Here is a 72,089-nt window from a genome sequence, read left to right as displayed (position 1 = left end):
CAGCCCTGCTGCCTGTGGACTTGCATCATACAATAAACAGCGAGTCTCTCTGGTGGGGGTAGGCTGGGGGACATGGAGCAAAAGATGAGCCCTGTCCATATTTATACATCATGTCTTATCCAGGTACTCGAGTGCTGCACAACCCAGCACCTAAGTGGTGTGTGCTACCTGCAGCAGCAGGTCAGATCCATCCCAGAAAACTCATAAAATGCCTTGTTCAGGTAGTGCCAGCAATGAAAATCATGAAAAACCTAGCAGCTTTGACATGCTTATTTTATGCATCACTGCCTGCCATAGTTTTACACAACTGTTCTCCTTCTGTCAGAGCACTGGGAATGCTCTTGATATACAAAGTTTCTTCCTGTTCTTTGTGACATTTAAGGGAGAGAAAACTGTACCCAAGGTAGAAAATGGCCTCATTTCCCCTTGAATACTGCCATGCCTTACCTGTGAAGTGATAGTGGTGGTTCTAAAACTGTGCTCTCACGATTGTACTTTCCAGTAGGTGATATAGCCACAATGTAAAGAGAGCAGGCAGCACCAGCACAAGTGGGAGTTCTCACCAGTATAACCAGTCCTGGCCAGTATAACCAGTCCTCTCCAGCATAACTTTACTCCCAGCAGATGCTGGGTGTTGTGGGGGGAGAGAAGCAGCGCCAGCACAGTGGTGAGCACAAAAGTCAGAGGCAAACAGGCCAAGCTGTGCAGCAAAACCAGCTGGTTCCAAGGCTGCCCTTTACTCAACCTTTTCCAATGGAGGTTTTTTTTGAGCCAGGCCCAGCAGCAGGTGGGAGGCTGGGCACCCAAAAGGAGACATCTACAGTACCCACACTGCTCTTCCTGAAGTGCAGGGGCCAAGAGATGCATCAAAGATTGGTACCAACTTTATTGCCACACACCCTAGAGCAGAAAAATAACAATATTATAGAAAAAAGATTGACTCACAGCATTCAGCTGACTTGGTGATGCCCCAGACAATGACTCGTGCACTTGAGCTGTTTCCTCCATCACATGACCCAACCTGGCCTTAGGAGCAACATGTGCTGATGGCACCAGTGAAGGTCACCAAACAAATCCACACAATAAAAAAGACTGGCAGCTTTATATTTCACAGCATAAGGAGCCAAGTACCATACAGAGGCAATGTTTATTCAGGTCATGCTTGTCACTCTCTGTGAATTCATACCAGAAAATTTTAAAACCGGAATACATGCCCCAAAAGATGAGTACATTTTTCCTCTCATATAATCATGGAAAATAAATTTCCAGCCTTAGCTGGAAAAGAGCTCTAACACTGTGGAGTTATGTTGGAAAGAAACCCCTCTTCTTTCTCCCTGCCCCTTGCCCTAGTCACCTTTTGGGCATTTCTATTCCATTTGCTATCTCCACTACCATATTTTAAAGTGTGTGGTCTTGTAATAATGCAAGTTCCATTCCTGCACAGCCAACGCACAAAGCTGATTAATTCAGCCTTTCTGAAATTATGCACACTGCAACAATATAGGTTTCACCCCTTAAATAGTGTTTTAGAAAAAGGTCACATTACATTCTCCCATCAACAGCACTTTAGTAGCTCTGAAAAAACTCCATGCTCACAGAAAATCTCAGGGCTCTCATCCAAGTGCCCTGAGCTTACAAGTCTGAGTTTAAAAATTAACTTGTACCTGAACAGTTGACAGTGCTTTAAGTAGTTACATTTATTATTTAAGGCTCAGCACAATTCAGGATGTTTTTTAAGAAGAGAATAGAGGAGAACAGCCACAACAGAGCAAGAGAAAGAAAAAAAGGAAAGGAAAGGAAAGGAAAGGAAAGGAAAGGAAAGGAAAGGAAAGGAAAGGAAAGGAAAGGAAAGGAAAGGAAAGAAAAGAAAAGAAAAGAAAAGAAAAGAAAAGAAAAGAAAAGAAAAGAAAAGAAAAGAAAAGAAAAGAAAAGAAAAGAAAAGAAAAGAAAAGAAAAGAAAAGAAAAGAAAAGAAAAGAAAAGAAAAGAAAAGAAAAGAAGGCAGGGGAAAAAGAAGGTTCCCTCAGTGCCTGCTCAGCTTTTAGGACTACCTTCTGGACTGGAGGCACACGCCTATGCCACCAGGGCACTGAGAAGGGTGGTCCAAACAGCCAAATGAAATCTCTTCCCTCTTTGTCTCCTCTTTTCCCCTCGGCTCATCCATCTGCAAGCCTTGGGCTGCACTCTCAAACACAGTGATTATCCTGTCACCCTGACCTCTCTGTGCTGGTGGCTGGGAAGGGACAGGGACTGTACCTGACTCATGATGTCTTTGTGCACAACCACAGCATCACTGTCTCAGTGAGATGGCAAAGTTACACCACGCAGATTCACTAGAAAAATGACTTATTTACAACTTTAAAATATATACAAAAAGGACAATAACGAGCCTACTTAGTGATCATGAAACAGATTTAATGCCATTTAATTACTGCACCTGTATGACAAGGCAGAAGGAAAAATATAATTAAATTTCAGAATTAGAAAGAACAGGAAAAACAGTCTAATAATAGCTACTTCACCAATAAACATAAAGGTTATAAGTGGAATCCCCAGAATTTCAAAGTCAAAATATATTTGTAAAAGTGGAAAGGTTAGAAGGCAGAAAAATAATAATCAGGCAGCAAAAGGTAAATAATCCATTAATCATGCACATCTGCCGAAGTGACTGAGCGAGCAGGATGCAGGAGCTGCGGGGTGGGATGCTCGGGCCGCGGAGCAGCGCAGGCGGCGCCGGCAGCATCCAGCGCACCCACGGCTCCCAGCGCATCCCAGCGCATTTAGCGCATCCCAGCCCTCCCAGCGCACCCAGCGCACCCAGCACACCCAGGGCATCCCGCGCTCCCAGCACACCCAGCACACTCAGCGCATCCCAGCGCTCCCAGAGCACCCAGAGCACCCAGCACACCCAGGGCATCCAGCGCTCCCAGCACACCCAGCACACTCAGCGCATCCCAGCGCATCCCAGCGCTCCCAGCGCTCCCAGCGCACCCAGCACACCCAGGGCATCCCGCGCTCCCAGCGCTCCCAGCGCATTTAGCGGATCCCAGCGCTCCCAGCGCATCCAGCACATCCAGCGCATCCAGCGCACCCAGCGCCCCCAGCCCGGCTCCGCAGCGCCGGGAGCATCGCCTGCTAGCGGGAGAGAAACAGAGTCATTAGAAGCAGGCAGTAGGAACGGCTCCTGTGGGAATTGCTGTACTTACAGGGGAGAAGCACATGGTAAGAGGCAAAACTCAGCTGGCTGCGGCTGGACAGATGCCTGTGGAAAATCACGAGTGATGCAATGGGGAAGGCTGTAGGTAAAGGAATGTTAGCCAGCCTTTAACCACGGACATGGCAGCTTCACTCTGCCACTCACCTCCTTCAGCTTCCTTCCTGCAAAAACAATTTCGGGTCTCTGACATGCACGAAAAAGAAGGGTGTTGCCTTTTCACTGAGATTGGCAGCTTGCTGCATTTCCTTTGGATACATTTGGGGTTTAGGTCTATAAAACCCATTAATGCCCCCTGATGCCTTGTGGAGAATGGTGCCAATGGGCAAACCTTTTCAGGTGCATGAAGGAAAACAGACTCCTTGCTCCTTCATGCCTGAGCACAGCATTGTCTGGCCCCACAGCACAGGGATGGGCACAGGGATGGGCACAAAAATGAAGCTTCTGCACACCTCACTTCCCACATCTAGGAACAACTGCTGCTCTGGTACCCACATTACTGCATCCCTGAGCAGACCTCCAGGGTTATGTTTCTGTTGAGGACTCTATTGAGATGTGAGATGTCTGTTGAAATGAAAGCCACTTTATCTTATTCTGCTTTGAAGCAGGATGTGTTCTAATGTGAGTGTATCTTTTGGTCACCCTCCCCTGGTGTATCTCCTTAAGCGGTCCTGAGGTTGTGAAGGAACATTTGTTCCCTGGTCACTTGAATAACTCCATGTCTTGGCCCAAGTTATGGAATTGCTGTGATGCTCATTTTGCTTTGTGCTCAGGTGCTTTCCCTGGCAGCCCAACCAACTGTGACACACCCTGCCCTGAGGAGGTTTGCAGATCATGTGTTTCACTTTTGGATGTCAGAAGGGATGAGATACCACCACAAGCAGGGACCTACTGATGCAGCAGGGCAGGAAAAAATGTTACCAAAAAGGATGGTCTTGAACAAGGAGTGAAATCAGGTAATTCCTGTAAGCTCTTGCTCACTAGGTCTCAGAGAATAATGCCTTTGCACGAATTAGAACACATTTACAAAAAATACTTCCTTGTGCCCATTTTTGGACCAAACTCACAGTAAGAGGGCTGATCCTTTAATAGAATTGCAATGCTGAGGTGCACAGAGGAGCCTGGTTTAGCAAAGCTTACTTACATGGAAAAGCATTATGATATTACAGTGCTTTGATAACCACCATGGAGATTTTTCTCAGAGAAAGGTAAAGATCTGGTCTTGGGAAGCAAAGGTCTCTGGCACAAGAGCACACTTTGGCAAGTGGGGTTTTTTCCTGCAGAAAATAGCTCCTTTGAGTACTCTAAGCAATGCAGAGTAAAATATTTTTCATCAAAATTCTCTGGACTCTTGAAACGTTAAAAATGTGAAGTTGAGTTTCATGTAAGTTATTGGGCTGAAAATGTGCACAGGGAGCCATTGAGAACCATTTGAAAGAACATTTTGAGCTTAGACTATAAAGTAAACAAAGAGGAAATGGGTTTGTTCATTGAAGAAGAAGGAATTTAGTAGTTATCCTGTAACTCTAACTCACAGATTGGCTCCAGGACAGAACCACTCCACTACAAGAACACATACCAGGCTACTCAAAGGTCCACAGAAATATCTTTAATTCTTTTTTTTAAAGAAGCTTTTAAAAAGATACTTTAAAGTCCAAGGTTTTTTGTGTTTGGCCTAAGAAGCCTGAAAGTGTATCAAATTAATTGATGACTGTTAACTTAGATCCCTCTACTAGCACACAGACATATTTATTCTCAGTCTAGCTCCTGGATATTCTCCCTGCCAATGCTTAAGGCAAATCTTATTATTGAATTGAAAGCTGAAAAGAAGCTTCATTTTTATCTTAAAAATTAAAAAACAATATGTAACCAGGAGGCACGTCAACTTATCTACATTTCACCTTCAGTTGCAAGCAAGTGTTAATTAAACAGCCATTTTAATTCAGATGACATTAGAGAAATTATTTAGAAAAAAATAGTTCAGATGAACAAAGAAGATTGCCTAATTCAAGGAGTTGATGTAGAAACTCTAATAAATGAACTAATAAAAAAAATCATGCCCACTACCTTGAAAGTAGGGTTGTTTTTTCCTCTGTATTAACATTGCTGTGCTAAGCTGGTTCTCCTTTCCAGAGTGGTGGAACCATTGGAGGTCATTGTTAATTAATAGTTTAAAAGGATTGAAGATTCAGAATAAAAAAAAATCATAATCTATTCAAAATACAGCTGGATCATGCAGACCTGTGAGGCAGCAATGTTAAAAATGCCATTGTTACAAAGCCAAAGGGGAACATTTGGAGTTCCACTCTGCTGTAGGGTGGCAATTGCTACAGTGACCATAAAAGGGGCAAAAAAGGGCTGATAAACTGCAACAGCTGGGGTTTTCCTGCAAGCTTCAGATGGCAGCTTCACACACTGCTCCTGGGCTGGAAGCAGCAAAGTAGGACAGTGTGCATTTGATGTGCATGTGTGTTCCCCTTCTCACCAAATTAATAGAAAAATATGTGCTGAACCAATTTAAGAGGAATCTGCTCTTCACTTAAAAATTCATTCAAATAGAGGAAAACTCAACACAAGCAATGTAACATGGAGAAATATTTTTTCCATTTTCAAGACCACATGTCATCAACAGCTCATATGATTAATATCAGTGTAGCAGAAACTTGTTTCTATGGTGCTTTACTAGTACTCAACCACTACGATTTTATATTTAACAATAATTCCTAAGCCTACTTCTCTACCCGTGAAAGCACAGCAAGTCTCGTCTTGTAGCTCTGGTAACCTCTTCTGGATCCATTAAGTTTGCCCACTTTCCCATCACTTCTCCCCAAGTCCTTTGCCTCTGATGCAAATAATTCCCAGTGGAAGATGCCCTATGATCAAAACCAGCTTTTAATCCCTGAATAAGGGCCCATGCAAATGAGATGCTCAGCTAAATAAATCCAAGCAGTAAAATAATGTCGTGGAAACACACTCCCATAACCTGCCTTTGCTTTTACCCACCACTTGTCAGATATGATCACAACAATAGCAAATTAACTTTAGGGGAAAAAACACCCTGACAGGGCAAAGATACTTGGGCAATATTCAAATGAACCACTTAACCTTTTGGAACTAAAAGCTTCCTGCAATAATGACACATTAGTCATTAACTCAATATGTGCTTTGTTAAATATTAGACAAGAGCTCACATTCAATTTAGCTCTCACATATACTCAGCAACAAAGAGCCATCTGTGCTGACTACAATCTCCAGGATGGGAAGTGTGCTGTGAATGGCACTCCAGCCTAGTAAAACTCTGCTGTACTGGGGAAAAGTACACAGCAGCCAGTACAGCAGGGGAAAAGGTGATCCAGAAAGGAGAATAATCCTCTTCATGAGGCTGTTCTCCCTCCTCAGTGCTACTGATCCTGTGCAAGCACAGAGGAGAACTGAAATAAAGGAGCTGCATGTAGGCAAGCAAGGAGAAAGCTCTGCCCAAAGCAGGGTCCTGCCTGTGACACCCCAGGCTTTCCCCAACAGGCTGCATCATCTCATTCCTTACACTGGCAGCTGCCATTCACCAGGTCACTGGAAGGCACAAGCATCATACCAGAAGCAGAGCTTGCATGTGTCCCTGAGGCACTGACTTCCCTTGAAGCTGGGGAAAAAAAGGGGAAGAGAATGATGACTTTAAAATATTTGCCCAGTTAGGTACATGGACAAAAAAGCTGCATGAATGGGACCTATATATAAAGTGTTTTGAGTTCCTCTCCAAGTACAGGAAAAAAGGAAGAGTAGGTTTACTGCCTGTGAAAAATTAATTTTTGTCTTCTTGTGTTCAGTGCAGAAAATTGTTGTGTACCCTCCTTACCCGCCGGCTCTCACTTCCTTAGCCCCCCCGGCCCCCCAGCCACCTTGACTGATGTGCAGTTGTCAGCTGGTAGATAAAGTCAGCTGGGCTTCATTCATATCTTCTCCTGTGCTTGACATGAGGTAAAAAACATCCTGACAGACCTCTGCTGGTCACCTGATTTTAGCACAAAGCACATTAGTAGGTCCTCAAACAAAAGTCCTTCAAAATACCTAGGTCTGAGTCTTACTTACTACATGACAAAAAAAAACTTTGAGTTCCTGGGCTATAAAACACCACATTTCTTTGTTTTAAACATGTGTATTGATATATATATATCTATCTGTCTATCTATATGTAAATATATATATACATATAAAATTATCATTATTGCTTGTGTTAAAATAAGAAATACTAGTTTTCTGTCACCACATGTGCTTCAAGAGCCTGAATTTTTCTTCTTGTTCCACAAGAACTCAAGAAGTGCTTTAGACAGCTCCTGACCAAGACAGAGTACAAGTGTTATCTTGTTTAGCTTTAATGATATTGCACTGGGCAAGGTCAGATATTTATATTGTTCTGTCAAGAGAAGAAAACTTATAAGCAATGAGATCTGAAAGGTTTCAGGCCTCCTGGGAATCCTCCCTGTAAAGATCACTGCAGCAGAGCCTCAACAAGAACAGGACAAAAATATGTAGCAAGAGAAACAATGTTCCACAGCATAAATTTATATTTTCAATAATTTCTAAGACTTTAGAGTCAGAGGAATGTTTTTACAATTTCTACTGATCCCTCTACAGAAGGCTTCTCAACAGCACTTGAAAATTCAGAGGATTCTTCAACTTTACAAGTTCCTGATTTGTGACATATCCAAACAAAGCAAATCTTATTTGAAGAACTCAGTTAACTTTCTGGAAGTGAACTAAGTTCACTTAGTTAGATTTACAACTAAATCCCTCTACTGTGAGCCATGATTTCTGTATTTTTAGGGTTTCTGTGTGAGTTATTTGTTCCCTTCTTTCCAAGGACAGAAACAAGCTCTACTGAATCTTGAAAAGTCTACAGAAACTTTCCAGTTGCAGGCCATAGAAGTTTTCAGCTGGTGTCTTCTCCTTCTGCTGGAAGATGTCAGACAGAAACACACATGTTAAAAACAACTGAAATACAACAAGAGATCTGCTACAATTTATCCTATCCAGTATTTGTTACTGCAAAGATTTTTCTCAACTACTTTATAATATCTTGCCAGACACAGTGAAGAACTGAGAATGCATTGAATGCCAAAACATAAAGCTGAACAGTTCTTGTCACAGTACATTATGATATGATGATAGTGCTTTTTCTGAATTGTTCCATTAGAAAAGCTATTCTAAGGGGGAAAATCTGTGGTTAGCAGTCAAAATATTAGGAAGAATTCTTAGTAAATGACACCTTTAAAAGTCTACTAGAATAGCTATGGAGATTGCACACATATGGAAAAAAAAAAAACCAAAACCAAACAGTACCTGGGTTTGACTGAAAGATTCAATCTACGTTAGTGCTGTATAGCTGAATAAGGAAATATATATTTTTTAGAAACATTTATGGATTTGGACAATAATATACAGGGTTAAAGGTAACTAATAAAATGAATCTGTAACTGAGGATACATGCTTATACTGAGAAATATAAGCAGGCCCCAACCTGATAATTAGAAGCTTTGGAAACATCAATCCAGCTGCAGTCATAGCCTGGAAACAGGACCTGAGACAAATGTTTTACTCTAGGTTACAAATGAGCACAGTGAATTTTAAAAACTCACACCACTTCATGCCATGAGGGGTTATTTGGGTTATGGTGACTGGTTTTACAGATGCACAAGTCTCTGTTCCCTATTACCATAGCACCTGGCATTAAATTCAGAACACAAATATTGAAGTTCAGTAGCAAAAAATCAGATCCCAATAGTTTTCTCTACTACCTGCAGATAATCTCTCCTTTCTGGAGAAAGAAAGCAAAGTTGTCCTGTCAGAGCCAGCACAAGATGGTTCTTGCTTGGAGAGGTACGGCAGGGTTGGAGGGTTGGATGCCAGGCAATCTACAGACACCATCCCTCTCCATCATTAATCCCTTGCAAGCTCTCATGGGGCACTGCAAGGCCCAGGGTTAAGGTCTGGTTAGGAGCTTCAAGGGTGTGAAACACTGAGATTTGGAGACTGAACAGGGGGCTACCATGGCAGAGCACTGCCCCACCACTGTGGGATGTTGCAGGTCAGTCAGTGGGGCTGGTGCCCTACCATCGACCCTCTTCATTCAGGGTACTTCAAGTGAGGGGAACGAATCAGAATTCTGGTTATTACTTAGGGTCTGGGTACTTTCCCCATTTAACAAACCACCACCCCTTGTATGTGTGAATTGATGATGGTATAAATGTTATATCTCAAATCTATAATTATATAGACTATATCTTAGCTATAGTCATTGTTATATGTGTAGTGAATTGTATTGAATTGCTTTGTAAATGTTAAAGTACTCAATGATTAAGTGCTGCCAACCCCTTTTGCAACCTAATCTTTGCACCCATATTCTTGGCACCCTTTTGCATTCCTAGCCTCCATGTAAATCATTCCAAATTGCTTCTAGCTTTATCATCCTATGGATGCTTTAAATTGTCAGGTAAGTAATAGAGTGAACCTTGCCATCAAAATTTGTAAGTCATATTTTCACAAATTCATTTAAACACTGCTTTTGCCAATACCTTTGACAGTGTTTCTTTAAGTGGCCAAATCATTCAATCATGACAAAAATTCACTTCAGTAAACTCAAACAAGCCCAGAGGAGGATTCCAAGCAAGGTTTTCCACAGCTTTGCAATGAGTTTGCTGCTCATTTCTGAGCTGCTCAGAGGTGGCAACCAGCACCAGCTGCCCCAATGGGGACCTGCCTCCCTTCCCTGCACTGACACTTTCAGAAAATCTGGCCAGGACCATACCCAGAGAGCTCCAGGGCCCTGGGGCTTGGTTGGGGACTCCCACAGGGTCTACTGGAGGAAAGCTTCTCTATGTACTTAACTACATATGGGGTATGGGACATTTGGAAAGGATTTTCATCTACTTTGGGACATTCCTGCTAGCTCTCAAATCTTGAAAAGGTGGGTTTCAACTTTGGCTTAAATATGCACTATGTATTTTATCAATGCATGTACTACACATATTTTTTATTTGCTTATATGTATATATATGCATATGCACCTATATGTAACAATAGAATTGTCATTATTAATGACTGATTCCTACAGAGAAGCAAACTAGGCATTGTGTGGATGTCTCATGTAAGTGTAACAAAGTTTTTCCAGATTTGGGGAGGGGGGAAAGGGGGAGAGGAGAGGGAAGGAAAAGAGAAACTGCATGTGAACAGTTTTGTTTGGGGGGATTGAAGGCATTTAAGAGACCTTTACAAAAATCACATATAAGAGACCTCTCGTTCATCTTGCAAATAGTACAAGAGCTTGCAGGAAATGATAATTATCTCCTACTACCACTTGCTGGTACACTATAAAATATTCTTTTAAAATATCTAATGCGTTGAGGTGTGTCAAGTAGCTTTTTCACCACATGATGTGTGATAAACAGGATATCTCTCGTAATCAGAAATCTAAAGCACGCGGGATGTGAAGTTTAAAAGAGCAGTGTTTTTCCTTAAATGAATGTAATCAATGTGCTTATTAGTTTGCTGCAGCAGAAGGAGGGAGTGGGTGGGTGTTTCAGAGTTGGCACATGTCTATTTGGCAACAGTGAATAGCCTGAGTGTTTATAGAGAGAGCTCTGTGGAATCCCTAGATTCTGCAGATTTTCTTACCAATTTTGTCTCAGATAATTAAGGATTTTAAATAATAAAAGAAAAAGTTAAAGAGGAAGTATGAGCTCCAGCTGGATCAAATAAAAAATAATAAAAAAGAAAGAAGGGTGTTTAAATTCTCAATATTGCCTTAAAACTAAAAATCAGCACTAAGGCACAATTTGGCTCTTAAAAGTAACTATGGAAAACTGGCACCTGCTTCCTCAACAGATCTCCTCCCTGGGTGTATCCAGAGATATATCTTCTTAAAGTAGTGATTTAAAAAAGTTTCTATAGCTGTTGGACCTGCAAGACACAACCCATAAATGGGACAGGACTGAGCTAGAGATGTCCTGGTCCATACCGGGCTGAACTTCATCACTTCACTGACACTGCAAGCAACAATCCCCATGTCTCGAAATCCCACCCTCCTCTGCGAGTAAGAATAAAAAGTTACAGCAACCCTAAAATGAGAAAACATATGTAAGTTTGCACAAATGCAGGTGAGCTGCTCTCTGGTCATGACTGGGAATAACTGTGGCAGACTCCAGCTGGACAAAGCTTCTCTTTGTCAGGCAGGACAGCTGAGGCTTAGGCACAGCATCACCTGTGGGAGGAAACTTCTCCCTGCAACAACCTGGCCATGGTTTTAGTGCCTCTTTCATGCACACCACAGCCAGCTCGGGCACCAGTGCTGACATCAAGGAGGAGGGGAAGACACAGAGAAAGGATCTAATTCAGTTTTGAGGAATGATATACCACCACCCCCCAAGCAGTGGTCATTCATGGCGTCTCCAGCATTGCTAAGGGCAGCAGAAACAAAAGGTCTGACCTGTCCTCCTGTCCCATCTCTCCTCCTTTCTGTAGCTCAGCCTCTCATCCTAGAAACACAATTCTCTTTCATCTACAGCTCCAAAAAGCCACAGGCCACTTTTGAGCATCAGCTAAAAGCTGTGCAGCCATTTAAGGTTCAGTAAGTCCTAAAAGCCAATTGAACTGAGAACCCCCTCGGGGGTCTTTTGGTAGGCTTGGAGCAGGTGAGGAGGTTGTGCTTCCCTTCTCTGAGAGCAGCACCTCTGGTGTCATCAGAGACAAAGACAAGACAAAGCATGAAGGCTGCAGCAGAAGCTGCAAGCTGCCTCAGAGCAGCTATGAGGATGGACAGACAGGGCCAGGGTGACTGACATTAGCATGCTCATATCTGGATTCTCTTCTGAAATCTTGGACACTGCAATGAGCTGAACAGATCTGTGCCATTGCCTCTGTTCAGGTATCAGCAGATGCCTGCAGCCCATGGTCAGGCATTAAGCAATTTCTCAGTCACATACAAGCTCTGGAAAGGAGCAGGAGCTGAACTCTGTGCTTGCCCAGCATCATAACAATTTCCTAAGTGCAACTTGATTCTGAATTGTTCCAGTCCTTATAGCTAAGTCATGACCACAGCAGAGTTGTCAAATTAGCTCAAGGAATTATTTATTTAGTTAAATCAGAAAGAATTACATATCTTCCCTAGTTCTAATAGATCTAACCAAGTGTGTAATACCTGGATGCAAATGTGTGTTCATGTATACATCTATACAATACACTGATCAAACATTACTTTATTATTAGGTGTTAACATCAGGTTGACCACAATCTGTTTCCTGCTTCTACTCTGACTGAAAGAGATTGATACTCTTGGGCAATTTATTCTTTTGGCAGTTATATTAAATTAAAAGCTAAGCCATACCAGCAGTAACTCAAAATAGGGAAAAATCTGTATATTGTAAAGATGCTATATCTCATTCTGTCCAGTCAGTGACTAAACGAATTAGATTATATTCAATAAAACAAAATATATTTCTTAAAATGCATACCTACTAGGTGCACTTTGCCCCTTTTTCTTTTTAAAATTTAATGTTCAAAAGTTACACTGAGCCACTAAACCATACAACTCTAAGGCTATGTGTAATCTTAATTCACACATCACAGGTCTGTGCCAGACCCCCACAAGGGAAGCTCCTGCTATCATGAAGGCAGCTCATTCACAAACATTGGCATCCTCCTCCTTCCCCCAAAAAAGAAAGATCCTGTGGGTTTTTTTACCCCCTCCAAGAGCCATGCTCATGCACTGGTATCAGACCCAATGTCCAATGCCAGTTTAAAGCAATCTTTGCTTTAAAGCCATTGCACTGAGCCCTCCCTGCCTTAGAGGCATCCTCCCTCCTGGGGAAACACTCTCAGGGATCCAGCAAGGGACCCCAAAAGGCACAGCAAGGCTTGCAGCTCTCTCAAGGTGTTCAGGGCTCAATGCCACATCAAAATGGGCGGTCACAGCTCCAGAGGCTTTGCCAGCTTCCAGAGCCTCACCAGACTCTTCTGATAAACAGCTGCAGAGCATGGAGGAGCCTCTTGGCTCAAGATATTTCTATCTGGTGTATGCAGAGGGAGAAGGGACAAACCTCCACCTCATTCACTCTCCAGTGAACTGGAAAATCTGAAGGAGTGCAGCCCATAAACCACACTGTGCTACGGGCATTGACAGGAGTTCACCCAAGGGATCTTAAATCCTTAAAAATATAAGGACCTGATGTAAGGGTTTCCATTGACTCCAGATCAGATCCTGAGTGTAGCACACAGTGGGATATTATCCTTAGGCAAGTCCACAACACTCATCTGCAAGAGTCAGGCTGAGGAAAGAGGTGTTGAGCATCCTGAGCTGTGGGGTACATCCAAAGCCCCATCCCACAGCCTTTCTCAGCACACACAGCATCTGGACTGAAACCATTTTAAATCCTATCCTTCAAAGCACTTTCCCAACTATTCAGCTTTGGCAGTGACCATTTTCTCATGAGATTTTGATTACCCCTACCATTTCCATGACCATCTATTATAAATAATGGCCATGCACAGAAGTGTGTAGGTGAAGCACATTAATTTTGATACTGCAGTGTGATGGGGGCATGCAAAGCTGCTTCTTTGGAAAGGTCCCTCCTCCCCTCCTATTTTGATTTTTCTGCTTCTATACTTGATGACTAGCAATAAAAATGGGTAAACAAAGATCCAAGGGAAATGAAACTACATCTGCAGAACATTCAGAGCCAAAATACACAAGGTGGATAATTTGCATGCTGTATGTAAAAAGTAGTTATGCAGCTTTCTTCCTACTCTTTACATCTCCATAAAACATAATAATAGATTTCTAATTATACATCCAAATAATAGGCAAGCTGCAAGATGCTGGGAGAAAATTAGAAAGGGGGAAAGAAACTAACCAAAGGTACAGATGTAACGAGGGTAGTGACATTTCTATAAAGACGCTTTAATGGTTGTTAAGTAGTCATTTTGAAACAGAAAATTTTTAAGTGTCCTAATAGTTTTCATTTTCAAACAATTTGCTGTGCAGTTAAGTGATGTCAGACTACAAGCTGCAATCTACTACAATGACCAAAGAAGAGCTGTTTTCATACCCATCACAATATATAATTGATTCCTAAATTGGTTTTCTACAAAAGAAACCAATCAGATTTATGCCAAATTTAGGCAGTGGATGAAGTCTTGACTTTTGATGTTAAACATCTGATAAACTTTATGCTAACATAACAAGCTACAATAAATGATAAGTTCCTTAACATAAAAATAAGCTCACAGTGGATCATGAAACACAGCCAGTGTCCTCTTTTTATTGGCAAATAAAATCAGCTGCATTGATGTATGGAAAGGGTACATCCTCTGCCCTGACACAATGGGAGAGTTTCAGCCAGCAGTTCCTCCCTCCCACAGTGAAACGCTTCCCTGACTTTGTCCTGCCAACCTGAGAGCAGCCCAGCTGCCAGGTGGGGGAGATCTGGAACCCCATCCTTCATGAATGAAGGGTGATATCCCAAATAGCTGAAACACTAGACACCATCACTGCATCAGTCAGTGCCACAGCTTCCACACTGAACAGCAATTCACCCCCTGAGGTGGCTCCTTTCCTAGGGCTTCTCCAGAATTCAGCAGCAGGGCTGGCCTGGTGCTCCTGGAAGCTCAGCTGCCCCTGACTCTCTGCAGCTGCTCTCTGCTGTTCTGTCTCCTGCCCAGGTTTTGTTTATATTTTGGAGTACCTTCATGAGGCAGCTGCTCTGCACATTCCTGGTCTGAGGCAGGAGTCTTCCAGAGGGTGAAGTGTATGCTTTGCACTCAGCCCATCAATATCAGCTCGATCAGCACACCTGCTGCAAACAGCTATCCCTGATGAATTAAGGCAGAGATCACACAGAAATCTGGCTGTTAGAGAAACAAAGAAGCAAATGTCTTTCTAGTGAAATTTTCTAGATATTGTTTTCCTTTCTCACTTTGCCCTAGTCAAATAAAATCATTAAGGAATCTTCACAACTTGAGTACAAATGAGTCTTTCAGCTTTGGAAGCATGACTTAGAGAAGAAAATAATCTGCCCACTTGCTTAACCTCTGAAATTATACAGAGTTCAGAGGTAATAGAGGGGGAGGAATAAGAATAGGTCTCAATGTGACTTTGTCACAGGGAAGGAAACTGAGGGAAGCTGAATGTTAAACCTGTGTCAGCACTCCTAGCAGAAGCAATAGCTACCAAAGATATCTCAGATGAAAGATGCAGGAGATACCCCTGTAGCCTTGGCTCAAAAAAATCCAAGAGATGCCAGCATGCACGTCAAGGTCTCACTAAAGAACATGCTTTTGAATTCCTAAGAATTTACCTGCAGCTGATTAAGGAGAAAAGGAAATTCCTCACTACCTTGTGGGCAATAACAGCTCCTTGATCTCTATTACATGAGCAGGGGCAGCCCTTGCTTCAGCATTGCTGGGGTCCCTCCCCACCAGAACACTCCAGCCTCAGTGAGATCTTTCTGAGCTTCCCTTGCCTCTCACAGCAAACCCAAACCCACCAGCAGCATGCCTGAACTGCAACACACCCTGCAGCAGCTGCCTGGGCCCTTCCTCAGCTCTGCCCAAAATTTATTACTGAGATGGGGGTGTCCAGCTCGGGTTGAGCATGACAGGTGACACGTAGCAGAAAGGTGTAAGATCCTGACAGCCCAGCTGCCCTATGGTTTTATTTGTGAGCTGAGCAAGGAGGATATTGTGCAACCATGTGCTCGCATTCTCCTTTTGCAATGAAGTTGAAGGAAGCAGATGTTTTGTCTCACACAGCCCTGTCAGTATTCATGTCACAGCCTTCTGGGGCATTGCTGCTCCTGCCTAAGAGCACTCTGTGAGGATTTTGCTGGCTCACCTCACACCTGCAGCAATGGGCATGCCGTGCTCAGACCAAGGGTGAGGAATTTTGTAAGACAGAGACACAAGGTCCTTTACAAAGCAATGACCTCTTCCTTCTCTGTTACACAGTATGTAACAATATTCCTACTATTTTATTGTTGACAATGGATAATCTATACTCATTCTTGCTTTGTAAAATATTTTCCCCTAAAACCTCAGTTGATGTTATATGAATACAAGTTTAAACCAACAAAAATATATTGTTGATATCTCCACCAGTACAAAAGCATTACAGCTGCCACTGCCCATATGCAATCTTGCACTCAAGGAATTAGGTTTATACGGCCCAAGTTTTAGGGGTGCCACCAATCCAAATCCTGTAGGGCTACTCTAGGACTTGAAATAAGAACTGTACCAAGATATGTTGTAACTCTTTTGTAATAAAAATTAGTGTAATCAATTTTTTCTTAGTATTATGTCACTTACAACAGTTATTAAGGCAAAGTACTACCAGGCCAGCAGGAAAGGGTCAGGACCAGTTCTGGAACCAAGGAGAGTTTGCTTTTGTTGACCTCAGAGGCAAATCAGCACTTTTAGAAAGATTCAACCATCTTGCACCTCCTGCTAATTATTCTCAGTCTGAAGTTGCTTTTGTGATGTACTAGTCTGCTCAGGACGTGTGACAAGCACACACTACTCTGCTTGCATTTTTATGTCAGTATCATCAGCATCTGAATGTGACATTTATTAAAATGATTAAGAAATAGTCAGGACACACCTTTAATACCTCAAAGATTCAGTGTGTTGAAATACACTGTGCTGGGAGTGGAGCACTCAAGGTTTTCTTCCTTCCTTCAAATTGAGCAAGTTCCCAGCAGAGCAGCAGAGTATCCATCACAGCTGATGGGGCTGGTAACTAGGAGAGAAATGGCAGGTGGACTGGAATTGCCCACCAGACTTCAACATTTGGGTATTTAATACTGAGAACTAACAGAAACCTAAACCCATTACTGCCCATTTGTTTGCTTGCTTTGTTCTGCTCCCACACTGTTTATGTGGGCAGGTACACAGGCAGTGATTTATGTTTACTTGTTTGTCTGGACATTTAGTAAGATACCACAACTTATATCCACTGTGTGCTAGCACAGCATTAAAAAATGCTTTCAATTCCAGCCCATAAAATTTTATCCATATAAAATATCAGAGAATACTCAGAAAATTAATTCCAATATTTACAAGAATTTTATGAAACTGTACAGATAAAACAGTTTCAATAACAAATCTCTCTCCCTTTAGCCAAAACTGATTTCTGACATTTTATTTAAATAATTATATTTATTATGTTATGTATATGTTTGGTATGAGAATTTTAAGGGTAGGTTGGGGTTGGACATAAGGCAGAAATTCTTTACAATGAGGGTGGTAAGATACTCAAACAGGTTGCTCCAAAAATTCATGGCTGCCCATCCCTGGAAGTGTTCAAGGCTGGGTTGGATGGGGCTTTGAGCCAAGTGGAAAGTGTCCCTGCCAATGGCAGGGAGAGTCAAATTAGATAACCTTTGAAGGTCCCTTCAACCAGAACCATTCCCTGATTTTTGATGACTGGCACAATGCTACAGTACCATTTCCAGGCTTCAAAGAGCAGCTGGCATTTCTTAGCATAATGTACTAATAATTTGAAGGTATTATTTGCACATTGAAATTAGATTGCTGAAAACTAGTATTAATGGGCACTTATTATTTCTCACTAAAACCTTTTCTCTTGTCATGAGAAAAAGAAGTCCCGGAAAGACAATTCGATTATACCCTTTTGAAACCCAATACATTTATTCTCATATTAACCTGTGGTTATGGAAGCAGCGTTCATGAGGAAGATTCCTCCTTTCCTTCCCAAGCATCCTCATCCCACTCCCGGCGCCGCATTCTGTTGCGAACTGCGCCACCTCGTGGCGGCGCGGCAGCACTGCCCGCAGCGGGGCCAGCGAGGCTCTGCCCGCAGAGCAGACAAGCCCGAGGGAACGGGACAAGCACCAGAAAGCGCTGGCACAGACAACTTACAGAAAATTTTGGCATTTTACAGCAAAACCATCAGTTCGGTGGAGAGGAACGAAAAACAAAAATAGCCTGGATGAATCAACATTGCCCAAAAAGCATGGAGGGCTTATTTCTTTTTGCCCACATTCAGAAAATATTTTAATGTTCAGGGTATAAGCATCTGTCACAGGACAGTAAATTATGGAATCTTGCTGGTAAGATAGATTGTTCCACATTGAAAGTGTTCAAAACTGAGACCTAAGAAACCTGGCTTGAACAGAGAAGCCAGGTGTTCAGGGCTGCTTCTCTCAATAACTTTGGAAATGCAATGGAGTAAGAGGAGCAAGAAGGTTAAAACAGATTATTCGAATTGATGAATTGATTCTACTGCTGTGCTGCTGTCATAAGCAACAATTAACAACCCTGATAAATTTGTTTCTCCCACATGATACTTATTTTGATGTCTGGAAATATGAGTGAAAAAATGCTAGTTTCACCTTTTCATCATCTTTAACACTACAGATAATAGTAATCTTTCTTAAAACAACAATTTAACTTTCTAACTCCTAAGTGTTGACACATATTGCAGATGATTGAGAGGAACTTCCTACAAATGAAAAAACTGTACAATTCTGTGTTGTTTTTTTTCTCTTTTAAAAATGCTTTTTGCCTCACTTTCAGATTTAGTTGAAAGCCTGAGCTGGTAGCTATTAAGCAAATGACCTGGCTGCATAGGACTAACTAGTATTCCTAATGACTTTCGTAAAAAGTTGCAGTAAATTCTGAAACTTTATCTCATTTTCCTTGCTCAGTTAAAACACCAAAGGCCATGGTCATACTTTTTTGAGAGGTAAAACACTAATAATTCCTTTAAAACATGATAAAAGGCTTTGCATGTTTTAAGTGCTGATAGGCTGTTGCACTTGTAGCTTCTTGCCTAGTAATGAGGCAAGTAATGTGGCAACACTGACCAATTCTCATTTGAGAAAATGATACAAATTCTACTATTTAATCTTTTTCATTATCTTCTTCAGCTAGCACCTTCAAGACCATGTGAGTATGTTCATTTCATCATGTGAGCACAGCAAAAGGATCCCTAGGTACCTGCGCCAGCATGGGTGAATGTTTTTATTACAAATCATAACTTCTACTGATACATGACATAGTTATTTTGCTACACACAAGCAATTCAGATTTAAAGAAGTGCTAGTTAAGCCTTTCTGTATTTACCTTAGTGTAGAATCTCTCATGTAAAACTTTCATTTGTTTTTTCAAAGGGAGAGGTGAATTGCCTCAGCTGTTGAATTCAATTTAACCAGTCACAGAATCTTCTGCATTGGAAGAGACCTCTAAATTCAGAGTCTGACCATTTACCCAGCAGAGCCAAGTCCACCACTAAGCCATGTCCCCAAGTGCCACTTCCCCATGTCCTATAAATACCTCCAGAGATGGAGATTCCACTACTTCCCTGGACAGCCTGATCCAGTGCTAGACAATCCTTTAGGTGATGAAAGTTGTCCTCATATCTAATCTAAACCTCCCCTGGCACAACTTTAGGCAGTTTCATCTCATTCTATCACTTGCTACTTTGGAAAAGAGGCCAACACGCAACTTAATACTACATCCTTTCAGGTAATTTTAGCCTCATGTATTCACCTTAGCAATGAGGAATCTTGTCCAAGTTTACAGAGTATTCTCATAGAGCGAAAGTTAAAAAGAACAGGCTTTGGGAAGAGGAATCACAAACATGTCAGTCAAGAATGCATAACTAGTTTCTGACCTCCTCTGTTTTGCTCAGCTGGTGAGGTCTATTTATTTGTTGCCCCCCTGAATGATGCTTGGGAAATAATGACTGTACACAGCACTTATAGTTGCTTATCACCTGCAGTGACCTGCTGGCACCCTTTGTGACCTCTGAGGTGTGGCTTTTGGTATGACCTACAGCAAGTAAGAAGCAGAGCAGGTACTCTGGTGCTTAAAAAAATCTGGCTGGGAGAAAGAATTCCAAGTACTGAAGTGTTCTAAATTAAAAGAAAGCTGGAAAGTGCCCTGTTGTTAAAACTACTGAGTTGTGTTTTTCTGCTTTTCCTGGTGAGATAAACTTTATCTTCTTTTTTGTTGTGGTCCACTTCCTACAGGACAGATGAAGGATATGCTCTTCCTTGAAAGTATTTGACCTCTGTCCCAAGAAGGAAGTTGGCAATAAACCAAAACCTTAAGCTTTTGGGTGAGCACTGTAACCACTAATCTATTTTGGAAGGCTACAATTATAGACAGGAGGTGGGCAGCACTGTCATCACCTCCTGCTTCTGATTTTAAAACAGAAAAGTTATGACTGTATTTGGCAAAGAGTCCAATGCTATCTTTGTGCATTAGCCATATTCGGAGCACGCCTCCTTGAACAGGCCCCTTGAGATTTAAGGGGTGGAGAAGAGTGTTCTAAAAGACAACTTCAGCTTAATCCCTCCAGCTCTTTCTGCATTTGGGGGAAGAACAGAAAAACTGACTCCTCCAGAGGATGATTCAGAGAACCTAAATTTAGATACTTGTTCTGAATCACTCCCTACTTAACCTGGGGAAGCTTCCTGGAGACAACTGATTCCACAGGCAAAGGTTATCCTCTGTGACAGTTCCTCTCTCAACATCCCCTCAATTGTCACTACTATTCTCACTGGCTTCTCAACTCCACCACAGTTTAGGCAGGAAGTTGTTGCTTATCCTCAGATACCTGCAAGGCACAAAGGGAGGCACATTGAAGATGTCCAAATACCCGGTTAGGAGCTGCCTAATTTCAGAATTTAAACTGCCAAATCATCAAACAAACTGATTTTTAGAAGTTATAATCCACCAACAGTTTCATAAATTGTTATTGACTTCAATGAAGTTAAGATGCAAAGTTGGCACTTGGTGACTATTTTAGATTTAGCATTCCATCAAATTGCACCATGATTTTCCACAATTTTAAATAAAATTAGAGTTGTTTGTTGCTCTTTAAACAGAAGACATAATAATTATAAAGGGGAAAAAAGGTCTTTATTACTAAATATATTCATACAACACTTTTAAAGCATAAATCAGTATGTTTTGAAATTGTGGTAGCACTTTGGCACTCTTTAAATACTCAAGACTTATCGCTTTTTCCAGGTGAATTTCCGTCTGGGTCCCTCTTGACCAGGCTTTTTTCGTTCCTTCACACGTGGGTCAACTGTCAGTAATCCAGCTACAAAACACAGAAAAACACCCATTTATTTACTGCTACCAGTTAATATTACAGGTATGCTAAGTGTGAGCAAATAACTCTGACTTTCACTAACATAATTTGTATCATCCAGAGGGCTAAAGGTTCAGAAATACAAAACACTCAAAGGAGTGTCATCAGATCCTCTAACTTCTCTTTAGTAACTGAACTTCATTCATATTTTCCTTTACACACCACTAAAATAACCACCCATTGTTTCTTATCTACCCATATTGCTTAAGCCCTTAAAGCAGTGATCTTTAAACTTTTTTGATCACGCAGTCCTAGCAGCATTTTTGAGCATGTACTCCCAAATATATGTATTTATTCACTTATGAATTATATACAGCACATTCTTACGGAATCCCAACGGATCAGTTGCACATTCCCCATTCTGAGGACCACTGTTAAAGTGGTATACTTATATATAAGTACAAATACATTTATATATATAAATATACTTAAAAGTGTATTTGGCAATGTCCCAAACATGTTCACAATTACCTGATCTCAGTAAAGATACCAAACTCATTACAATGTCTATTTATAAGGGTTTTCCTAGCAAGTTATACTTGCCAGTGTTGAAAAGGTACAGTCAAAGAAACCTGCAAAGCATGAATACAGCTTTTGTTTCATGGCTGGCAATACAGTGAAAAAATCACAGCTGTTCTGCCACTAATACAAGCAGGTATTCTTGCTGCTAGTCCAGAAAGAGCATAGTTAAAAGCTTACAGTTAATAACACTGCATTTGCTGAAATAGCACAGACATCTCATCATCGAGAAGCATCAAATCCTGCAGTTATCTAAATAAATTCTATCTTATCCTAGGTAACTTGTAAACACTAAATACTGCAAGAGAGGAAAGAAGCTCCCTCAGTTTGGCTAGTTGCATGCAGTATGTTGCCCGTTACTCTCTTTTCAAAGCCAACATTGCTCATTACTGTCCCTTCAAAGCCAACCCTCCAGCATTTATGTTGAAGAAAACTTTTTTAAAACATGAACAAGACACGACCAGCGAAGTAAAACAAACCACTATCTCAGTATCTTACAGCTCACTAATGTCTGATCCAAATTTATTTAGTAGTGAATACACATTCATGTTTTGTGATTCTATGTTGAGGCAATATAAGCTGGTTAATAGACCTAAAAGAGGTCATGAACAGATGGAAAAATGCTTGAGAAGTCATCCAATACGTACACAAAGGATGCTAGGAAAAAAGTGAAAACAGTCTATAAATCAATGCACATCCCTTTCATACAATACACAAGGTTTCACTGGGATTATTTACTCAAATCTGATCCTTAATGATCTTTGTATTAATTCTGTTAATTACCAGAAACACATTAAGAAACACTGAAATCATTTCAATTCCTACCTTGCCTCATGAATTCCACCTCCTTTTCTGTCACAAAATTCCTCAAGGCTCTTGCAGAGGCTAAACGTATTGCTCCAGCCTGTGCAGATCTTCCTCCACCAGAGACTGTGCAAACCATATCATGTTTTCCAATTCTGCCAAGAAACTGGAAAGGGAACAATAACTGTTCCCTAAGGGAAAAAAAAGAAGAAAAATTTAAAAATTCATGTGCATAAAGTTCTATGCTATGCACATTTCTTATCATTGTATATTAAAAAACATAGTTAACTTTTGGGCAGAGATCCAGAAAGACATTCATATCTCATCCAAATCAATAGGAAATTAGCAGCTAGGAGCATATTCCAACTGCCAATGGTACATACTTTAAGTTCAGTTTTACAACTACTTTTATTCCACTACTTCTCTAAGGAAGCCAAGATCCATCAGCTCTGGATATTGAAACTGAGCAACCTCTCCCTTTATTCTTGAGCTTAAAAATCACAATATAAAATAAAAACAAAAATCACATTAGGAATAGAAACTTTATGTCAGCCTAATGAGAAGTCTTCTCTATATCAGACTGTGCACATCCTCCAAAATCTGAAGCTTTATATGAAAAGCCTCACCTTGTTTGCTTCCACTATGTTACTGTACACCAGAGTAATTACACATGCATGCAATTTGCAAATCTCTTGCAAAACACTTAGAGATGATAATTATTATTATTAATTTTTAAAATAAATTTCAAGCCCTTTCTAAGGGGACTAAAATTTGAACTATTAGAACACTCCATGCTCTTGGTTTTTGCATCCCTTCAGAAAAGGTGAGGCAAGGAGCACAGAGCAAGGCTTGCCTATCAGTAAACTCCTGAAAATTAGGAGGAAATGTAAGACACATTTTTATGAAACAGATAATTATACAGAGACAAGAACATAGAATCAACATAGCATCAACGTGTAACTGTATGGCATTACTTTTGCTGGAATAATTTAATTACAGTAAAGTACAGCTTTCATAGTGCTCTCACCTGTCCTGCAGCACTGGGAAGTAATGTAAAATGTCTATTCCATTCACTGTAATTTTTCCAGTCCCACTGTCATAAACTACTGCAGTAGCTCTGGCAGTTTTTCTTTTACCTTAAAGGAATTAAACCAAATCTTTTATGAGGCTTCAATATTCTCCAGAACTTCAAGTGCCCAAGTAGTTAAACAAATCTCATCACATTCATACAGTGCCAGCTGTTTGGTTTTACAGGCTGAGGTAAGAAAAAAAAATGCAAACAAAGAACAACTATCTTTCAATATATTTTAATCAATGTCTGTTAAGTGGGGGAGAAGTGTGTGTTGGGAAACCAATCTCCTTCAGCACAAAGGAAGCAATCATTCTGATAAAGGAATTATGAAACAAATAAAACATTCTTCTACATTTTGGGGGTGATGGGGCACAAACAAGACTGGTTTTGAACTTATTAAACCTGGTGGCTTTTATCAAATCACACGGGTTGCATGCTCATCAAACTTCATTAACTACTGTTCTGAAGATACTACTGAAAACCAGTGCAAATTAAATCACAGTTTGTGCTGCTCTCACATCTTTGCTGTCATGTAACCTTGAAGACAACCCAGGTAAAGCAGCTCTCCAGCCATTCTGCCCCGCAGATTCTCTGGGACCTTTGTTCTTATTATCATCTGCTGCCTGCTGCATAATACCCATCATCTCTAAGATTCCTCTTAAATGTACAGCATAAAGTGTGTGTGCACACATGCTTTGTCCAGAAAATCATCAGCCTTTTCTATACACATTTGTCACATTTTTTCTATGCACTCATTCATATCCTATATCGCTTCCCAGCTGTGTGTCTCTCCAATGAAAACATAACAGCCTGTGTTTAGAAGATACAGAGACCTTCATACTTTTGTCTAACATCCCCTGCATCTCAGTATGAATGATCAATATCCCATTGTCCATCTCTGTCCCGTATTTAGAAATTTCCTCTTCACACTTTCCTAGGTGTTTGTAAATATCCAAATGCCTTGCTGTTTATTCTTTGCATCTTCAAAGTTCCCCTTTGCTGGACTGCCAACAAAAATCATGATAAAGGTTACTCACTAGTCTAAGCATGCCTTTTTTATACTAAGCAACAACACTGTTACATCCATGGAACTATTCACATTTGTTTGTGCATTCCTCTACTCTTTATGTTCAGCAGTCAGCTCTGCCCAAAAATCAAAGTCCTTTTGTATCCTACAACCTGTAACCCAATGGGGTCCTCTCTACAGAGCTATCACTGTATAAAAATACATATAAAAAACAGATGATAGTAGTCTGGGCCAAAAATTTGTACTTTCTGACCAGTCCATGTCTTAAGTTGGTGTTCCATAACATCACTAACAGCTATACATGCAGTATACATATATATATGAGCATATAAAATTAAGTAGTGACGCTTTCAGCAGTGTTGTACATTATATAAAGAAAGCAGTGTGAAGAGGAAAAAAGTCTGCATTGTTACAAATCAACAAGAAATTATTACCTTCCCCAGTGCTGAAGGCCACTCCTCGCTCGTCATGCTGCAAGGGCTCAATAACCACCTTCTGCAACTGCACAGGAACTTCTTTGGAAAACTTCTGTATATACTTCTCCTCGATGTCAGCACATGGCAATGCCACCAATTTTTGTAAGAGTCGAATAAATCTTGAGTACTGTAAGACAACAAGACTTCATTAAAGTATGCAAGTCTAATTGCATTCACGAAAACTTTCTATTTTTATTTAATGGATCTTTCCTACTTCACTTTTATTGATGATTTTTGACAAGATGACACTTTTGCACCTACATGCTGATTTAAGAACAGCATGCAGTTGCATCATTTTCTGTGTGACTAAAGACATCTAGTTCTTTCTTCAGAAAACAATTAAACTTTACTCCAAAGCATAACCAACCCCTTTTTAATAAAGGATTACTGTATTAGAATGAAGTTCATCTCACTTAAAAGAAAGAAAAAAAAACATTGGAGGGATGTCTTAATTATTTTATTATTGTCTTATTAAAATAGGAAAAGATTTTCACTTGCTTTTTAGTAAGTCAGCATATTCACTGATTTGGAAATAATTTTATTTCACTGAACTGAATCTCATAAATGATTATATTTCATAACATATACAAAAAAATGCCTATCTTTGGCTGTTCAAGCTGAGTTACTTTAATGTTTATGATTTCCTTTAAAACTGAACAATCAAGGTATTTAAAAATTCAAGAGATACTTGACTTAAAGGGCAACCTCTTGAAATAAATTATCCTTTGCTACTGTGTGGTTCTCCTTCCCCCTTATACCTCCCTCCAAAGTTCTTCAACATGTGATTAAAGAGTACACACCAGTGTGTTAACCCATTTGTACCAAAAGCTGGGATGTCCTGTTACCAAGAGTTACTGGCAGGAGCTCCAGACAGCTGTCACCAGATATAAAGTTATCATACCATCAAAGATGGATTTTTCATATAGATACCATAACCTGATTTTTGAAGTTTTTTTCACTTACAAGCAGTTATTACAAGTATTTGTTCTTTTCTCTTTTACCAGAGTCTTCTCTAGCACAAGATTACTACTTTTCTTGTAACTTAACAATAGTCCCTGAAAACTACTTTTACCTAACAATATGACACAGACTTGTGGTAAAGCCCTTGAAGAGCAGAAATATGGAAATAAAAACATATAGAAATTATAGATACTATAGAAGTAGAAAACTTCCAACAGTTTTCACTTGGAGAGCGCAAAAGGAAAAAAATCAATAGCTCTGAGTTTGTTTAATAATGTAAACATCACTGAAATTTTTCTTGCAGTGGCAAAAGGTAAGAATTTGAGCAGGAAAGACTGGCAGCTTATACTGAGACATTTCAAATTTATTTAAACAATGTATTTTACTATAGACTCAGGCTTTGTAGTCTTACATGGGAGAGGCCAGTACAGATAAGGGTTTAGTGTAGGTTTTTGGTTGGTTGGGGTTTTTCTAAGTTTATTGCAATGTACTTTTACAGATGTAAAATGTACTAATGTACAGAATGTACTAAAACCAAGCAGTGAAGAACACCAAACTGTTTGGTTGTACAATTAGACCTGGCACTTGGAGAGGACAAATAGCCATTCCAAATGCAGGAGCTACTGAAAATACTGAAGTCTTAATGGCTTCTACTGCGAGGTAGAGAAAGACTCCTGGGTATTATCAGGATGAAGAATTTACAACAACTACTTCTAACTGATGCTTATGGACCACAATCTGCTGGAGACCTTTTTACATCCCCCACAGACAAGGAAGCCATCACATGCCACTGCACCAGATGACAACTGAGCAAAGGGCATGTTTGCTGCTGTTATGCTATTTTTGCAAAGCTGTTGTTCACAGGACAGACAAGATTGAGGAACACTGCTTCTAGGTGAGAAAACACTTGGAATGTTCAGACAAATAGAGTTACATTCCCTGGTACTGTCATATTCAAGCTTCCAAAAGCTGGCCACATAGACTGAACCTGCTGTGACAAAATCTAATGCTCTTCAGGGGACTGTAGGGAAAAGCTCTGAGTGAGAAAAAAGTGTATGACTATTAGGATGAATAGTCTTATACCCAGAGAAAGATGAAAAGGATGACTCCAAACCTACAGAATGATACAGTTTGCAGACACTGAGGAAGCTGCAAAACTCCTCCCTCCCACTATATTCATACCAAGGAAAATGTAACAGGAGATATCTGTATCAAACCACAGATCTATACAGCTTTTTGTCTTCTGTTATTTGATTTTGTAGTCAATCACTAAGAATAAGGGCTCCTTATTTCTAGTAAGCCCTCTGTGATTTTTCTATCATTACCATGTCATCCTTAACATTAAATAACTCTGTACAGGTTAGCTATTGTACAAATCCATTGCATTTCCCCGTGTTGAATATTCCCCTTCTCTACAATCAGTAACAGCAGCTCTAGCCCTGTCTATTTTTCATCTGTAACTATAATAAATGACTATTTCTATAATAAATTCTTATAACCCATTCCTGACCACATAATTAGATAACAAGGAACAAGTGCTCTAGGTCTCACAATGTTGCCAGGAGAAAAACTAAATTATGGTAATAACAATGGAAAGTTCTTAAGAGTTCTGTATTGTGCTAAATAAAAGATATCTACACAAGTCACTTCAGAACAACATGAATGTGACAGTGCTGTGAACATATGCAGACTTCATCAGAAGACAGAAGACTCTTTTGAAGTGGACCTCCTTCTGCATAATACCTTTCCAGTATCCAAAAACACACCCAGAGTCCAGATTTTTAAGACACAAGCCTCCTTAAGATTGGGAAGATTAATTACTTACATCATCATCTGACACTTTTTCTAACAACATTTCTTCCAATTCAATCTTAGTCAGCCATCTGCTGCCAGCCAGGTTTCTGTTTAAAATATCACATATATTCTTCCTTTAGTTAACCATGCAATTAGAGTTACATCACAAAAGACCACACATACAGTCAGTCTTTGTTCAGAAATACATTTTCCATTACAAATGAATGCAGATCACATTCCTATAGTAAACATGAGAAGGCCTACGTTAATTTTAAAAGATTTGCCTTTTGAAAGGTGTGGTAACTTCATGTATTGAATTAACCACATGACCATTATGAGTGTCAGCTATGCATTATTCATATTATTGAAGTCAAAGATTGAGTTAAAGTAATACTGTAATAGGATGTGATCTTCCCCCCAGCTTACGACTTACTTTTAAAAGCCTGCTGCCAGGAAAAATTTGGTATACTAGCAGCACAGAGCAAAATCAAAGGCAGAATGTTAAAATCAAATTCTTTTGCCACTGGTCTTTACTTTTCTGATCAATATAAAGAACAGCACTAGCAGTAAGCATAGTCAAAGTACTAATGTAGCAGTGACACCCTGTGTTCTATCTACTGTGTAATCTTGAGCTGCTCAGCACAGTGACTGCACTGATGGTAGCAAAAGCAGAAATTTCTAAGATAACAGCCTCATACAGGAGAGATGCTAAGGCAAAGAAAAACCAGTGCTTGAAGTAAATGTTTGAAATATATATGAAATGAAGTGACCAACTAAACAGCCATAAAAATACATTCCAACATTATCAGGTAAATTTAAAGCAAATACGTAACTAGCTTCTTAAACTCCTCGGGTTTTTTCGAAACAGTGTTTTCAGCAGCATGAAGGAAGCTGTGATTCAGTAAAACATTCCTTCTGAAGGTGTTTTTAAGGAGTACTACTTCTCAAGCATGCATATTAATGCTTTTCTGAGTCAGGACGTGAGAAAGGATTATTTAGAAACAATGCAGATTTTAACAATGATTTTAAAAAGCTTCCAATCCTGATCTAGGTATATAGGTATCTATATATAGGTATATAGGTATATATATAGGTATATAGGTATCTATATATAGGTATATAGGTATATATATCTATAGGTATATACTTACATTTACATACTGTTACTTGCTACTTCCACTAAAGCTGGAAAAAATTTCTTGCATGTGAAAAGCTATAAACTTTAAGTAGTTCAGATCAGGTCCTAACCCTACAGTTAATATTACAGAATGGATTCACAATAGATTATTTTCTGGGAAAAAAACCCTAAACCAAACCACTAACTCCATGCCTCTCAAACAAAAAAACCAGCCCTTCCCACTAACCCTCTGCCTATACTTAGGAGATAAATTATCCTATCCAGACTAATCTCAGAGGAAGTACCATATCCAGTGTGAGAAGTAAGTATCAAAAATTCTTTAAATTCTCTGAGCTTTACAAACCTAACAGGGAAAAAACCTTTCATCTCTGACTAGCTTTAGGTCGTTTTTCACATCAGTAAATCCACTGGCTGAGCTCTGTGAAGAGTCAGGCTATTTTTCAGCAGCATGCAGCAAGAAACTAAATTCATTTGTTTTCTTGTCTGCTCAGAACCTAACACAAATCTATAATAAAACATTTTGTGGGTCACAGAATGCTATTTATATCATGAAGAAACATGAACTTCTGTTATTTAAGAAATTGAAATAATCTCAGCAAATTAATCCTTTCTCTTCCTAACATAAATAACAAATGGCTGAAATGAAGAAGTGACAAACCAACACGATGTGCTCCTGGAGCAATGCATAAATCTGGCTAGAAAATACACAGCAAGAACAAAGATAAAAACAACTTGGGACTGGGAAAAAATAACTATACAGAAAAGCAGTAAATGCCTAAACCAAAACTTCCTAGCTGTAGCCATTTCTTTTAAACACTTACTTAACTTAATTTTCTAATTTGAAATCCTTGCAAGAAATCTCAGAAAAATCAAGACTACAGTCTAAGAGGAGCAAACAGCACCTAAAAGCATATCCTGATTGGATACACCTAGAAACCAACAAATGTAGATTTCCCATAGCTTCTGGTTGACATGGAGCTTTTCTGTTCAGTGGCTAACTAGATGAAGAGCTTGCTGTGCATATTAGGGAAGTTAAACAGAAAAAAACAGACACTAAATTCAATTACTAATAGTGGTAATAATTAAAGAAATCCAGCCAAATGAGCTTTTCTAAAATCACTAAGTTTTGATGATTTCTGTTCAAAGCCATTAGAAGAAAAATAGTGAAATTAAGTATTTTGAGACTCTTAAATATAAATATTGGTAAGTTAAAATACTCAAGAACTGTAATTAAATACTATTAAAGAGCTCAGCCTTAGATCTTGAGATTTTAAAAGGAGGAACATTGTAGTTGGTACTTTAAAAGCCCATGTTTTTTTAATAAAAAGTTTACCTCTTTTTTTTTGAAATGCTTTAATAAAAGACATAATTAGAAAAATTCATACAGAATTTATGTTTTATATATATATATAAAACATTCATATATATGAATAGACATGTTTTATAAAGAAACATAGAATTCTGGATATTTTCTGTTCATTTTCAAATCACACTTCAGAACTTTTACAAAGCAAAGAATATTGAAAAGAGCAGAGAGAGTCTAAAGAGTACGATAAATAGATGGGATTTCCCTACTCTAACAATGAGAAGTGAGTGCTCCACACATAGCTGGTAAAACTTTTCAACATGAAATTACCATACAAATATTACACAAGGAATAGAGCAAAAGCCTGAAAATGTGTTTGAGGAAAAGAAGGCAGGTAGCATGGGGAACTACCAGAAGTGCCAAAACAGAATATGAAAGCACATTAAGAAAACTACTACCAATATTCATTCTAATTGGAAGCTTACCTTTTTTCCTTCTGAAGAGGAAGGTCTTGATCTGTCAGCTGGTCTTGATGTTTCTGAACGTTCAGAAATTTTTCATATGTTTCCTTAAATGCATATGGAAGAAGTATTTAAATAGATTTTTTCATTTAATATTTAAATTTTGCTACTTAAAACAAATGTTGTTTAAATGGTTTTACTCTTCAAACACTTAAAATACAGAGGTCAGAGAACAAGCAGAGCTCTGGAAAAAAAATCATGTGCAGTTCAAAATGACTGATTTTGAATTCTGCAACAGTGTTTCTTGCCTTCTTACATATGCTTTTAAAAAAAAATCTCAGCTGTATACAGAAAGACAACTACATTTGTATAATGAATGCAACTCCAAAACATACTGCACAATAATTTCATGAGTGCATTCACATTTTGGTTTGACTTCCTCAAAATACTGACAAGGTTTAAGATGTATTTAATTTCATTTAGTTAGGATTTTTGTACATGTAGAAGTATCAGATTTACTGGTGGTCTATATCAGTCACAACTTCTTACCCTGGCATGTCTACATGGATACAAAGTTGCACATTTATCACAGTAAGCATTTCTGTTCTTTCAACTGTGCAGACGGACCTACTCTGAATTTTCAGTATTTTTAAATAGTTTTCTCAAAATTCTTAGCTATATTATTATTTTCAAAAAATGGCCTGACAGTGATTTTAGGGGTTTTTTCAGTTCAGAAACTTATAAAGACTACTTGTTCTAAAATATAATCTCTAATACTCTTAATTACAGCAGTGATCCAAATGCAAAGGTAAATAGGATTATTTGAAGAAATAATTATAAACTATATTGAAACAACAGGACAGTTGTACTACAACCAAGTACTTCTATGCCAAATAATTTACTTTCATTTAGGAGTGAAATAGAAAGCTTATAGTCACTTTCCTATACTGTACTAATATGAATTTTAGCAAATGCTACAGACAGCAAGAGTATAAGAATTAGTGGGAAAAAGCAACAATAGTTTAGGGATTTTTATTTGTATTACTTAAAAAAAACAGTAAAGAAAGAAACATGAGATATCTCTGTGCTGTCAGATATTAACTAATGAAGTATTAGTTCTTAACATAAAACTGGGATTTATAACAGAATGCAGTAAAATATCAGCAACAGCTTAAAAAGAACAAAAAAATAGAAGTCCCTTGCTTAGTTATAAACACCTACTGTTCAAGCTGATTTTTTCATTAATATAAAATACACCTGCACATACACTAAAAATATTTGTACTAAAAATGTATGAACAAAGAACAGATTGTTATCTGAGCTGCACTCAAAGCATTTAAATAGGGGCAACTCACTGAAGTCTCTGACGCAGGTCACCGATGATATTTTTAATGCCACAATGGAACAAAATATTTTTAAAATAATTCCACAGTTAAAAATCTTGAAGTACAAATTTGTTCACTTTTGAGACAGCATTAGAATTCATATATTATAGCAGTAAGCCTTTCAGAAATCCTTTCTCTTTCGTGAGGTAATTGTATCAGATAGGAACTAGGAAAAAAATTCAAATTAAAAAAAGTTTCTTTATCCTCAAACACAGGCAACATTACATAAAAGAGCAGCAATCCTATTTTCAAGTATTTCCAAACCTCACAAATATAACCATAGTCCTCTAAGGAAACAGGATACAGTATTACTACTGTGGGCAAGATTTATGTCACATCACTCTAGCAATCTTAACCCCATTCAGAGCTGAGCATTAGGCTTCAAAAATTATTGCCTGTACATTAAAAGCAAACACAGTTTAGGTTAGAGAGCATGAGGTGTGCCTGCACCAAGCAATTTTTAGGTATCTGTAGTTAAGTACTGGCAAAGAATGAGTTTGGAAGCTTGTGCTTGGGACCACAGAGTGAGGGAAGAGAAGGGGAAGGAGGGCTGTGTCTGTCCCTCAGCAAGCTGGGGAGAGCTCAGCTGGAACAGTCAGAGAATGAACCTGATGAGCTCCATGAGTGTCTGCATTTGGAAGAAGTCAAGCCAGGCACAAAGATGATATTTTGGTGTCAGATGCTTAGAATTCTGACGTACTGGTTTATCAGGTCTTATAAATGTGTATGGAGGTTTTTCACCTTACTGCCACTCTTGACTTACCTCTTGCCTTCAAAGGCAGAGGGTGTCACCACTCTACCTGCAAAAGCAGCCTCCTGTCTGCCTCCTCACAATCACCCATTCTCCTCCAATGCATTCTGGCATACATAGTTATTTATTAGTACGGTCAGCAAAAATACATGAACAGGAGCTCAACACAGCTACAACGCAGCTCCTTAAAAAAGGACACCTGGAAGTAATCACAGCTGTGACCTTAAGAGACTGACTACAGTCAGAATTGCTTCTAAACAGCAACTCAAGAATTTTCAAATTTTCAGGTAACATGACACAAGTCAGAAGAAGACTTAAGGATTTTTTCATATTTGGAAATGATTGATAAACACAGCCAAATAAAATAAGATATGGGTTACGATCTACCACTTTCTAGCCTCAGAAATTAATTGTCAGTTACAATGACAAAAGGGTTTAGAGCAGCAGCAACAATAAAATTTTCCTGAAGACCCTCCCTAGGTAATCCCAAAGAACACCAACACTCCACAGCCTGTTTAAGTTTTAAGAATGTGCACTTTTAAGAATTAAAATTATCTCTTTAAACTGTTCTGGTTAAATTACAGCAATCATGTCTATTCAGACAAAGAACCCTTTACTCAGGAGATGAAGTCAAGCAACATTGAAAAGTAGCATTTTAAAGTAATTCCAAGTGTAAGAGAAATGTTAAATATAATTTCCTACATATTTATGGCAATGAAAGTGGACTTGGAACTCTTTATAAAATTTTGGTCTGAAGTACTAAAAAAAAATAAAAAAATTGATGCATGTATCTTATCTCTGTATAGAGATAAAGCCAACAGACTGAAAGAACCACTCACATGTGAAGTAAAGTATGTGGATGAGCCTTTGCAAAATCAGGAATCACATGTAATGCCCAATAATTTATCTGACAAATCTTCACTCCCCAACGGCTAAAGAAAGCTTCTGAAGACACACTTGCTTTTTCAAAGCTGGCAGGTGAAGATTTTACTAATCACTTGAGGATTCAATAGTCCAATTCATGACTGTACACATCTGTGTGTCTTGTAAACTCAGCTATTACACAATCAAAATAGCTGATTTTACAAGATTGACTATGTACTGAAACGCTTCCATTTCTAATAGAGATCAAATTTCAGATCTCTACAAGGACACTTAAATAATTAAAAATTATTTTACTCTGCATTAAAAAATAGGGAAGAAATCAGCAAATGAATCCCTAAAAGAGATTTTTACAGGGAAAAAAAATTCTGTCAACATTTTAGTTAAGATATGCTGCAGAGAGCACATTTTACCTCAGTTTGCACTTTACTTTGTTTCTTGTGCTTTGAGTTCAGCATACACTTTGAATGGTTTTAAGTTTTGGAATATTTTTGAGAGTTAAAATGCTCAATTGTTAGGGTATTTACCTCCATCCATAAGCCCTGATATTTCTGAAAAATGTACAAGCATGATTACATGGAATTACTATTTTCCTGTGCACAATAGTATGAAGATACCATTTTGTCTTGTTCTGCACATTACAAAAATGGTATTATTCTAAAAAACTTTTAAGAGAAATGATGATCAAATGCACTATCAAACATTTGTGAAATGGTGTTTCATGCAATGAACAGTTTTTTGTATATCAGAAGAAAAATAAATGGTCCTTTTCCCTACAGCTAAACTTTATTCAACAAGGAGAACAACAACAATAATGCATGTAACAAATATCTCATATAATAGTTCATTTCATATTGAAAGCCAAACATGTAAATTGGCAATTATAATACATACAAAGATAGCTTATTTTCAGTAAGTGGACAATACTTTTTATAAGCGCTAACTAAACAATAATGCTATGCCCAGTTATATAACTAACAGGTAATAAAATTCAAGTTCCACATGAGCCTATGTAATTAATGGCATACAAGTTTAAGCTAAATAATATGTTTATCTTGCTTATTAGATTTAATGTAGCAATTTAAAAGACATCTTCAAATCAGATTGATTACTTACACTAGGCTGTATTAACATACAACTCTTTTCTAGACAAATTAATTAGCTTTGAGACTTAGGAATACATTTTGTTAAATACACATTAGTTTAATAAGTGGCTAAAACAATGTTGGGAATTTCATGCAGATTTTGGCTCTCATTTGGCCAACTTAGAAAAAAAACCCTGTTAAATCTCACTTAATGGATTTACATTTAAAGAAGCCTATTTAATGAAAATATTCAGAAACAGTTGAAGAACACTCAAGTATCCTATACTAATGAAAAATGCATTTGTCAAGGCCATTTGTTTGAAGGTGGTTGCCACGCCCTTAGAAACAAAACGCACACTATACTTGCAGAGATTTCCAAGGCAAGCTTGCATACTCTAACTGCTAGGAAGAGCTAAAAATAAACTTGTGCTCCTTGTAAAATTTGTAATTTCTTCATTATGATGGAATGCAACAAAACATCTTGCCCTTGGGTTGCTCTGTTTCAGCCAAAACAAATGCAAATGGCTTGTCAGATGACAGCTGTTTGATAAGGCTCCTCTACAAGACCTGCATGCTTTACTTTTTTCCGTGAAACTTAGGATGAAAGGCAGAAGGGAGGAAGAGAATTAATGTAGCATACAGTCTAAAGGCAATGCTACAACCGTGATTAAGTAGAAAAGTTAAAAGGCACAGATTTTCCACAGCCTTGCTGTGTGCAACCCATCCGTGTAACAAGTTGACAGGCCTAGCGCGTCAGCTCCATCATCCTCTCCGACAGCTAAAACGCAGCATTGCATCCCTTTTCAGAGAAAATTTGCGTCTGCACCATGAAGCGTTGTACATTATTTCTTAGCACTGCAGGGGGCTCAAGTCCATATGGAACCTTCACAAATATTACCACAGATCAAACCAGCAGCGTTTCGAGGCAGATTTGACATACCTATTTAAATGAACAGCAGGGGTCCTCGGGCTGCCTCGGGCTGTGCAGGAGAAAACCTCTGTGGAAAGCCTATGCTGCAGCTCCATTACTCAGCAAAGACACTCTCTACATTTATCATTCATTTCATTTCTGCCAGGGCAAGAAGCTCATTTGCCCAAGGTCAGCAACAAAAAAAAAGAAAAAAGGAAAAAAAAAAAGTGGGGGTGTTTTTTATTCTCCCAAAGAAATAAATGTACCTGACAAGAGGGGATTTTGTCCTTTGGGTACATAGAACTCAAATAAATATCAGATCATTCTAATAAAAACACTATACTCAGTATAGCTGTGCACTGAATTTGTGACCATTTGTTTTTCTGACAACTGACTAACCATAGAACTAACTTCTTAAAACTATCTAATGAGGAAACAAAATCTGATGTGAATATCCAATTAAATATTTCTGCATTATTATATTATACATTATTAATGCTTTTGTCTTCTATAAGTACATGTAAGAAACATTAATGTCTTCTCACAGACTCTTCTAAACATGCAGATAATGCTTGTGCTACTGAGGATCACAGATATGGAAGGTCTGTTCACAACCCATGTCAAGACTCAGGGTCTAGTGGTGTTCTATTAGATAGAGCTTTTTTCATAAAGGTAAAAGATGCAGATCCCTTACTCCTGGAACCATATTAATCAGAAAAAGCCTTAAGTTTGCATGAATAGAACCATCTTAGAAAAATCAATTAAGCAGTTTAAATGCAAATTTTCTTCACACTAAATGTCAGCACAAATAACATTTCCTATAGCTTTGCCCTTCACAGAGGAAAAAAAAGAACTATTTTTTATTCTACAATGAACTTTGCTAGAACTAGCCATTTTTGTTGTATGTGCATTCTCCACTACTTATCTTTTGCTACCAACTACAGTTAGACAGAGCCTACAGGAAAGTGTTCAGACTATTCAAAACCAGTCCATAGTCAAAACTGTAAAATGAACCAAAAATTAAAGGAAGAACTATTATGTAGTGTGTTCTCTTAAATGTGACATAAAAAAGTTCATAATAATGAATATTGTGACACAAAAACATACACTGCATGTAGCTTCAGATGTGATATTAGGGCCTTCTGTGAAAACATAACTAAACCCAGGAGATCCTGGGTACATCTCTAGAATAACATGCAATTGACTGGGAGCTGACATTATTTATTACAGATAACATACTTACATGCATTAATGAATAATACGACTGCTTGCCAGTATAAAAGAGGAAGTGAAATGGTCGGCCATCTTCTCCCCACTGGATTTCTAATGGAAGGCAAGATTAGACAAGAAAGCAATATACAATCCCTAAAAAAAATTCCCTTGTATCTAACTGCTTAAGTTATAAACCTCTGTCATAATACTGTCTTTCTAAATATCAGAGAACAAAGACATTTTACAGGTGTTCAATCTGCCTGGAAATCTAATAGTTCAGACAATCTTTTTTAAAGCTAATCTCCCTCTGCAACTATAAGAAAATATTAACATTATAATTGTAAATAACATTTTACATAAGGAAATCCCTCATGTACAATTCTAAAAGATTCTATAGGTGGTATTACAAATAGAAGTATACGTTTTAGTGTAAAAAGAAGTACAAAGTAAGAGACAACTGAAATCTACATTGAAAAGTGAAATATTAGCAGCTCTGTCAAAAACAGTGCTAAAACAAAGAAGGTTGTTATTTTATTAGGTTTTATTTATAATACATCTAAGCTAAACTAAGTATGTGTACATTTGTCTTTTGTGGGCAACAACCATATTCAGAACTTGGGTGAGTTTGGAACTCATTTTTGTCATTACATTTGGGATATTTAAATACAAAGACCTATCCTACAGTTTACATAATTAGTTCAGCAAGAAAACAAATGTTTCATATTAATTCAGAATATCCAGTGTGTTCTATTAATTACAAAATATTATTTAAAGTTAAATTTTGACTTTGGAGGAAAAAAAAAGGCAAACTTAGATAACATAACAAAGATCTCTTTCAAATAAAGAAAAACTACAAAAATAAAAACCTGGGAGCTTTTTACAAATTGAACTGTAGAGAAAGCCACAGCCATTTTATCCAGTGAAGTTAATTAAAGCTACCTGTAATCTGAGGGCAAAGATAAGACTCCAGAAACCTGTCTGATAAGCACAATATATATTGGATTGGAACATCAAGATATATATACATTCAGAAGCTGAATGTAAAGATACAAAACTTAGCAGAAAAGAAAGAATACAGGGGACTTTTACCCACATATACTACTGGTGTGATTTTCCATGTATGCAGTTGTGAAACCATATTTTGTTGAAAAAACTGTTGTGGAAACTTTCCAAAGTATAAATTTAAGTTTTTGTACTTCAAAGTTATTGAAGACGCAATACATAGACGAGACAAAGCTGCCTTAGAAGAGATACTTATTGAATGTGTTATTTTTAGATATAAATACAAAACTAAACATTTATACTAATTTGCTCTTACAGTCCTCAGGATATTGCTAGCATTTCAAAGAATGCTTTAGTCCTGAAAGCATATAGAATATTAGCTTAGTTCTTCCATAAAACAGCCCTTGGATTTTAAAACTACTAAATTATTAACTCTCTCCTACCCTTTCAATTTTTACTTTTTTACTTCACAATACAGGGAAGTTGAAAAATAAGGCATGATACCATTTGAAAGCTGAAAATCCAAAATTTCAGATAGTTTAGACTGCTTTCCAAAGACATGAAGTCCCCCAAAAAACAAGTATCAATTATTCCAGCAACAGGAAGCAAGAAGGAAAATTTTAAGATTTTAATGATAATCAGAAATGTTTATCTCGGACCTGATAGCTCAGTGAATGTAGAATTTCACACCCATGCTACTAGTTCATACCAAATACTAGTCAAAAACAGGTTTTGACCTTAACTTTCAAATGTTCTATTTAACTTTAAATTGCTGATTTTAGTGAACTGACCAACATACTGGCATATCACTGACATCTGGGACTCTATACAGTGTCTCAGGAGCAAGACCAAAGACAGTATGGACAGACATGCAGAGTTAGGACTTTAAGGTCAAAGAACTGATTAGGAGAGGTTCCACTCTGTCTATTATTTGAAAAATTCACACCTGTAATGTCTAATCTTCTAGAGCAACAAAGTTACAAAGTTACAAAGAAAACAAAGTTACAAAGAAAACTTTTGGTTTAAAATAGTATTAAGAATATTTTACGGAGGTGATAGACAGCTCTGACAAAAAGCTACTGAATTTAACAAAAGGTTTTCCCATGCCTTCAAGAGATTCTATGCATCATTCTATTTATTGCTTATTTTTAAACAATGAAAAACATTTATCTTAGTCAGTTAACGCAATTTCTGAGAAGATCAGTGGTACTCTGGAATAGACTGATAATTTTTATCCTAAACCACAGAATATCAGAATAGACTTTTACTGCTCATGTTTTAGTAGTCATTAGGAATATAGGGAAAAGAGCCAATCCATAAAAATAAGAAATTCTACATATGGAATAATCCTAATACTTAGAAATAATAAAAAAAGTATCTAAGAACACTTACTTCTCTGCTCTGGAAAAACTTCAGTAGGATGCTGTAAATAAATGAAAAATATCAGCAAAAGGGAAAAGTTACTCCAAGTAACATGCTACAGTTATTCAGAAATGCAACAAGAAATCCTACCTTCATCAGAGGTCTGGCTTGTTTGTCGAATAAGCCAGAAGGAAAGAGATAGGCAATAGCTCTCTGAAAAGAAGAAGAAGAAAGATCTTGTATGTGACTTTTTTCCCACAAAAGCATCATCAAAAACATTTATTATGTATTTTCTTATGCAAAAAATAGCAAATAGCATAATTTTTGTATAGTGGGCAACAAATCAGTAAGAAAATATAACACATATGTGATGTGCTGAAAAGAAAAGCAGATCATTTCTTCTGGAATTCTCAGAACTAAAACATCATTCTGAAGGTTGTACTCTACTGCATTAGAATGAGTGAACTTTCTTCTGCCAAATTTAGTTTTTATGGAATGCATTTATCATAACTTACCATAACTACTCAAGTGCAAAGACCACCTTTATACACAATGACTTTCCAGCAAAATTTCAAGTGCTGTGACTTCCAGAGGAAATCACAACACTTATTTATTTATCTTTCTGAAAATATCAGTGCTTCCTAACAGTGCCTACTGACAGACCAAGCATAGAAATTTTATTTAAGGCAACAGGAAAAAGCCAAATTTTAAACATTTGGAATCCCACTTTCTACAATTTCCAGACATAGTTTCCTCATGTCTAAAAAGCCATGTTTGTTGTGGCAGTAATAGCTATTTTACATAGCCTAAATAAGCATTTCACTGATCACTGCATTTGGAAACAACTGTGAATCACTAAAATCTTTGCTGAACTTGAACTAACTGCCCAGAGAAGAAAGACTCATGTGACATCATTTTTTTTCCTTTAGATACCCAAAGGTTTGATAAAACACTTTAGAAAAAATATATGATATTCATCACACTCATTGTTTACTGTTTTCACTAAGTACAAGGTACATACTGTATTTTGACTTAATCAATATTTACCAGTATTTATGTGATATATAAAATGAGCATTATTTGCCTACAACAAATGAAGTTAGTATACCAATATTCCAAACCATTCTGGCCAAAATGTAGGGCAAAGCACCTTACAAAGTTAAGCCCTATGACACACATTTCTGCTCAGTATCATCTTACTCTCCCTCTTCAATGTAACTAAACCATAATTAGTAATGCAAAAACATACATTTATCAGAACTGTTTATTTTAATTTGTTTGTAAAAACAAACCAGAAAAAGCCAGCCACCAAAAGCTCCCAGATGTAGGAGTCTGGCAAGTGTAGCCAACTTCAGACAGTGGGTAGCAGAGCTTCAGACAGAAATATTGTGCTTGTACAGTAAAATGGACCAATCAAATAAACCCTTCTGGCAGTGGTCTCATTTATATTTCCATTAGACAGTACAGAAAAGTAGAATTACAATAAAATCTGAGGTTAAAATCTTCTCTCAAGAAGAATGGCTCTTTGTTAGTTAGGCTACCTTAGGGCTATTACTTGCTGATAATTTTTTTCCATAGACTTGGAGTGCTTTGTCAGTGCTTCAACAGATTTAATATGCATGGAGTGTAAAAAGACCTAACCTATTACTTTCATTAATCCCCTACTGGCATTCTGAACAGAAATTTTCAGAATTCTGAAGCAAACAAAAGGCTTAACTTGATTTTATAAAATGGTAATTTTGTTTCTCTTAGTGACTACTGTATTCCCATTTGTTAGTCAATGGGCATTTTATGCATACACACAGTAGGTGAACACCTATTTATGAACAAATGGGGATTAATTATGATGACAAGAGAGAAATCTACTGTGAGCCAAATGATGTTAAACCAACACCTTATATAATATATTAATAGAAATTATTACAGGGTCCTGAGACTGACTGTGTGTGTATTTAAAACATAATCTTTATACAAGCATTTCCAGAATCTCAGCCAAAACAGTTACTGTAACTATGACACCTTAATAAATGCCAAACATAACAACTTAACATCTACAATGAAAAAAGTAGCTGCCATCTGAGACCTTCTACTTCTTGGAAAGTTTATTTTATTGCTAAGTGTAGACTCATGTCTTTCACACTACAGCATGAACACATCCTGTATTAAGAAATCCTAGCATCTACACTCATATCTCCACACAACAACCTTTTATAAGCTTATTTTTTGTTGTTGCAAAATGGAAATAAATAGTCTTCCTGACCTCTCTCTTTTTATGGAAAGGTAATCAAGGATGAACTATCTTGGAATGCAACAGATTTCAGTTCAGCTTTATTCAGAATTTTCTTCTTACTTTTACATAGCTAGGTTCTCAGGCTGTACTTTACCAACTACATAGAAAGTCAGACTGTCTCTTGGGAGCTTCATCTACAGAAGCTGACTTTGTCTATGCAAATGTTTCATTGTTGTAGACAAATCTTTTAAAAAAGCCCTGTACTAGCAATATAAAAAGATGGCGGATCAATCTGAGGAATTACATCAGAATTAGTCTCTCCAAACTGCAGCTGAAGCACACAACCATGAAATTATTTTCCTGAAATCTTTTTAAAATGTCTTCAGATATGGAATGTAGGTTTCCTTTCATGAATCTCCAGGTCTCAAACCAAAATTCAATAGAGAATTAACTGCATGTTAGTTGCATTTTCCTGAACAGAAAAAGCAGGTGAATGTCCCTCTTAAGACTTTATAATCAAGGTGTAAATGCTAGCAGTGAAGTTCCCAAGAAACCTTTACATTTAACTGCAGTTTCCCATTCCAGAAGTGGTTTTCACCTCAAGGGTCCTGGCCCATACCCTTTTTTAAGTGCTTATTTGGACTTGAACTCCAGATTAAAGAAACTGTTGTGCTGAATATGAAGAACTACTTTCTCAGTGTCATCATGTCAGCTATAGAAGACATATTCCCCCCATTCTAGACTCCACAGGTTCTGGGGCTGCAATTTCACATTTTGTTTGATAAATCACACTGTTGCCATTGTCTTTGGAAATAAACCACAACTTTCTAAAAGTGAAACATCCATAATTATTTTCAGCAGAATCACAATTAAAAATCCTGGTACCTAATAACACAACAGTATTTTCAAAAATAACTACATAAATTACTTGAAAACAGTGGAATGGGTACAGTCTGCTTCTGCTATGAGTTACTAAAAAAAATAAGTCATGTTTTTAAGGATTTGAAAATCTTTGGTTTTGAATTTCACTGTTGATCCATACAGAGAAGAGGAAAATACCCAGTAGTCACACCTTTAAAAGCAGCAGATCATAATGAACACATTAGTGACAGGGTAGTTTACATCTGACATTGCTTAAACTGTACAGCTGATAAACTTAACTTTCCTGCACCAAACTAAAAGAAATCTTGTTATATCATCATTTGTTGAGGGACCAGAAGAGTCAATATACTGCCCACAGGATGAAAATGTCTTTCATTTGCAGCTTTATGTTTGAATTCAAGCCAGTTGGAATAACAAGTAAAACCTTCCATCCCAATTAAGAAAAAAAGCCCAAAATCAGAGAAACCCAAAAAATCTGGCATTCCTTCAAACACACAAACCAATTAATTAAATAATCTGTCCAGCCCTGCATGGGTATGTCATGTAAATTCAGTGTACCTGCCACATCCTCACCTTTCCTCTTCCCTGTGGATGTTGCACATCCTGACCACTGATCGTTCTTCCCTTCCTACCACCTCCCTACAAGCCAAGAAGTTGTTTGCTCATTTTCTCACACGTCAGAGACTAACTCTGAATGAAATAAATTCAGCCAGGCCAGTCAGAGTTACTTTTTCTTTTGCTTTTTATTTCCCAATGTCTTGACAAACTAAGAATTCAATACTTTAATTCAAATAGAGTTGACTGAGTCATATTGGGGTAGAAGACTTCAACAGTTCAGTTCTTCAATTGATCTTGCCTATTTTTATTGAAGCTCAAACACAAAACATTCCACTAATTCCCATTGCTCAAAACATGTGCAAAGATAGTTATCTAAATAACATCCAGTGAAAAAAGGTATTTTAGGGAAAAGGAAAGAGAAAAAAAAAATTTGAAAAACCAAACACACACCACCTCTACCCTGGGGCTCCTTTGCTGCAGCACCCTTTTTGGCAGCAGGCTCAGAATCCAGCTCATTCCTTTTTAAATATACACAAAATTTTAATCATCAAAACACTGAAGTGAGAAGTGACACTTTATGCCATAACATTTTAATGAAACACCTGAGCAAAAGCTGTTTCAGCTTCTACTCCTCAACTTGATCATAAGAGAGCCACTTCCCTTCTTAAACTGTGCCTCTTGAATCACATCATTTAGTCACTGTACTTCATCACCTCTTAGACCGAGATGTTTTCTGGAACAGCTGTTTTCCTCCTAACCACACTAGCAGTATTCTTTAACAGTTTTCAGCATCCAAAATCCAGAATATCTGGTGTAAACCCAGGAATGAATGAAACAAAAATGGGACACAAAATGTTAACTCTGAAATATTTCTTTTTTATTTAACGGTATAGAAAAGGTTAAGAACAAAACAAACCACAACACCCCCCTGCCCTCAAAAAAAAGTGACACAACAAAGTTTATATTGCAAAACACACCTCTCTTCTAACAACTAGCTACTAAAATTTATTGAAAGCACCCCCACCACTGTTCACCTACAGCTAAATTCTAGCTTGAACAGAAAGAAGTTTCAAATCCAAAGTGACATACCATTTTAACTCTATCACTTGAAAAAAAAAACCCAAAACAAGCAAAACAATCCACAGTGATATGAAAAACCCCACCTTTTTTAATATTACATTATTTTTATACTATGTAATCACTTTCAAAATGAAAATTAGTATCTTGTCATGAGGTTGCAGAGAAAAAAAACCCAAAAAATCTGCTGAAACAATCTTTATTTCTATCTTCATTTCATTTTTTCAAAATATGGAACAGTATTAGAAAGAGTAAAAAAAAAATACAGCAGTCATCAGCTCAGATTGATGCAGAAGTAAAAAAAACACTGATGCAGAGTTTGCTTCCACTGGGAAAAAAAAAATTAAAAATATTTGAAAAAAGCATTCTAGCTTCAACTATTTAAATAAATCCAAAACCCATTATTTATTGTAAGGACAATGCTGGACAAGACACTCTTCCTGCAAACAACAGGCCGTTCAGAAACACATTTTGTTCTGAATAACATTTCTGACATTTCACATTTGCCAATATTCACTCATTTCTAATACTCCGTGTTGCTAAAATTTGAACACTATTTAGAAATGAGATGTGCCAAGTCACCTTTAAAAGCAACTGGATACAAGCAATTTTTCATGAAAGAAGCCTTATTTTTTTAAAAGAAACCTGATGAGGAATTAACTCTTTCAACATTTAACATTTTTACAGTTAACGATCTTACTGGTATTTTTCCAACAGTATAAATGCTAGTAGAGGAAAACATATATTTTATGTTCAAATTATTCCATCTGCTTGACAACAATCTATTAGGTCATAAGACAGAAAACAAGCAAAAATGAATGCAGATCTTTAGCTTTTGAGTTTTACTAACTCTTACAGGGAAAGAGTATTCCTTTATGATGAGCTGGTATCTGAGAGAGCATTTAGTGACTGCATAAAAATGAATAATAAAAATACTGGCATATAAATAGGTCATGAAGCTTAAGACACTCTTCTTGTATTAATCTTACTTAGATTCCTGGGCTTTAAAGTGGAATATCACAGAACTGACAGTGGAAAACGGCTGTGGGCTGTTTACTACAACTGTAAGTTAGAAGTTAAATCACAAAATAAAAGGATTACAGACTCAAATGGGGAAAAGCACTAGGTCAGGACTGCAATCTCTATTAATTAGGTATCCCAGCTGGGCAGTGGGTATGCAGCTGTTAACTTGATCAATGACTTACCTAAATGTCATCTCTACTGATTCGCTTATAAATTACCAGCAAGTGAGACTAATGTACAGGTGCTAATTTATTTAAACTGTTCTCTGCAGTTCTACATAGCTTTATAAACTGCATCTGGCACCTAATGTTAGCTGTCAGTTGTACTTAGACATGCCTGTCCTAACGACTCTGTTCATTAGAAATGAGCACAAATTATGAAATATTGTGAAAAATGATACATCAAATGGAATGGGCAAAGCAAATCAATTAGAAGAACTTCATAGCACATATTCACACATAGGAGAATAAAACATCCTAGCTTCAGAGTGAGGTCTATAATACCAATTAAAAAGCAATTGGTAGACTTGTGCAGAGTTATATATCAATTTGCTGGATTTTTTTTTCTCCTCCAGAAATACTGTTGTAATGCACAGCTTAACTTTTCATTCCTAAATAAAAGTATCAGTAAGAGGCAATTTTGCTTCCACAACATCCAAGGATTAGCAAGTAAGTCAACTTATTTTCCTTTTTTAAAACTTCACAAGGTTTAGCTTTTATTAAACTCTACCTAAAACTCCAGTGAAGGACAGAATCCCAGGATGTCTACTTTTGAAATACACTGCAAAGACTGATTAACAGCAGAAGACATGGAGGTATATAAGTACTCATCAGAAAGAATTACTGCTGTTCAAAATGTAAAGCTTGGTAATTCTCCTGCCAGTGCTTAAGGAGCTTTTATATTTTTATAACAGAAATTTAATTATGCATAGCAGACACTATTACACACTCTAATTACTTCCCAACACCTGATGGAATATGAAGAAATCAAACCACAGATACTTGGTATCACCAAACAAAACTACTCTTTTGGCCCCACTTCTCCATCATTTCAGAAGCAGTCTGCAAAGCAGTCCCATACTTGTCACCTGCACTGCATTTGTAAAAGCTAATTTCCAGAATGAATCTGCTTTTACTAATGGTGGAGCTTAGTTAATGTTGTGCAGATGATCACAGTGCTGTGGCTTTATAAAGAAGAAAGCACTAGATAAATACGGTTATTTTGCATTTCTTGCTTTCTAGAAGCCTTCCCCCTAGACCCTGTCAAGGAAGGAAGGAAGCCAGACTACAGATTCATGCATTCTCCTACCATTAACCTTTCAGGCAAACTGAACTATCAGCATCATCATTGTACTGTATTAACATGGGAGGTATTCTGACATAGTAAATTGGTGCATGTTTAGTTTACAAGAAAGTAACTCAAAAAATAAATGTCATTAAAGGTAAGAAAAAAACACCTGAAAAATATATGGAAAGGAAATTTTATGGTTTGCAAAGAAATAAAATAGCCAATGTAAAGAAACAGCCTGGTATTACTGCTGACCTCAATGAATACTTTTACTGTTGACCTTACCCCTTACACCTAGACTGGCAGGGTCTCTGCACTGGCACTTGTTTGTAGAAGGGCAGAGAGATTTCTACGTCCCTACACAGACACAGTATCAGTGCATAGCTTTGCACTCACAAAGCTTGATTTCCAATGGATTTGTGACCTGAACTCAAGTTGCCTTTATGGATTTTCTGATACCTGATAAAACTCAAGTCTCATTTCAGTCTCTTTCTCAACAGGCCATTACTCTGGATGGCTTTACATTGCTTCCTATTTTTAGAACTTAGTTTTGAAGCCTGTCAAACATGTCTGAAACGAGCCTGTATCACAACCTACATATTATTTCTTGCCATAAGCACACTGCCAAGACCTTTCAAATGGACACAGCCACGCAGACAGAATTTTGCCACTGAGAGAGGCAACAAACAAATCTTCTCTCCCTGAAAAAACTAAACCATGGACACCTCTTGCTTTGCACTTACACATCACTACCTCTATCCTAAGGGCCCTGCTGGCCCACTGGGCTGCCTTGGCTACAGCAGTAGAGTTGCTGCTGTGCAAAGAAAACTTCAGCCACGAGACTTCACCTAAGAGCGAATGTCACTAAATGACATTTCTCCTTCCTACCTCTGATGTATGATAAAATAAGACAGATATGACAGAAGTGAAGGCCAGGTGAGACATAAAAACCAAAAGAAAAAAGAAAAAAAATGAAACATCCATGCAACAAAACATTTTTCTGAGTGAAACGGAGCTTATCTCTACATGAGCCTAAATGACAGAGAGAAAGAGGAGGCCATCCACCTGCCAGTCATGAGAAGGAATGACAATAAAACAGTATGTTTGTAGATACTGATATGAGCTTAAATTCACTTCTATATTAAAATCCTCAAGCTAAACCAGTGCATTGGTTATAAAATATCCTATAAAATTTAATATATGTTACCAACAACCACTGTATCATGCAAGAAAACCCTAAATATACACAGCAGGTCAAATTGTGAGTAAACGTTTTGAAATGCTACATAAACCTTTACAGTGCCTCTTATAACCTGAGATCAAGGGGATTATCCATTAGCACTTTCCAAAAGAACCTACTGTGCTTTAACAAGATATGGTATACAGCTCTATACAGGGATGTGTGACCTCACATGGTAGCAGAAGTAGAATGTCTATTCACAGTCACAGTTGCAATGTTTGCAATGTATAGCAGCATTCCTGCTTATTCTGACAGTTTGATTAAAATTCACAGAGAGCTGAGGGGTTCATGCTGAAGTAAAGTGCTTTCAATATCTGAAACTCTACAGTAAATTACTTCTCCAACAGAGCAACTGTACTTACATCAATATCCTCTTGGGTAAAAGTTTCTGGATCTTCTCCCATCATGTTGGCTAAATGTCTCTTTCCTAGGTTGAACTCTTCAATCTGTTTTTTAATAAATGCCTCTGTGTACTTTTCAGGTCCTGAGGCTCCTACATTTCTCTTCTGCACTGCTGTAGTGGTACAGATCAGCCTTAATGTCTAACAGGAAAAAAAAAAAAAAAGTGAGAGATTTATTTTACATTTCTGGCATAGTGAGCACTAAATAAAATGAATGCATAAATACTATAGCAAGTTATTCATACCTATTAAAAGATTCAGCACATCACAGGAATAAGTTAGGAAAAGCATTATTACTCATTAAACCATTTTCTTCCAATGGTTTAATGTCCATGAACACATAAACACATTCTAAAACCTTCACATTTTCCACATTACCATTAATTTAGAAGATTTTTTTGATGGAAAGAAACATAGTCTATCCTAAGTCAGGAACATCCAGCAAAAGCAAAGAACAGCACTGATCAACAGATCCCATCACAAAAGAAAACAAAAACTACCAGCAAATAATCAGGTTTTGCCTTCACCTAAAGGCAACCCACAACAAAGTATGATAAGAATATGTGAGGCAGCTGCCTAGTGGCTTTTCAGAAGCCACTGATCAAATACTGATAAAAGCTCTGGAAAAGCCAAGGCATGCTCTTTCCTTGTTTGTGGTGCCAGAATGGTTCTTAAGCTACTTCACTGTCTCAAATAGACCTAATAGAAAACTAGTAGGGCAGTCCAGCAGCCAATACTACCGAGCACTGTACCAGCTCAAGTCATAACCCAAAGGGCAGTTACCTTCTCAAGCACACAGGTTTGGTCGCACTTCTATCAAGACAATCAGCTGTTAAGATGACTAATTTCATTGATGCTCTCTGCCAGACAAACAGGAGCTTCACTGACAGAGCTGTAATGTCTCAATTCTGGCCTAGAGTCAATATTATGCACTATTTTGGCTCTTCAACATTAGTATTAAAGTTCTCTGCAGCTTAACTATTCTACAAACTGAATGAGAACTGATTATTTGTGTGGTCTTCTGTGGGTGGGAGGAGGGAGGGAATCACAAGAAAGAACGCAATGTGAGACAGAAAAGCAAAGACAGAAAAAGAATCGCTTCTGGTTCAGAAAAATGCCAAGTTTTGTTCATCACACAGTACCCTGAAAGACTTCACCCCCATCCCTCCAACATGCCACGGCTAGGCTTTGTGAGGAGACAGTGCAGCCTCACAAGGCAGAGAGCACCCATGGCACAGTTCAGCCCTGCCAGCATTCTTTGCTCCACTCCCTTTACTCTCCCTGTGCCAGATCTGGCACAGGACTCCTCTGCAAGCCAGCTCAGCTGCCTACATGGGGCAGAACACTAACTTCTGCTTCATCCCGACAAGCAGGCAATTCTCAGCCAAGCTGGTAAGTCTGAGCAGTTCAGAGCTCACTTTTCAGAGAACTGCCAAAGCTGCAACAAGGAGGTGGCTGAAACACTGAACTGTGAGAAAGAAAGCAGAGGGGGAGTCCTTTCTTTACCTTAATTTCCTTCAGCAAATTATTAAATTGCCCCTGATGCTCTGGGAGCTGCAGCCTCAATCTACCTTTAGCAAAACATTAAAAACCAAACACATGCAGCAATGTGAAGTAGTTAGGGTTCTGATTACAAGGAACAGAACAAAGGTAGTATTCAGAAATATTCAATGTTCTCTAAGTCATGAGAATTGTCTTCTTCAGAGCACAATTTAGACATGATGAGAATTTTGATGGAATTCACCCTTCTGAGCTCAGCTAATATAAATAAAACATTTGCTACCCTCCTGTAACTAACACAAATACAACAGTAATCTCAAAACCCAGTTATAACCACAATATAAACACATGTCTCATCAAAACAAGATTATATAATGTATTTGCAAGGCAAACGGAAAAGCAGATCAAATTTCTATCTTCTGTTAGCAACGTCAGTTAGCTTACAAGAACTTCTCCTGTGACAAGAAGCTTTTGGTGTTCTCCATTACATGGTCATTTCCTACATTAAGAGGAAATGAAACACAGCTTTTCTTTCTACTTTCACGGAGCCCAGTCGATATTTGGGACACCTGGCAGTCCAGGATGGACTGATCCAACTCACCTAATTTGCTGCACATATGTAAAGCCGTTCATGACAATTTACCCATCCATGCCTGTGTCAGTGTTCCGTATACAAAACGTAACAACTCACCTTGAAATTTCAATTTGAAATGAAGACTACAACATGCTGCCTTTAACCTGTATATAGCCCATGCCTGGGCTGCAAGATAAGTCCCATGAATTCAATCAGGTTTGATACAGAAGGTAAAGTAATCTTTGAATAAGATCACACAAGTCAGAAAGGACTGACCCTCTATTCTTTCACCTGACAAAGATTTGCCCCTCAGGATATGAAACTCAGGAAAGTAACATATACCTCTACTAGGAAAGATTTTAAAACAGGTCTAGGGTAGAATTTGGAGCTGAAGAGCCTGTTGCTGCTTCATTTTCTCCACAGCTTACATATATTGCATGTAGCACTAATCCTGGTTTGTCTCTTCCTTTTTCTTTTCTCTTTAATACTCATGTTTCCTGCGAGGAAGCATTGACATAATGAAAAGAATGAACGGATAATGAAATAATGACAGAATGAAAAGAAACATAATCAAAATTTTAAATGTACACATTTTCCACAGGCAAGGCTCTGGTGATTTCCTTATAAAGCAGTGAGGAAAGCAAAGGTATCTCCACATATTCCCTATCCTTCTCTCCTAGTCATTCCTCAGGAAAGAATTCAATTCATCTTCTAACTTGTCTTAATAGTAACTAATTATTTGTAATTCTTGTTAATGAACATATGATTCCTTATTACTTGGCCCAAAATAGCTTTCTCTCTGGTATGCTTTAAACAGAATACTTTAAAAAAAGATTGCTTTCATCTTATTCCTGTCAATTTCTATTGTAATTTTCTCATTTTTGTCGTTCTTCCCTCAAGCTATTCATATTCTTCCATGGTTTCAATTCGTCACTAATCAAAAGTCCCTGGACACACAAACTGTTCATAATTAGAAAACAGCCTCTTATGTAAATTAATATCTATTGTATTGGGTACCTCTTCTGGGATAAGAGCACTATTTCATGGGTGGCACAGGCAGAAACTGCAAAGCACAGCTAAATGCTTCTGGCATTTCAGTCAAACAAGAAAGCATGCTCCTCTACTTTGTAGAAGAAACCACAGAGGTTTGCATTCACTTCTCACACATTTCACAAAGCATTACTGAAGACAGTAGCCTCACCATTTTAAAAATAATGCTTATTAACAACGGTCATGAAATAATATGCTCTTCCACCAGAACATGGGAGAAGGGAAAGCCTTTACTTCTGGACACAACTTATTGTGATTAACCCTTCCTTCCCAACTCCTTTCTGAGCAACCTAGAATTAAAACTGTTTGGCAAATCCTGATTTTACAGGAGACCATAAACTTAGAGAAAATCAGCCTATGTTAAATTTGCCTTTGAAAAAAAAAATAGCATTTTCAGAGAACTTCAACTTCTCTGGCCTATTTTCTTCCAAGAAAAGAAGTAACTAGGACTGTCTGTTTACTCATCCAGTTCATTTTGCTTCACTGGACTTACACAGATATAAACCAAACCAACAAACAGAGAAATCAAGTTTCCTGTACTTGTGGAATGGGAAGAAAGGTGGATTGGAGTCAAGAGATTTAAATTCAAGCCCAAAGGTTGTTCATTTTACAACAAGACACAGGTACAGAGACAGAAGATGACACCAAATGACATGGCACATAGACTGTTGCACCATTTCCATGATTCTTCCATGCTCTAAACTGCAGACTTCAACCACCTCCTTTTCAAAAACCATGCAGTGCACAAACAAATTTGTACCAAGAAGTTATCTCTGGAGTAGGACTTCATTAAGAGATGTGGAACTGGAGCTGTATAACCACATCAGTATGCAGGACAAAAGCTGCCCAGTGTCCAATACTCCATCTACAGGCACAGCTGTTGCTACTGAACCCAGTAGACATGCAAGACAGTCCTCTGTTAACTTGTTGCAAAAGAAAAAACATTTTTTACAGAGCAATTATACAGAATATAAATGCTCAGAGCCATCCCAATTTCTAAATAATTGCTTTTTCCTCAATAAGTGAGTTTTGGATTTCTAGAGCACTGTTTCGCAAAAATGTGTTTTAATTGATTTATTTAAAACAACATTGGTATAATCTTATATTTTAGTTAGCCTACAAACTAATTATGTGAACCAGTATCAGATTGATGTCTCAGAAGCATTATGCAAAATACACTGGAAAGCATCACAAGATGTCAGCAAATACGCATAAGTGATTTGCTGGGGTTTTTTATACCTGATTTCACAAAGTATTTTATCAGAAGAAGCTTTTTTTTCAAAATTAAGTCCCTTGGCAGGTAACCACAGAACTGCATCTCACCTGCTCAGAAAAGCTCAGAATGCTCTCTGTGCATGTTTAACCAAATCTACATCTTGAGTTTTGCTGTACAGTGGGCAAGTAAAAAATAGCTCTAAATGCATCAATGCATGGCAAAACTCAGATGTGTATATCAGGGAACAGAATTCAGATCTAAGTTGGTTTTAGGCTCAAATTTTCAGGTACTAAGAGGCTTTCCAGTTGTATCCTAGTTAACAACTGCAAAAAAGGCTTCTCTTACATTTCAAGGTTGTAGTTCTGAAAGTCTGTCACCAAGGCACCATAATCTCTGTCTGATATCGGTACATTTAACATCTACAGTGATTTAGATAAAGTACTCAACCCAATCAAATTAAATAGGAACTCTGAACTCTTCTGCTGAGAATAGCTATTCAATCACATCAGAGTGAATGATAGATAGTAACTAAGTTAGATCCTTTTTTCTTTATTAATAGCACTACATCTCTGCCATTTGCTTATTGGAAGAATAGGAGACTACACCTGTTGCACAGTCAGTGCTAAGGGAACTGGAATTACAAAGTTCCTCTCCCATTTTGCTTCTCAATGCAAGAAACTTTAAAGTTAAGAAATTAAATATTTTCACCCACTAAGACAGACAAGAAGTAATGAACGAAACAACTGCAAGGTATTTTTAGGACAAGCATCATAAAAAAATTCCAAATAGTCAGGACAGGTAAGTGTTTAACGTAAGAAATCATTATAGCAGGTCAGAACATGGATACATCAACTTCTACCCTGTTGTCAAACACAGCCTGTATGAGAGGCACAAGGACAGGACAAACAGGTAGTGACAATCTTCCCAGGGCACTTGCCCTGGTTTCCAGCAAATCTGTAGTTCAGGCATGCCACTGTCTTCTTTTTTAATGGTGCTCAGTGAAATGGTCTTCCAAGTTTCTCAACTTGCTTTCTGTATTCACATAAATGCTTGCCATCCTGAACATTCTCACCAAACAGTTCCACAAGTTAACTACACCTAATAGACAGAAGAGTCTCTAAAGTTTCTGGGCTCTTTCTCCCATTAGTTGTCCTCATATCCTTTGGTTCACAGACAGCTAGACAATTTGTGTATAGCCACAGGCTTAGGTACTGATCCCCTCTCTAGGGGTGAGAGGAATAAATAAATGATGCCTCAAGGCCCCTTGCAGTCCTGCCTTCCTCTGTGACTCCTCCTTTGAGAACATTCTTCCATTTACAATACAAATCTTAAAACTTAAGGATGTGCCTCGCCAGGAAAACCGAGTTACTGTCATAATCATACTTTTGACACAAGGCAACCAAAGCAACACAAACTATTCCAACTGGAAATGAAATCAAGTACTAGAATACTTTCAGCTTTATAATTTGTCATTCCTTGCACACCTTAAGAGCATGTATTCCTGTTGCTGCATAAAGAACTACCTACATGGGCACTAGGTCTTTATCCCTAATGAGTCAAGTTAATCTAGATGTAACCAATATAAATAGCTCAAATTGCTCCTTCTGGTGTTACTTTCATTTTCTTACTGTGTCTTCTGTTACCCCATGGCTTGGTTTAGTTCAGTCACCAACAGTTCTTCAGCCCATATTATACTAAATTACTTTGTAACTTGAAAGCATTACCAGCAGGCCTTTTTATCCACTTGCTGCTCACTGATTAAATATATATACAGGTGTATCAAATACCACTGCACAAACAACACTGACAGCAGCTAAGCTTTTTAATTAAATGGCAATCAGCTGAACATCCCTATCCCTCAAAACAAAATGAGTCTGTTAGATCATAAGTTACCTTACTTGTGGAGCACATTTCTCTCTCCACTGCAGGTATTCAGAGACTTGGTCCTTGTGCAACCTGCTCTAGTGGGACATGCCCCTGCCCATGGCAGGGGGGTCGGAACTAGGTGGTCTTTAAGATCCTTTCCAACCCTAATCTTTCTCTAATTCTGTGCCTCATGATCTATTCACCTGCTGACCAAACACAATTGACAGAATCCAGCATTGTCAGGGTTGGAACAGCCCTCTGGGATTATCCAGCCCAACCCTCCTGCCAAGGCAAGGTCACCTGGAGCAGGTAACACAGGAATGCTTCCAGGTGGCTTTGGAAGGTCCCAGGGAGGGAGACTCCAGCTCCTGCCAACATCAATGTAAAGAAGTTCTTCATGTTGAGGTGGAACTTCTTGTGTTTTAATTTATCGTTCAAAATTATCAACCTAAAAACTGTCATCTTTTGCGCTGGCTTTGCTCTATATATCGCTCTGTTAATTCTAGGCTTAACCAAGCTTCTTCTGCTCCACATCAAGGGAAGCAAACACAGCTCACGGAACAGACAACCTGAACCCGGCGCCAGCCCTCGACACTCCCCACCCACGTAGAGCTGCCTCAGCCCCGCCGGCCCAGGAGCAGGAGCAGGGGCAGGGGCAGGGGCAGCAGCACAGCGGGGCCTCCCAGGCAATTCGCCCCGTGAGGCCGTTCCCGGCGGGGCCGTTCCCGGCGGGGCCGTTCCCCTTGGGGCCGTTCCCGGCCCTCACCGCCCGCCCGGCTCTCACCTGCGCGCGCGGCCCCGCGCCCCAGCGGCGGCACAGCCACAGCACGCGCCCCACGGCCGCCGCCATGACCGCGGCGCTCCGCCCTCCCATGGACGGCAGGGGGCGGGGCCGGGGGCGGGGCCGGGCCGCGCCTGCGCGCTGCCGCACCGGCTGAGCGTATGACCGCGGTTCGGAGCTAGCGGCACTTCGGGTTCAGCGGCCCTTCGGCGTTCCTGAAATCCAGCCCCGTCGGCAGAGAGCAGGGCTTATACCCGGAGTGACATTCACAGTGGCCACCAGCTCAGCAGGAACCCCCGGCGCGGCCTCCTCTCTCGGAGGGACAGCGCTGAAAGCAGGACTCCTGTTTGAGTACGCAGCGCTGGGACTTGCCCCAGTGTCTGGGCAACCGCACTGCTCTGGAGATTTGTAACAAAAACCAGATTTCACCTTCGCACTGAACTGGTCTGTTTGGGTTTTTCTCATGGGGAAAAAAAATGAATGAATCGCAGGATCAAGTAAGTTGGAAAAGACCTCTGAGGTCATCGGGTCCAACCAGCAACCAAGCAGTCACCGCCGTGCCAGCTGGCCCGTGGCACTCAGTGCCGCGTCCGGCCCTTCCTTAAACACCTCCAGGAACGGCGACCCCCACACCACCGCGGACTGCCCATTCCAATGTCTAATCACGTTTTCTGGGAAGAAGTTCTTCCTAATGTCCAACCTAAACCTCCCCTAGTGGTTTAAGCTTATGTCCTCTTGTCCTGCCGCGGGTTGCCTGAGAGAAGAGGCTGATCCCCAGCTGGCTGCAGCCTCCTTTCAGGCGCTTGTAGAGAGTGAGAGGGTCCCCCTAGCAGCCTCTCCTCCAGGACAAACAGCCCCAGCCCCTTCAGGTGCCTCTCATAGGATTTGTGCCCCAGACTTTTCGCCAGCTGAGTTGCCATTCTCTGGATGACATATTTTAGAGACACAGAGGTCATCTCTTGCTGAGGGGGAGGCTGCTGTCAATGCTGTCATCTCCCAAGGTGATGACAGTGTCTCTGGATACTGAACCTTGGAGCCTGAGAATGTTCCTGGTTTCTCTGAGTAACATAGGATATACCCTTATAGGTGATTGGATTTTGTCAGTAGTTTTTTCTACCATGGGAGAAGTGGAAATGAATTAAAAACTGAATTTAAGAAGCTTTTCTTTAGGACTTACAGGGACCTTCTTTTTAAGAGGAGTAACTATTTTAGAGGAAATTCTGGAAATGAATCTCTGCTTTTCCTGGTTTATTTTTCTGTCAAGTTTTTAATGGGTAGCCCTTGCTTCTCCCATGCAGATGAAAGTATGATTTCCTCTCTGGGTTATAAAAGAGGTTGTAAGAAAACTGGCCATGGGCAAAGAAAATCATCCATGCAGGGAGGTCAAGGAGGAACTGCCTGGAAAGGTGCATTCATTCTTGCAGTTGCCAGCTGTGAAAGTGAAAACACCAGCAGTTTTACTGACACGGATACGTGCAAATGATTGCCATGAACACTGCACTGAAGGAGAGCAGTGAAGTGTCTCTCCTGTGCACACCTGGCCAAGCGCTGGGAACTGCAGTCACGCTCTCAGTCACAGGGTGTGTTGGGATGTCATTTAGCTGCTAGCTGTTTCTCAGAAGAGAAAAAGGGGGTTGGTTCAGGGTCACAGTCCCACTGACCCACCTTCTGGAGCAGCCAGCAGAGCTGAAGGGGTGGAGAATGCCAGCGATGAGTATGGCCTCTTTGCGGCCTATGGTGAATCCCATCTGCCATCTGTCGCCCCGCAGCTTGGCTTTGTTCAGCAGCAGAGGAGCTCTTCAGTCCTCACTGTGCTCAGCAATTGTTACTTCTCACCCCTGTCAGCTCTACAGAAACAAAGCGCCGCTGGAGTGAATGGGTTTTATTCCCCACATATAATTAATCACCAATTAAGCTTGAGGAGCAGGCCACCTATAAAATATCGCCCACTTATTCTTGGTAACTAGTTGATCTAAATACAGCTTCTGTAATTTCCTACATTTTTCTACTCCTAGGCTCACTGTGAAAAAATCCTAAATGCGTTTGCAATCTGGAGCATGATTTTCAAAGACATCGAGTTCGTACAACCCATGATTTCAGCTGGAGGTTACAGAATTGCTCTTGCATATTGCTGAATAGAGACTGTGGTGTATGTGAAGTCCAGCTATTAAGGGCTGTGTTGTGTTTCTCTTGGATCATTAGAGCTGTCAGCTCTTAGAAACTGATAGCTGCCCCTTCAAGGTGGAAGATTTTTGCACAAATTTCAGGTGTATTTCCCCACCATCCTGCTTCTACCAAAGAGTTTGCCTGCCCCTAGGAGACACTTGTACACTGGTCACTGAGTGACCATTTTCTAGACTGATCAGGAGTGCATGTAGCTATTACTTTGGATGTTTTGAAATGGAAATATACTTCTGTGGTAGGCATGGCTAGCATGTTCCAAAAAGATTCCCTCTAGTGGAAAGATTCTGCTTCTGCTTGGGTGGCAGGGGTCTGGGTTTGCCAGTTCAAAATCAATTTTTAGCACAAATGAAGGTAGGATAAAAATGAGCAGAGGTTATTTACATGCTCAACCACCTGCACCCCATCCCTCTGTCAAAATTTGTTAAGACAGGGGTGGAGGGAAATGCAAGAAAACCATGTTTAATCTACTTATCCCAAGATTAACTCCAAAGGGCTTCTCTTTCTGTCTCTGTGTTTAGTTGACAGACTGTAGATGCTTACCTAATCCATGCAAACTACCCCAATGCTTCACTAAGCCCTCTGAGGAACTTTAGTCACTTGTGTGGCAGGGATGTCCTTCTTGAGCCCAGCTGGGCAATGTTCTGCTCTGGGGACCTGTTTCAATTGTGAGCCTGATTGCCCATGTCCTTGTGTCGCCTGCTATTCATGCTCTGCACAATCACAGAAGTGGGGACTGTTGCCTGCAGCACATTACCTGCTTTTGTTTTTAGACTTGGATAATGAGGGGTAAGTGTATCATTTGGGACTATTCAAAGCTTTAGAGTGCTGTCTTTGAGGATGGCCTGACATAAAGAAGAGGGTGCCTCTGTGTGGGGCTTGAGGTTTCTGAAGTGAAAAATCACTGAAAGCAGAATAAGGAAACCAGGCTGAGCCTGTCACATGCATGGGTCGGGCACAGTCGGAGAGGCACATCTGTAGTATATGCAAATTCTTAAGCACAAACCTAGGGCTAGCTCCAGTCCAAAGCTGCTGATTGCTTATGATGCCAACCTACATGCAGACAACCCTGAAGTGAGATTTGGGGTGTTCTTTTGTAATCAGAGTTGGGATTTGTAGATAGCATGAGATACTAGTATGGTTAGCAGGTTACTAGTATTGGTATTTGCAGATAGCAGGTTGCTAGTATGGGTAGTGTGAAAACCAGTTGCTTGAGGAGCAGGTATCCCTGTGGCAGTGCTGGAGATGTATGGCTCTCCAGCTCACTGCCTCATAGAAGCAGTCCAAAAATTGGCAAGAATCTGTGGCAGCCTAAAGATCCATTGAGCCTGGTGGCTTCACTCTACCAGTGATAGGTGCTGACAGAATCACACAACATGTTGAGTTGGAAGGGACCCATCAGGATCATCAAGTCCAACTCCTGGTCCTCCACAGAACCATTGTCAAGAGTCACACCATGTGCCTCAGAGCATTGTCCAAATGCTTTTTGAGCTCTGTCAGGCTTAGTGCTGTGACCACTTCCCTGGGGAGCCTGTTCCTGTGCCCAGCCACCCTAAGGGGGAAGAACATTTTCCTAATAACCAACCTAACCCTCCTCTGGCACAGCTTCAGGCTGTTCCCTCCAATCTTGTCACTGGTCACCAAAGAGAATTGATCAGTACCTGCCCATCCTTGTCCCCTCATAAGGAAATTGTAGACTGTGATGAGGCATAAAGACAGGGCAGATATACAGAGAAAAAAAACAAAGCAAATGGTTGTAGAGGGTTAAAACTTTGCAGGATGCCCTAACCCAAATCCATTTCTGCAGAGATGCCTAAAATTTTATGTTTATCATAAACAGAAATAAAAGAGTAGATTTCTTTTGGAATTCTGAACTAAAGTTATTCTTCTTATAAAGTATTTTCTGTTCCCTTTCCCCTGTGCCTTTCTTCCTTAAGCTGTAAGTACTTTAGCTGAAGTTCTGGGGCAGGTGAACCAAAAGGGACAACAATCAACAGGGGCTGACTGGGTGACAGAATCTCAGCATGTTACAGTATCCATATGCTTAGAACATTTCTCAGAGGCTAACTAGGAGCACTTGCTGGATTGCCTTCGTGCCCAGGGAAGTTTAGGAACACCCAGGTCCAGCGTTGAACAAAAAATTGGAGTTTTTGTCTAGGGAGAGCACTGGAGAAGAGTGTCTTGACAGAAAGCTTTGTGTTTCAGCTGATCAGTATGTGTTTGAAAAAAAAAAAAAAACCAAAATGAATGTTAAAAATGCAGACAATTCAGCAGTATTTTAACTCTGTTCCAGTTAAGTAATTTCCAGATATTTTATGACATGTGTGTGCTTTTTGACACAGAAATTGTTTTGCATTGATCTTCCTCATCACTATTGAAAGGCTTGAGGCTGATATATCCAGAAGTCATGCTTTCTTTAATGCAAACACATAAATTCTATTTTAAAAGGCTAATAATAACAACAGCTATTTCATTGCACCTACTTTTCTTCAGATCTGGAACGAGCACACTTCATTTCATAGACTGCATATGCCAGCTACCTAAGGGTTGTCAATTATGTTACGCTATAAAAGGCACAGCACTTAGGGGGCTGTCAGTCAACTCTGTAGTGAGAGAGATTTCAAGAATCTTTATTCCAACACTATCAAATATAAAGCTAATTTACCTGACAACACCAAATACAGAGGCATCCTATTTCGTTTTATAGTGAAAGTGGTTTGGACTGAGCATAGAATTAGGAAAAGTAAATCAAGACTAGCCAGAAACCTTTACTTGTAAAGCAGTGCCCCCTGTTTTGTTCCTTATCACAACTTTCTTTCTCCATGAAAGAAGATGTTACCCAGATTTTCATTGCTCTTCGGATCACAGCCCTGCATCTGTTTTGTCTTTTCTTCATGGTCTGAAGGTTGCTGGTTGGGGTTTTTCCCCCCACAGTTTATGGGTATCATTGAGAACTGCAAGGAATTTTGGGGAACATTCTTTTCTGCAGTATGATGTTCCAGCTCTGCCATAATTTATGTGCTTGGGTAGACCCCACTGAATTTACAAACAGTTCCAAGAAAGAAAGAGAACTTATATGGATGTAATTTAGAGGCATCTGAGGATAGTTTTATCCCACATGAATGTCAGAGTCAGCCCAAAAGATATATAAATGCAGTGTCTACGCCTATTTTTAGCTGGCAAGTGCTTTTAGACTATGTAGTGTGTCTTTGTCATTTGTCTACCATACACTTTGCCTCCGTATGTTTATAACTGTTGCTATTGCTGATTCAGTATTTCAATAATAGACTCATTTGGAGCTGTTCTTTAGACTAAGGTTTGCATCAGACTTTTCTGTCTCAATATAGTTAGACTAAAGTCATTGCTGATCCTAGCAGCATCTTTTGAGTCAGAGCTGCCATTATATCCAGAAGCTGTGCCTGTGCTTCTAAATAAAAGAGGCCTAAGGTCTGGCCCAGAGACAAAGTGACCTCGATCAAGTCACATCAGCATTGACTAGGGCCACCTTACCTGTATAGCGCAGCTACTTGGAAGACCCCAAAATAGAACCAAAAATACAAATAATCCCCCTCATCTGGACATAGAGCAGTGGTAGTTTTATCCCTTCATCCCACAGAAGGAAATATATTGCTATTCCCATTACTGAACCAGTTCAGATTTATAAACCTTTCATTATTGATTCTTTTAAGGGCTAGGTACAAACATATATTCAGAATAAATAGGTGAAAAGAGTAGTTTTTCAGATTGTGTGTGCTTCTTGAGATTCATTTGTAGGCAGGGAGTAGACATTGTAAGTCTGTCTGCCCCACCAGATAACCAGAAAATACATCTCAGAGCACGTCCTCCTGGGACAACATGAGGAATTGGCCATTCTGCAGTTTATGGATGCTGCTGGGGGTTGTGAGCTCTATCTGTATCTTTGTCAGACTGCAAGCTCTCATTTCTTTTGAAGGTTGGCACATGTCTTCCTGTGGTCTCGCATCTTTCCTGCTGGATTAAAAATTCATGCAGGTGCATGATGGTCAATGAGCAAGCACTGTCCCAGAGAGTGCTGTGGTTCCAGACACTCAGCTGATCCTGCTGAGCAGACCAGGTTGTAGAAGCTGTGGTCACCTTGGCCACAAACTAGTCTAACAGAAAACTGCATTCACCTTCCGAGAACTGGATGGGGGCTGAACAGTTAGAAAATAGAAGTGGTCCTCTCAGTGACTCCGGAGTTCAGGAAATCCAGCACCGTGCACTTCCATGCTTCTTGGAGATGCTCTGAAGAGAGCCAAGTGGTTATTCAGAACTAAATTTTTTCTCCCCCAAAATGAAACTAATGACTAAAATACCATCCAATTCGGAGCTGAAAAGGAAGCTTTACCTTTACATTAATAAGCTTTGAACTAAACTCTGAAATAATGAAGTACAAGAAATTATGACCAAAATTATTTCAGGTTTTAAAACAGCTGTAGCAGCAGAAGCTTCTGAGTCATCAAGGCTTCCAGAGAAAAATCTACAAAAATAAATACAATGCATCTTTACCAGAAATAACAAGGAAAGAGAATGACAAATTGGATCTGGATTAAGGAAAAAAAACCTCAAAACCACCACAAATCACTGTTCTTACTTTCTGACCATTATATTCAAATAACAAAGAAAATAATTTGCAGTTGTCTACTGTAAAACTTGTTACCGAAACGAGCAAATCATGTGCCTGTATTGAATCTACGTCAAGACCATAAAGTGCCCAGCAAAACCACATATCTAACATGTTGCAGATGTCTTTCCCAGATGTTCTGAGTATGAAACTGGTCATTTTTTGTTGCTCTCTTACTGCAGCAACAAGACACTACCTACAGTCTGCCCTGTGGGTGCCAGGGCAGTCAACATGGCACCTGGAAGTTGTTCAGCTGCACAAGTAAAGATCTTAATCCACAATAATCTTGTGTGAATATGGTTGGAGAGGGAAGTAAGCATGGAAAGCTTCTTTGGTGTACCACATCAGTGCAAGAGGTAACTCAAATGCAGAAATAGTACTCTGCTCTTGGAGAACTAAGCAGGCACCTGGAAAGTAGTTTTATTTACAGGTGTTTTCTGCCTGCCTCTGGAGAACCTGTCAGACAGTGACCACTTTGAACCAAGTTCCAACTGTGGGAAATAATCCTGAGAAGAGTAGGAAGCACTAATGAATACTTGCCCTTCTCAACCTGACCTAGAGGTAGAAAGGCAGTTCCTGTTTTGACATCTCTTGCTCTGCCATCTTTTGGCATCAAAGAAATCATTTAAGAGGGTGAATGATACAGTCTGGAGCTCACTCATGAAATAGCACATGTAATTGAGATTATTATAAGTATCAGTAGAAACTGTCTGAATCATCACCTCCTTGCATGTGAGAATCTAATGCTGCATGTCAGCCTAAATCTGAACATTTGCAGCTAGCAACTGTATTTCTCATATTCTGATAAGACTGTTTCTAAATGGGAGGTGAGACAGAAGAGAAAGTTTGCAGATTTTGAGGGGAGAAAAGAGAAGGAAACTCCAGCTTCTGTGATCATAGTCACAAGCTGACTGATTTACTTACTTATTGATGACATAAGTCATGTGTCATTTATAATGTGCTGCCACAATCCAGCCGGACATGGTTGGCTGGCAGCAAATTATCCTGAACCTTGTGGAGGTAAGTAGGCTCCAGCATATTTTAAAGATGCCAGACATTTTGTCTCTTTGGCCAAGCCTTCTCAGTCATTTATAAAGTTACATGGAAAGGTCAATCTGTACTTATAGATACAATATGATTTAACCAGATTACATTATTTCCATTTACTTAAAAATAAATAAATTTTTTAAAGCACAGCAAATGAATAAGCTTGTTAAATATCTCTTGGGAAAGGACTTCACTGTCCCCTGGGATATGACTGCTAGTTTTCCACTCTTCTGAATACATTAAAAAAAGTTAATCAGACTGGAATTTCAGTAGAATTTCTGTTGGAATATAGAGGTTCTGAGCAAATATAGTTTTTTAATGCAAGAAGCCTTGAGAAGAAGGTCTATTTCTGAGTGAAGTTGTCAGGGGAAATGTTATACTATTCAAAAAAAACCCTACAGTTTCAAACATTAAAAAAAAAGGGAAGATGAATCAACTATATGTAATTCTTCTGTTGCATGAAATTAAATGAGTAATTATTTGGTAAAGTACATTCGGGATAGTGCTCAGATCAAATTTTAAACACCTTATTGGAGCTTGAAAATAATTGGTGTTGCAATGAGGAACAGGCTTGAGGAAACAGAATTTGTTTTGCCTTTTTCTGTTTTAAATTTTCTGCAAATTATATGTAGTTTAATTATTTCTTTAAATTGCCGATTTATGTTTATTGAAAGAGGTTTTTGCACTCTAATAGCATATGATTGTTAAGCACCTTCTAATTATATTGAGAATGTTTGCAAACACACATTGGTCTTCAGATTTTTTCTCAGATTCCAGCAAATATTTGATGTACAAAATTAGAATAGTTTGAAATTCTTGAGAAAAATAAAATTTTTTTCTTCTTATGTTCATGCTGGAAATTAGAGGATGTTTTGCTTCTTTACTCCAATAGTAGAATAAATCTAACAAAACAAATCAATGTATATGAATTAGTCTTCTGCTTTCAAATATAGAGGACTTTCACAAATTCTCAAACCTTCTATTCAATATTGAGTTAATCTCCCAGTTAAGGTTAATTCTAGATTTAGCTGATAGAATACATAGAACAGCTTATCACAATCACTAAGTAGTGGCAGTGCTGTGACTGGTCAGGGGCATGGTATTCAGAAAAATGTAAAATTGAGGAATCCTCAGAAGTTAAGGTCAGTGAAGCAAAATAATCAGAATCTAGGCTGGAAGATTATAAGAAAATTGAATGTAAATAGCACTGCATTTTTTGAACCTGGACATATTTACAAAAATGGGAGGATTCCAATCTCTTGAAATTCATTTTAGAACTGAGCCAAGACCAGGATTCTGCTGCCCTATGTCTTTAAAGAACTTCTTACCTGGTGAACAAAGCTGTTGCCATTAATGGCACACTGTTCAGTGCCATGAACCAGAAGAAGGAATTTCAAAACCAGGTCCTAATAATTTCCATGATCAATTAATGGAATTTTTCCAGGCCAGGGCTTTCAGCTTGTGGTAGAAGATGGCAGCGCTGCCATGCTGAGGGACCATCCTCAGGAGCCCTGGAGATTGGCCTTTTCCCCTGTGTCTGATGCCTGCCTTGCCAGCAGAAAGTCATCAGGTGCTTTGTCAGGATGGCAAGCACACCAGTGATTGAGTGTTATATCTAGCTACCTTTTCTGGGTGCTGGCCAATACATAGTTGGGTTAGAACATGAAGTTATTTACATGCAGCTTGCAGCCTTTTTAAACCCCACTGAAGATGTCTGAACAAGCTGACCCGAAAGAAGAGCTCTAAAAGGGAGTGGGCAGGGAAATATGATCTTTCCACTTGAAAATTTTCTCCTTATACCAAAATATATAGTGTTTGTTTATACTAAAACAAGATCATATCCATAAATCAGAGAAAAGGATAAAAAGAGTAATTAATATTCTCTCTTCTGTACCTATTCTCTGTTTGATTTATAATTTGTAGCAGATGGAAGCCAAATGTTTTTAAAGAATCAAAACTAATTTTATAATGAGATGCTTCATCTTTTCAAAATAACTTTTCCTTAAATGTCAGTTATCCTTTTGATTTTAATCTATAAAAACATTACTATTGGAGTATGATAATATTTTTAGTAGCTCCAAGTGAACCTACATTCTTGAGCTTTCTTCCATAATACGTGTCTGAAGATTCTTCCTTTTTACACCACTATCTCATTGTTTTACTTGTCTATGGAAAAATCTAGAAGCCTTTGTGTCACAGCAATATTCTCACTGTCTGCTAACAAGCTGTTATGGTTCTATTTGTGGTAGATTTTCTTGATTTAGAACAAAATCTGTTTTTTTAAATTTATTTTATTACATGGGCATACATAGTACATTATGAGCAATTCTAACACAAACCAATAAAGAAGTCTGTCTTTTTTCTTAGTTAAGATTTAAAGAATTTCTAAGTCAATATTTAAAGAAATGTAAGTGAAGATATGGCAAGAAAATAAACAGAACTGAGTAAAGTAGAACAGAGAAGGACGTTGACAAAATATACTTTCTCTTAAGTGACAATTCCAAATGTTCATTTAGGAGTAAAAATAAATGGATGATGATGGTGGGACAGAAGCCTATGGCAGAAAGGAAGCTACAGAATGTGTCCAAAGCATCTAAATAAACAAGACTGAGAATAAAAGCTCTTATTCTTAAATGCAAAGGAAAAAAATTCTTAAATACATACTTAGGTTGCTTTGCTGAGGATTCAAAGCATATAATATAAGAAGTACCAAATGCAGATGAATTTTTAATTATAAATGCAACTCAACATTTCACGTGGCAAGATTATCTTAAAATTTCTAACTATGATCTATCTTGATCTTTCCTCAAGTAAATATCTTGAAAAACTTCTGAAGAAACCCCAGAAGATTAAGTATATTAACAGTGTGAATTTCTGGGATAACTTATCAGGTAAGTAGGCTACTACTGCAGCGACAGCATTCTTTCTTGGGAAGCATTTCATATATCACCATTGCTGGGAGTAGCCCTGGTATGTCAGTGCCACTGTAACAGAGGCAGCTCCTCCCTCTTAAAGATAAGTGAGGAGAAAATCAGGCAAGTTGAACAAATGTCTCTGTAGAGAGGAAACTTTTTGAGAAATTTCTATACATGTAATCTCCAAAATAAAAATTTACAAACTAGCCTGTTATGATGATTTCAGAAATTTCTCCAGGAATTTTTCTAAAAATTGAATATACAGTTTTTGAATGGTTGCTATCATGGAGGAAAGGTTTATAGCAAGTAGTTTTGAAGCAAAGAAATGTTTTTTACTTTAGCAACAGAGAAGAATGGCTAATGTTAATGTAATTCTCTGTCAAAAGTACAAAAAGTGCACAGATCTAGGAAGTAGGTGATGCTACTCTTAAGCTGTGAAGGAAGGCACATCATGTGTACTTTGCACTTCACATTTTATGATGCCAGAAGTTAAATGCATAATATAAAATTTGCAGGAGCTGAACTATACAATAATTATGATAATTGGGGACATTTCTCTCCAGGGAGTGAACTCTAATAGTTAAGGAGTGACTTGATGTTAAAATAAAAATCTCACTATGCATTGATTAATTAAATAAAAGGTATCCAGAAGGTTTATTGCATAGTAGCAAGGCACATGATTTGTAATTTCTATGGGCCACAGTATGCATCTATTAAAAACCATATCTCTGTTTACTGGAAGTTAAGACTGCAACAGGACATACCCTTTCATCTGAAAATTACAAATATGGAAATGAGCACCTAGGTGAGAAGATGTATAACCCTTTTCATTTTTATATTGCCTATAACAGCAGCAAACTGTGGTGCTTCCACTTCCATTTCTGATAGCCATGAAAAGGTATTGATCTCCAGAGGTGTGTCAGAGTGTGCCCTGGAGTACTGAGGGTGACTGAAGTGGTCCATTTCATCATCCACTCTCTCAGTGTCTCCAAACCTTTGGAGAATGCCTCACACCTGGTCCTGATTTTGTGAAGAGGGCAAGTATGTCTTCACCTGGCAAGTGCTTAAACTGTTTGGTGTTAAGCAAAGCATCCTGGGGCCCTGTTCTGGCACTAGGGCCAGCTGTGACAGAGTGGCTTGCAACTGCACTAATAAAGTCTTACCCTTCAGCAAAGGGTATCCACATCCACACCACCCGTTGGGAGTGGTGCCAGGGCTGTACTAATTCTTGAACTATGGCTGGGGAAGTCCTATATGGCAAGACCAAGGCTGTGCTTGCAACTATTGCAACTATTCAAACTATTCTAAACTATTCTAACTGTAATTTTACAGTATAGCTGATGCACTTCCCCTACCCAAGAACTTTGCCTGACACTGTTTAACTTAGCAATATATAACCCTAGATATTGGATCAGTAAGAGAGTACCAAGAATCACATAGACAGGCTAAGGAGTCTGATTTCTATGCCCTGGCTTTACAACATTTAGGAGAAAACCTCTACTGATTTTAAGACTCATGATGACACTGAGGTCCCTGTGCACAAGTATTGCCTGTGCTTGGAAGTATTGTACCCATGCTGCAGGCTGGGTGGGCTAGGCTTAGGAGGGGGATGACAGTATCCCTTGAAGGTCTGAGGTGGTTAACCCTAAATAAGGTGACAGTTGCCCTGAGCTGTGGGGAGCTGTGTGACAGCACACACTTCCAGAGCTCAGATGAGATGAGATCCAGGTGAGATCCAAGATAATTTCTCAGTATGCAGCTACTAGACACTTTTGATCTTGGGCTCAATCCTTTTATCTGTATATGTAAGCAGAATACTATAGATTTAGGAATTAGGTAAATTAAACTGTTTCTCCTCAGGAACCTGTGTTTTTTTGTTCAGTGCTGTGTCACCTTAGATAGCAGGTCAGAGTCAGAGTGTTTTCCTCGTGAGTTTTGGGCTGAGAATATTGCTCTAGCTTTTAGATTCTGGTTGTACTAGCTGATGTTTTGAGTTAAAAAGGGGCTTTTTTAGAGCCTTGTTGTCAGGTCTAGTAGAACAACTAGCTTCTGAAATCTGTAAGGACAGACTCAAAAATAGCCTAGATAAACCAGCTGGTACAGGGAATGGTTTACAAAATCGGGGTAACTCCTCTGAAATTCACCCACTTAAGGGCTTCTCCTTTTCAAAGAAGAGACTTCTAGCACAAGTCCCTCTGCCTGTCTTGGTTGATGCAGTGTGACATGAGGCAAGCAGTTTAAATGCCAAGGCAGTTGATCTGATGTGCAGACTGGCATAGAAAAAGAATACACAAGTGGCTTTATTCTGAAATCATGTTCTTAACTCATCAAAGTTATTTTGTTTTGTTAGGTTAGAGGAATACGGTGATGACATAGTGATGAAGCCTTTTTCTCCTAAACAGCCTACCTATCGTATTTGTTTGTTGTCTTTGTAAGTACATTCTATTAATGGCATATATTTTTGCTATGTAGATGATGCAATGTTAGAAACTGCTTTCCACGCAGTTTAATCTGAGATTGTATGCTATAACATTGCTTACATTGGTATGAATACTACTTGAGTTTACAGTGTCAGAGACAGCTATCTCAACAGGATAGTAAAACAGCTGGTTACTTCCTGAAGCACCTCTTTAAATCAGGAATCCTCACAATAAAATACCTTTTAAGAATCCTTTTAATATTAGAGCATTCAATAGTTAATCACCTTCAAAAACTGTAAGGTAGCATGGTAAAAGGAGGAAAATGTCCTTCCTCTTTCCACAGGTACTTCATCCTTGTTTGAAATTTAAATGCAGCTTTGATTTATTATTTTTAAATGCCTTCATTTAATAATTAATTCAAAAAGATTTTTTTTGCGAAGTTGAGTAGAAAATAAGAATGCTGAATGCCTCCTCTCAGTCTAGACTGCTATTTTTTGTATAGAGGGGCAAAATGTTTGATGCCATTCCTGAATAATGTTCAGCAATGTTTTATCCATCTGAGTTATCCAAATACAAGCAAAGGGCAACTCCATATTTCAGTGACCTGACTAGTCCCTTTGTTAAATGGCCAGCTCCACTTAGCTGCAGACAGTCGTATGATATAAAAGTATAAGACATCAGAAAAAGAGGTGCTGTAAGCTCTGGAATCTATTTTTGCAGTCTGTGCTAATATTTTCTATTACACGGGATCTTATCCTCAGTAGAAAAGTTCCAAAAGTTTACATTAATTAATTTTATTTGATCTATGTAAACTAGAAAAAAATCCTTGAGGCTGACACTTTGAATGCAGTTCAAACTTGTTTAGATTAACTTCTCTTAATTAGCAACCTAAGTGAAAACAAAGCAAGGGTAAAATCACTTCCTATGCACCACTGATGGATGTGTCTTCAGTGATGAGTTAACATGAATTATCCATGCTTGAATTACTCTGTTTGTATAAGCTCTGTTTGCATGAAAGCAACCACACTGTGAAATAACACTAGAGTTTATTTTGTCCACGCTATGCTTGTATGCAATACTAACAGTTGTGGATGGGCATCCTATGGATTTCTTTACTGGAGCAGGCTGCAAAACAAAACAAAACAAAACATCCCGAGTTAGTTGTTTATAAGAAAAGGCTGACCTCTTTAGATGAGCAGAAGGCACTGAAGGACTGTATACCCTTGAAGTTTTCCCATGGAGCAAACATATGTCCCTGCTACAGGGAGATCAATTGTTAGACTGCATCCATTAGTGGGCCAGCCAGTTAGAGCCACAGGCTTCACCACACTGAAGTTGGGATCCTGGTTAAACTTGGGCAACATTTAGGCTAAAATTAGCTTTGCAGAGATGTTCTTGCATTTGGAATTTGCACTCCTGCACAGTAAGATGCAGATCTAGTATAGCAAGATTTCCTTATATTTCTCAGATCTGCTTAGTGACAATAATATGTCAGATTCAGGATGAGCTTGCCTGGGTGCACTGTGACTGCTGCCTTTGAGGTCAGGTGCCTGCTTACAGTAATAGTCTTCATATTTTCCTGAGCCTTTTCCTGTGATATACCCCATTTTATCTATTCTCTGACATATGTATAAAACTTAGTCATTGCACTAAAGATATGTCTTCTCTACTCCAAAGTTTGAAAATAAAAAAGAAGGTAACAGTTTTCAGGAGAGGTTACTGAGAATGACAATTCACTGTTGGAGGAAATTGAAAACAATAGCCAGCTGTTCCAAATAAAAAAAATCTATTTGGGAATCTTAATACATATTTGCTCACTTAAATGAATGGCCTGACTTTTGGAGGTGCTAAGTTGATCCAAACTCAGAATGTTTTCCATCCTCAAAAATCTGGCCAATTGCTTTCATGTCTCTCTGTGGAATGTAGTCACCCAAGTTTGACAGTTTTGGCTCTAAGGTTTAACTTGACTGAAAACAAACTGGCTTCAAAACTGTAGGGGAGGTTAGCAGCAGCTGCTCAAACCTATGTATCCAAGAAAGAAAATCTTAAAATGTCAAATGGATTTCTTCTCATGAAGTCAACCAGCAATAAACAGGAACAGAACCATACCTGGAAGGGTAAAACTAGACCTCAGTCTGCTATTTCTTGCTCATATGATGTTTCTGAGTAACTCTGCCCAGGGTCAGGGGCTCAGGTGGACTGTTGTACAGGAACCCGAGGCTTGTCATTTTCATAACAGCATCTATAATTTAGATACTGCTCTCTTCAGTTCTCAGTGGAGGAGCTGTGAGCTGGCACAGTTATAACCTCCATACCATTCCTCTTCAAAATAAATGTATAATCTTGCAGGAAACAAGAGCTGCCCAGGCTGTGGCAGACTGGTAGAGAATGCTGTAAGAATATGTTTGCAATGCTTTGTGCATCTGTGGATAAAATGAAGTTCGAGGAAGACAGAAAAAGGTAGTCAGGAAACTTTCCAATTGAATTTGAAACTCAAACTGAGACTCAAAAGCTGAGACCAGAATTAGTGAACCATTTGGTTTTAAGTATTTGAAATTCTAGCATAAAATTATCTTTCAGTAATGGAAAAAATAGAAATTAATATTGAAATGATTCTGCATTCAAGAAGTGCAAATCTGTCTTCAAGTTCATTTAGCAAAGTGACATTTAAATTACTATGAAGAATTGTGTGTGCTATATATTATTTGTAGTTTCATAAAATGTTGGAATGAGATTGTCCTGGGATCAGCATATGATTAAACTGATTATATACCTTATATACATGGTATATATATATACTTCTTTTTCAGTCACAATCAAAATACAACCTTCTTTTATTAATATAATAATTTAGATGTCATAACTGAGATCTCAGATAAATATTTTTTAATTTCTATTCACAGCCTTTTACTCTCTATTAACACACTCATTCCTCTCACCTAAAAAAAGATTCTACTTTTCCCATCACCACGATGGCTGACATCTGCTAGGATGACCCCCTGCCCCTCACAGCAAAGCACTGCTATGCAGAAATGGACGACAGACAGATGCTCTTCTCCTCATTCTACAGAACTTCAAAAATACGGATGGGTGCAGAAGAGGGCACCAAATACTAACTGTCAAAGCAGACACTGTTTTTCTCTCCTTAACACCCATGCTGAGTATTTTTCTTTTCCTCACTCCCAACCCCCATCTATGCATATGTGTCTTAATACTCAAAATAAGTCTTACTATTTTATTTTGAGTCTAGGAACACTTCCATCCAATTTCCTTCAGGCCTGTTGATCTTCCTTTTCTGCTGTGAAAACAAGGGTGTGAGTAGCAGAAAATGAAAGAATATGCTACTGTAACCCACACTGGCACTCTGTGTTGCTCCTGTCTGCCATCTTTAAGCTCAGGCAGCAGAGGTTAAAGTCACTAAGCTCAGAAACCCACGTTTCAGTTCCTGCTACACTTGCTGTGCCACCCTGGGTGTTATACAAGGAGGACTCTTAATGTAAAGTGAAGACTGCATAGTTAAAATTACCTCAGGAAATTCCAAAATTAAGATTTCAAGTGTGATATGTTAATGGGACTGTATTACACAGATAGCACCTTCTGCATTTTTATTGCTTTTATAGTTAAGGCTTATTATCTGTCATACATGCATTCTGACCCAGTTCTTCAAAATC

At 38.7% G+C, this 72,089-nt stretch overlaps 1 protein-coding gene across 1 annotated transcript; it reads right to left on the bottom strand.

Moving 5' to 3' along the window:
* Nucleotides 1-21,122: 21,122 nt before the first annotated feature.
* On the bottom strand, nucleotides 21,123-55,316 carry MRPS9 (mitochondrial ribosomal protein S9). Its single transcript, XM_066571596.1, has 11 exons — nucleotides 55,217-55,316; nucleotides 48,188-48,367; nucleotides 39,679-39,741; nucleotides 39,559-39,589; nucleotides 37,196-37,275; nucleotides 30,964-31,046; nucleotides 28,066-28,141; nucleotides 25,239-25,407; nucleotides 23,733-23,841; nucleotides 22,727-22,896; nucleotides 21,123-21,331 (listed from the first exon to the last, which is right to left on the bottom strand). Exons 1-11 carry the CDS (start codon nucleotides 55,304-55,306, stop codon nucleotides 21,240-21,242), a joined length of 1,143 nt encoding a protein of 380 aa, XP_066427693.1. The 5' UTR covers nucleotides 55,307-55,316; the 3' UTR covers nucleotides 21,123-21,239.
* Between the last annotated feature and the right edge of the window lie 16,773 nt (nucleotides 55,317-72,089).

The sequence above is a fragment of the Molothrus aeneus genome, chromosome 2 (genome assembly GCF_037042795.1).
Source record: "Molothrus aeneus isolate 106 chromosome 2, BPBGC_Maene_1.0, whole genome shotgun sequence".
Taxonomy (NCBI): Eukaryota; Metazoa; Chordata; class Aves; order Passeriformes; family Icteridae; genus Molothrus; species Molothrus aeneus.
Note: the sequence above shows the minus strand (reverse complement) of the source record. Positions and strands in the feature narration are given on the sequence as shown.

What these genes read in the sequence shown, in the direction of transcription:
- MRPS9 (XM_066571596.1), bottom strand. Translation starts at nt 55,306, where the DNA reads ATGGGAGGGCGGAGCGCCGCGGTCATGGCGGCGGCCGTGGGGCGCGTG. An exon ending in CCTCTTCAGAAGGAAAAAAG is followed by an intron (nt 28,142 to 30,963) that starts GTAAGCTTCCAA and finishes TATTTTAAACAG; the next exon opens with AAACCTGGCTGGCAGCAGAT. An exon ending in AAAAAGTGTCAGATGATGAT is followed by an intron (nt 25,408 to 28,065) that starts GTAAGTAATTAA and finishes GTTGTCTTACAG; the next exon opens with TACTCAAGATTTATTCGACT.